Source organism: Impatiens glandulifera, chromosome 4, assembly GCF_907164915.1.
Source record: "Impatiens glandulifera chromosome 4, dImpGla2.1, whole genome shotgun sequence".
NCBI classification, from domain to species: domain Eukaryota; kingdom Viridiplantae; phylum Streptophyta; class Magnoliopsida; order Ericales; family Balsaminaceae; genus Impatiens; species Impatiens glandulifera.
Genome location: NC_061865.1, coordinates 27,057,794 through 27,129,882, shown reverse-complemented (window position 1 = coordinate 27,129,882; position 72,089 = coordinate 27,057,794). Strand labels below are relative to the sequence as shown.

Here is a 72,089-nt window from a genome sequence, read left to right as displayed (position 1 = left end):
TTATTATTAATTTTTAATTTAAAAGTTATTTATAGTGAGAATAAAATATGAGTTAATTATTATTTTATTTTTAAATGCTAATTTTGTCTAAAAGTTTGTGCATCCATTAATTGGAGAAAATTTATTTCACATTGTTACATTAATATTAGTATATATTAGTATGAATTAATTATTATGAATTAAAATATCATATATATATATATATATATATATTTATTAAATACTAATCTAATATATATATATATAATAATAATAATAATGCTTAATTTTTAAAATGTCTGGATTGCCGATTCGAGAGCTGTGGTTAATTTGGATATATGTGAGAGTAAATGGATACTTAGATCGGATTGTGGGTTGACCCGCTCAAAAATTTAAAACGTTTAAAAATAAAATTAAAAATGCTATAGGTATGGTTCGAACTCGCAACCTAACAAAACAAATATAACCCTTTAACCAATTAGACTAATAACAATTTATAATTTAAATTCAACACAAAATTTGATGAACGCGGGACATTTTAACAATATAAGTTCAACTTTTTAACTAACTAATTTATATATATATATATATAATGATGCTTAAATTTTTAAAGTGTCCGGATTGTCGGGTCGAGAGTTATGGTTAATTTGGATATATGTGAAAGTAAATGGATACTTAGGTCGGATTGTGGGTTGACCCGCCCATAAACTTAAAACGGTTAAAAATAAAATAAAAAATGTTATAGGTATGGTTTGAACTCGCGACCTAACAAAAACAAGTATAACTTTATAACCAACTAAGCTAATAACACTTTATAATTTAAATTCAACACAAAATTTGATGAACGTGGGACATTTTAACAATATAAGTTCAACTTTTTAACTACTAATCTATATATATATATATATATATATTGATGCTTAATTTTTAAAGTGTCCGGATTGCCGGGTCGAGAGCTATGGTTAATTTAGATATATGTGAGAGTAAATAGATACTTAGATCGAATTGTGGGTTGACCCGGCCATAAACTTAAAACGATTAAAAATAAAATTAAAAATACTATAGGTATGGTTCAAACTCGCAACTTAACAAAAACAAGTATAACCCTTTAACCAACTAGGCTAATAACACTTTATAATTTAAATTCAACACAAAATATGATGAACGCGGGATATTTTAATATTATAAGTTCAACTTTTTAACTAACTAATCTATATATATATAATGATGCTTAATTTTTAAAGTGTCCGGATTGCCGGGTCAAGAGTTGTGATTAATTTGGATATATGTGAGAGTAAATAGATATTTGGGTCGGATTGTGGGTTGACCCGCCCATAAAATTTTTACTGTAATATTTTTTTCACGGTTTTTTATATTATTACTCGTGCAAATACAAATGATACATGCTAGTATTTTTAAATCTTTTATATAATAATTCAATTTTCCACTTCATAATAAACAAAATTGTTTAAATAACTCAAATCTAAATAATTTCATATTTAATCTATTATGCCACAAATATTTTCTTTGTAATTTTTTTTTTATAAAAAGTTGGGTTAACTCTAAAAACACAAAAATAAGTAATTGCATCTTCTGATGTTGGAATTATTTTCAATTTGACAAACAAGTTTATGTACCATTAGTAATTTAATAATCTAAGCAAAAAAAAAACTTTGACAAGAATTTAATTAAAAAAATAAATAAGTAAAGTTTATTTTTTCTTTTCATTATTCAAGGGAGTATTTAATTAGTAATTTATCTTCTTACAATGTAACATGATCACCATTGTCTTGATTTCATGAAGATAGCATTCTTAAATGAAAAAACCAAGAAATAACAAATAAAATTATAACACAAGCAAGAAGAATATTCATAACTCTTTGCCCATTCCATGAACTTCCATTCTCTCCAATTATCACCGGACCTACCACCGCCACCGGCGGCACCATCGCCGTCACCGGCACCACCACCGCACCACCACCACCACCACCAACCGCCTCATTCTGCACTACTATTGTTATATTCACTGCTTCTGAACCACATATTTCACATTTCCTGCAAACCCATTCCAAATTATTGAATTCCAGACACAATTTCAAATGGGTATTTCAAATTTCAAATGGGTTTAATAATATACTCACGAATTGCCTCGGATTTTGAACCAAGTCTCAGCGCAATGCTTGTGGGCAGTTCCCAATTTACCTTTACAAGAACAACCCAATTCAATTACGGCTTCAAATTCTTCATCCTCTGTTGAATTCAGATGACAAATTCTGCAATTACTCTCTTCTTTCCCCGGTGGATCTACTTTTGGCTCAAGCTCACCGTTCTCCAAGTCCACATAATCATCATCATCATCTTCTGATAAACAATCGGTGACTCTGTTCATATGGATCTTCATAATGTTCCTCTCAATCTCCGGGAACCGGCATTCGTCAAGGGAATCGCCTAATACTGTGATATCGCCGCCTTCTAACGCTGGCTGGCGGCGACGCCGTCGTCTACGGCCTAATTCTGTTTCGTTGTTTACAGATTCAACCTCTGTTGACATCTTAGGGACGCTCCTTCTGTCTGTCTGTTTCTTGATTTTCTTCTTTGCTTTATTTATAGTAAAATATTTGTGCTTGGGTTTAGTTTGATTCACCTTAAAATTGGTTTGATCTTGTGGCATTTTGGATTTTTGGATAAAATACTTTAAAAAAAATTTTAACTAGTTTTTTAAAGTTTGATGGTCATCTTATCATAAATATGAGAGAGAAAATATTAAATAAATAATATTTTGTATTTGGATGGATAAAATGAAGTATTAAATGAATAGATAAAATGAAAGAAGAAAAATATTCTGTTTTGGATTAAAAAAATCTCAAAAACCCAATATCAAACCAGTTCTAAGAGGAAGTTTCATATTGGTTAATTGAGGTTTTTTTTTTGTTTTATTAAAAACATAATAATTATTTTGGTTTTAATTTGTTTAATTATTAAAATATTTTATTTGTATTTAAAATTTAAAATTAATAAATTTAATGATTTGATGATTATAATGATAATATTGTGATAATGAATAATTTCTAAAAAAATTGGATAAAATCTTTTTAAAAATCTTATAAAATTCATATCTGATGTTGTTTGATTTTATTTTCTTAAAATTAGATTTAATATGATTTATGTAGTTAAATTAAATGTCTTTAATATATAATAAATTTATTTTGTTGATAGAAATGATTGTCATGGAGTATTGATTTATTTGTATCCATTCAGCCAAGGCATTGAAATATGTATAATTTAAGAATGTTAAAAAAATAAACTCCCAAACGAGCATTACACATATTTGATTTTGGGTTATTTTATTAATTAAAAGAATTTTCAAATTAGACTTAATTTTAGTTTTTCTTTAATAAAACTATCAATTAAAATCTTAGAAGATAATATCAAGTTATTGACTGACTTTACCTCTATATTTATTATAATTATATATGTTATCTTTAGAGACATTTTTGTTAAAAAAATAATCACATCATATTAAATTCACAGTTGATGATAATTTATAAATAATGACTAGTTAACATGATAAGGATGAAAGGAATTGAGATTAAAGATTACATTTGAAAAGATAAAAAGTGTCATAATTAATTGCTCTAGAATCTAGATATTGAAAATGGTCCTTCAAGAATATATATATAAAAAAGGTACATTACAACAAAAGGAAAAAAAAAATAATTAGGTTGTAAGTGTTTGTTTGGATAAAGGATATTTAAATGACGTCATTATTTGGATTTAAATGATGAAAAGTTGAGTTATTGGATAAAAAAAAATTTATATTTACTACAAATTAAATTTTAAAAATACAATAAAATATTTTAATCAATTGATTTTGTTGATGAATAAAAACCAATAAATTATTTAAATAATTCAATAAACAAATAAGCAAGATTCTGATAATTCTTTTAATATATTACTTTAAAATAACTAATGTCTAACTAACTAAATAAAGTAAATATTTTATTTTTGTTTAAACTATTGTCTTTGAAACTGGTTTTATTTCAAATTTTATATTATATTTTGTTATAAGAAGAATTTGTTGTTGAGTTTTTAATTAATTGAATTATTTTAATGTTATCTTGTATTTAAAATTTAATCTTTATAAAAATAAAATAAGATTATTTTATTTGATAAATGAAATAATTAAAAACAAATAAATTGTGATCTATGTATAAGTTTCCAATTATAAAACCCATAAAACCCAATATCAACAGAGAGCTCTCCATTGATCCTAGGTTATTTGAAAAAAATAGTTTGATATAAAGTGAATTATTTATATAAAACTATTAAAATATAAATAACATTTAATATATGCTATAAAATATATATATTTCAATTGATGAGACCCTACATTATTTATTTAAAAATAATCTACATCATAGATATTCTTTATAACTCATAATGTACCAAAAGATAAATAAAGTATAAAGTGTATAATTTTCAATTCATGGCGGTTCTATTGATGATGGTAATTGATGGTAACATCTTTGTCATTTCATTCAGTTTGGCACATCATTTTTAAATGTTTATTGCATATTTGCATATATATTGATTCTAATCAAAACCTAAGATCCTTATGCTAAGTAATATCTTACAAAATGATTTCAAATAATTATTAGGTCTGCGCTTACAAATTAATTAAATAAACATACATAAAGCCAACAAAATTATTAATTTTGGGGGAATTATTTTGATCTGGATAAGTAATTAAAGAAAAATATCTTCGATTTTTTCACACATTTAGGTAATATTAGGCCAACAATAATATATTTAAACAAAATTTGTCACCTTTCTTATAAAGAACATTGGTGATAATAAAAAGGAGAAATATTTTAAAAAATGGAAAAAAAGAGATATTAGAGGAAAATAAAGAAGAACGTTAAAAAAATAATTTAACTTCACTCATAGTAATATTAATTCACCGCATACAAAAAAACCTTAACAACAATATATTTATTGTCATTGTTTAAACTTTTTGAGAATGTATAAAATGTTGTTCATAACAAATGGTCATCATTTAAAGTATGATAAGTAAACTATTTAAGATTGTGATTTGTGATTGAGTTTATGTAATATTAAATAAAGTTCTACCAAAAACAACCATTAATGGTGCAAATTTATTGTTAATGCATAGTGTACATAGTTTAACTATGACCTTTAGGCAATTTCTATGCATTCTCATCTAATAGTGAACAACATTATAGATGATCAGGGATACATTTTTTTGTTATAGTTTAAAGTATTATTCATTTAAAATAATATATTGTTTTGTTACTTTTTTATAATATATTTGAGCACACTTAATTTTTACACCATGAAATTAAAATAAATATGCGTGGTCCAGTATGATGATCTTGCATGATTATTAGATCGTGAGAGAAAAAACAGAAGTATTTTTCAGAATTGGCTTAGAACGACCCTTGAATAGTGGTCCAAACGCCAAATTCTAAAACTACTCAAGCTTCAGATATTTTAATATGTTTAGAATGACTGATTTAAAAAATTATGAACTTTGAGTATAATATTGTTGTTGGACAAAATGTAATAAACAACCAAATTAGGGCTTGTTTGTGCGTCCAAGCGTCATTTTTTTTAATAAAAAGTCGGAATTCAGGAGACCTGATACGTTCAAATTATCCGGTTCAAAAAATTATAAATTTTGAGTATAATATTGATATTTGCAATTTTGTGTAGAAGCCTTTCAAAAAGGCAAAAATGTCAAAAACCGAGTTGAATTAGAAGAGTCAAGGACAAGTCAACGAGTTTGACCGTGCGCACTCAAACGATTCAAAACGCGGACGCTGACATCATGTTGGCGCCAAGCGTGGATTATTTGAAAAAACGCCTAGATGTGTGCGTTTGGCACCTTGATTTACTGAAGAAATCCTGCATTGATCACCAACTTGGATAATTCACCTAGATCGCTATGCTAAATGAAGTTAGCTTATCTTAGATAATTTGGAAAGCTTGAATAGTCCTCTACAAGGTTTATTTTATTCGAAAATTGAGTCGAAGCTCTCAACCCCTTGAAATCGGCAGTATAAGGGGGATGAAGAGAATTCTCTATTGAGGATGAAATAAGATCTTTTAGGTAACGTGACAACAATCACGTTGGGTGGTGATAACAATCACGTGATATGGGAAATGTGGCAACAATCACTCTGTGGGGATGATAAAAATCGTGCTGAGGATAGTTTATAACAATGACATATAGATAAGACAGGTGATAACAATCACTTTGGTGTGGACTGGTCATAATGATGATCGGTATAGACAAGGCTCACTCTTGAAGGGGATATATGAAAACACTCACTCTGAAGGAATATGTTATAACAATAACCCTTATAGTCATCAATTTATTGGGGATAGGTTATAACAATAACCCATATAGATGTCTATCAGAATAAGGCCTTAGAGAGGTCTTTTACAAAGTGGCCTTCACATCTGATTGAAACATTCTTCTTCTGTTGGGATTGTTCACGAGAGGAGTCGTTCTAATTGGTAGCTTATCTTTTATGGACCTAATAAAGTGTCCTTCGCAACTAGGTGAAACATCGACTCTGTTGTCCCAAAGGAAACTTTGATCTTAGGGTGACAAAATGTCCTTCACAACTATGTTAAAACCGTCAACTTTGTAGGGATTTAAGGAATATTGCAACAAAATCTGTTTTCCTTCGGCTTTACAAAGTTTTCTTCACAACTTGGTTGACACATCGATTAGTTATTTTAATACTTTGTAAGGTGGGGAGCTTTAACAAAAGCTACTTGGGGAATGGCTATTCTGTATCTCAGACAAGGTTTGAAAGTAGAAGAAACCCTAGTCTTACCCATGTAGTAGGGTGACTTGGATTCGAAACGTGTTCGGACTAGGATATGAGCATTCTTGTGTTGATAGGGATTGTCTCATTTTTTGAAAATTATCAAGTTCCTTTTTCTCCTATATTAAGATATGGATGATAAATTCGACCCCGTACAAACGATTATTCAAGATATTAACTTGCAGGGAAGGTGACCATCAAAATAAGGTCATGTTCAGTTATATTTTTGGTTGCTTTCACTGTGGGTCACAATTCTTCGAAAGTTCGATCATTCCGGGTATAGTTATAGAGAGAGTTTAAACTTTCTAACTTCAAGAATTTTCTTTTTTGACTTCCAGGGTATATCTGGAGGAATCAATACGTTTTTCTCTTATGATAGTCATCGGGACATGCACCCGAGTGAGCATAAACGGTCATTTTAACACCTCAACCTACATGGGAGTGTTTTTACATTTTTGTTTGGATCCCAGGGTGTATTTGGGGAATCAATGTGTTTTTCTCTTGCGATAGACATCAGAACAATTGCCCGAGTGAGCATAAACAACGACTTTACCTCAACCTACGAGAATTTCTATTTATCTTTTTTTTGAAGCGTTTAGTCTAGTTCTCTCTATGCTCTTGTACAAAGGGGAATGAAACATCCTTTTTCAAATTGTGACTTTGGCTTAGCTTTTGGGGGTTTATTCCAATTCTTTTTTCTCAAAAGACCTCCCTAAATGATTAACTTTCCTAGATAATCGCGTAGCACGAAAACGAGCTCATTAAGAATATCCATTGATAGGAGTTTTCCAAAAACTCAGGGTTTTGATTCGGGAGATCAATCGTAGTGTGATTGTAAGAGATGCTCTTGACTTTTGTCCCTACTTGTTTCCTAAAATCCTTCACACCGGTTGGTGGAAAGAACTAGGGCTCCCACTGTTCTAAAATCCTGTGGGTGACAAAACTAAAAATAGTTTGTTCCTTTATTTATGCGCTCTTATTAAGTTGGTTTAGCTTCTTGAGATTATTGAGACCGAACCTATATAAAAGTTTCATGTATATCTTTCATACGTCCTTGATATGTATTGCATCTCACGTAGTTCTCCCTTAGTTCATGTGACGTAGTTATACAAAACTAGAGGTCGACCAGTCCATTTGAACCTGATGACTAGCTGGGGATTTTCCAACGTAATATTACAATACTAAAGGTTAATTAGTGCACTTTGAGCCGGGGACTAACTGTTGGGGAATTTTAACATAGTCCTACAAGACTAGAGTTTCGATAAGTTCACTCTTGGCAGGGGACTAGCTCTAGGGAGGTATGACATAGTTGTACAATGCTAGAGGTCGATTAGTCCACTCCTGACTATGGACTAACGACTAGGAATTATGGCATAACCATATACCACTAGAGGTCGAATAGTCCAAGCTGAGGACTAAACTTGTCATAATCTTGGTAAGGGTGGATTGAGAGACATTATAGTCCTGATAAGGCTGGATTGAGAGTCATGATAATCCTGTTAAGGCTGGATTGGAGCCGTGATAATCTTGTTAAGGCTGGATGAGAGCCGTGATAATCCTCTAAGGCTGGATTGGAGCCGTGATAACCCTGCTAAGGGTAGATTGGATCAGTGAAAATTCTTCAAAGGTTGGATTGGAGCCGTGATTAACCTACTAAGGCTAGATCAGAGCCATAATTATCCAACTAAGACTGGATTAGAGCCGTGGTAATCATGCTAAGGCTGAATCAAAGACGTGATTTTGTGCGAAACGATATCACACATAATATCGTTTTAGGGCATCTAACTTGCTTGGAGCAATAAAATCTTCACCTTCTACTGTTAAAAGGCAAACTACACCTCTAGAGAGCATTTTCTTGATGCGGAAGAGATCTTCTCATTGTGGTTGGAACTTGCCCCTAGGGTCTAACAGTTCTCGAGTTACCTTGAGCACTAGGTCACCTTCTTTTAGGTTCCTGGGTTTGACCTTTCTATTAAAGGTATCATCCATTCGTTTCTGGTAAGCCTGAGTTTTGCATAATGCATCCAACATGTGGTCTTCCATCAACGTCAACTGGTCATATCGAGATTTCACCCAATCTTCTTTGTTAAACTAAGGTTTAATTAACTTAGGATAATTAACATAAGCGATTTTATAAGTTATAAATGTTTTCACTTGGTTTTGATAATTTAGTTTAAATAATCAAAAAGGGATAAATTGTTAGACTAAGATTTTAATTAACTTAGGATAATTAACATAAGCGATTTTATAAGTTATAAATGATTTCACTTGATTTTGATAATTTAGTTTAAATAATCAAAAAGGGAAAATTTGTTAGATTATAATTTAAGAAATGATTTTGATAATGAATGGATAAACTAAGTTCAATTATATATATAAGTTAAATTATATATATATATAATTGTTAAGTAATATCAAGTATATTAATATATTTAAAGATAAAAAACAAGGAGTTGTAGTACAATGGGAAGCTGCGCGCATCCGGTTGAGCAAATACCGAAATTGCCACGTAGGCACATCCGGTTGAGAAAATACTGAAACTTCCACGTAGGCGCATCCGGTTGATCAAATACTGCAAATTCCACATAGGCGCATCCGGTTGAACAAATACCGAAATTGCCACGTATGCGCATTAGGGTGAGCAAATATCAAAACTGCCACGTAGGCGCATCCGGTTGAGTAAATACCAAAATCCTGAAAAACTAAAGTCATGAAATATCGAATTCCTTAAATACCGAAGTCATGAAAAACCGAAGTTCTAAAATACCAAAGTCTTGAAAAACCGAAGTCCTGAAATATCGAAGTCCTAAAAAACCGAAGTCCTGAAAAACAAAAATTGCTACGTAGGCACATCCGGCTGACCGAAATGAGAAGCGACCGAGACTATCACATCAACACGCATAATAATCAATGGAATAATTCCCACGTCAACATTAAATTCTCTACAACACGCCAGCATTAAATTCTCTATAACACGTCAACATTGAATGCAAGTGGATCTTTATCAAGAAAAATAATCAAAGGAAGGAGAACACGTGTCCATTGAAGAAGATCCGACCGTTGTTGTGTCTTAGATATATAAGAAGATCAAAGGAAAACAGAAATAAGACTTGACGTTATGAGTTCTCTTGAAAATTAAAAAAAACTCTCTCTCTACAAATATATATTCAAGCTTTTGCCTTAGCATTTTTCCGTGAGAGACAGTTCATACAAAGCATTGTATTAATCCTTACATCTGTGTGATTATTTGTAAGTTGAATAGATAGTATATATTCAACAAGTGTTGTGTACTAGGAGTTCGGAAACAGGTAGCGTCTAAGTCCTAGTTATCCGACTAGGTTTGTATAAGCGTTGTATTCAAATCAAAGTCTTCTAGTGAATATTCTTCCCAAGGTTGAGAAGAATATCCTTCTCGAGGCCAAGAAGAAGGGGTAACGTAAGAGAGTTTACTCCGAACATCCATAAACAACCTTTGTGTCTCGTGTTATTTACTTTCCGCATCTTCCAACCTTTATCTGCCGCTTCAAGTCAAAACAAATAATTCCGCACTTGACACCGGTCAAGAGTTTGTGGAGACTTGCGTAGAATAGAAACAAGTATGAACTTTTAATAGAGTTAATATCGAACGAAGACTTTTCGTGGTTAACAATACTTGGTCAACCCCCTATTATTGTTGACTAATTTCCTAACATTCTTCAATGACGTGAGATTCCAACAAGACTCTTAGTTTGAGGATTTCAATCTTGATAGGTTGTACGGCATCCATACCGTAAACTAGAGAATAAAGAGTTTCGTTTGTCAATGCTCGAGCAGTCATACAATATCCCCATAAGGAAAATGTTAGTTTTTCATGTCAATCCTTGTATGTGTTGGTCATCTTTTTGATGATTCTGATCACATTCGTGTTTGCCGCTTCGACTGCACCATTAGTTTGGAGTCGATAGGGCAAAGATTTTTGATTTTCAATCTTGAACACTTTGAGTAAGGATAAAACATTTCCCTGGAATTGTCTTCCGTTATCTAAAATAATGGTGTGAGGTACTCCGTATTTGGCGATGATGTTGACACATATGAACTTTTCCACTTGAGTAGATTTCAGAACCTTGTAGGATGTTGCCTCAAGTCCATTTTGAGAAATAGTCGATGGATACGAGTATTAACTCATGTTCATTTATCGCATGGGGATAGATTATCCTAATGTCATCAATAACCCATGTCGAAAAGGGCCACGGTGATGTCATGCAGTGCAACAAAAATGTTAGAGTATGATTTAGATTAGCATAGATTTGACATTGGTGACAACTTTTCACATAACTGACACACTCTTGTTCGATGTTTTTCCAATAATATCAGACAAAGTATTTTCTTGGAAAGTGCTAGTCCATTCATGTGTGGACCACACACACCTACATGTACTTTTTCTATGATCCATCTTGCTTCGGGACCATCGATGTAGAGCATGTTTTAACCATTAAAAGATCGTTTGTGTTAGATAAAATTGACCGATTAAATAAAAAGCTTAACTTAATAAAATTATTGTGCAGGATTGGTCAGGAATCTCAACCGGTCAAATAATCAAACCGGTTAGAAGAAGCAGATGAACAAACTAAAGCCATCCGATTGAACAGAACAACCTAAACGACAAAGATCTCAAACCGGCCAGAAGAGACAAATCCAGAACCGGAAGTTGTCCGGTTGAACTGCACAACCGGCTAACCTGATAAGTTAGAATGAAGTACTCAATCCAAATCTAAAGAACAAATCCAACGAGAAGACTACTTAAAGAAAGAAGTCAAAGATATCAAATAAAGAGCAGTTTCCAAATTGGTGCAAACAGACACTTTGGGTATATGCAGAAGATGACATCAAAGGATCAGACTGTGACATTACTATTTTGGTACAAGTCTGATGATATGCTGCAGGCTGCAGAAGATTGCATGAAGAAACAGTTACCATTTTGGTACAAGTCAAAGGAGCAATCTCCCAGGTGTAGGAACTGTCCAACCGATAGTTGCCATAATCAAGCAAAGACTAATTCAGTCGGTCTGCTCCATGCCTTGGAAGCTTAAACCGCATTTAATGCTATGCTGAATCTCTGAAGGTATCCGTTGAAAAATGTGATCGTTGACACATTTCACCTATAAAAGGAGAAGTTGAGGAAGCTGAAAAATAACAAGGAATCATAAGAAAGTTAACAAGTCTGTGAACAACAAAAAGAGCAAGAACAAGTTGCAAAGTACTTATCTCTCTAAGATTCAAAGCTTGAGTGTGTTTGTGTTACAATTTATGTGAGAATTGTAAGAGTGATTATCGAGCAGTCAATAAGACTCGATCGTGTATTGTGTTTGTGTATTCCTTAGTGAATATCCTTCTCGTGGTTTGAGAAGAAGGGGTGACGTAGGAGTTTATCTCCAAACATCCATAAAAATCTGTCTCGTGCTTTACCTTCTTCTGGTTCCATACTCTAACCGATTCTTCATACTCTAACCGGTTCCATATTCTAACCGACCCATACTACTCCTACCGCATCACTAATTTTCAACCGATAATCTTCAAACCGATATTCTCTAGATCCTATTTCTATTCATAATGTGTGTGTGTTGCTTCAACCTGAAATAAACCACTTCCGAACTTGAATTCGGTTCAAGGGTTTGTGACAGTTTGTGTAGTATTGAAACTGGTGTTAATTCTTAACCGGATTAACGCCAATCGTTAAGTGTTGTCAGAAATTACTATCTGGCTGGACCCCGGTCCGCCATCCGCGATCTAGATCCTAACAATTGGTATCATAGTAGTCAGTTTCAATACTCAAGTAACACGAAGCAAGCAAGCATGAATTTCAGTGAGAAACATCCAATGCTAAAAGGAGACGATTTTGCCAACTGGAAAATATGCATGCACTTGCACCTGATTACTATGGATGATGAGATGACATTCATTCTGTCTGAAGGACCGATCAAGATTGAGAAGGACAGAAAGGAATGGACAGACGAAGATAAAAGGAGAAACAATCTGGATAATCATTGCAGGAATCACATCTTCAAGTCTCTGGACAGAATCACTTTTAGTAAGGTTAGAGAATACAAAACTGCAAAGGAGGCATGGGAAACGGTGATTCAACTCCACGAAGGAAACGAAAGAACCAAGGAAAATAAGATAACGGTGGCTACTCAGAAGTTTGGAAACATCAAGATGAGGCCAGGTGAAACTATGAAGGAGTTTAGTGATCGTTTTACCAATGTGGTAAATGAGTTGTTAGTTCTTGGAAAGAAGTATGACAATAAGGAAAAAATAATCAAAACTTTGGGATCTCTTCCTAATGCACGGGATATAAAGACGATGGTGATGAGGGAATCAAACTGCCTAGACAAGATGAAGCTACATGATGTATTTGAAGACCAAAAGGTATATGAGTTTGAAATGAAATCCAGGATTGAAAATGAAGCATCATCATCAACCGCTAGTAAGGCACTAATAACATCCATAGTACCAGAAACTGCTGTACTGATCAAATCAGTAGAACAATTTTCTGAGGATGCAATGGCCATGCTTGCAAAGAAGTTCAGCAGATTTATGAAGAAAAGCCAACCGACAAAAAACTACAACTACGGTGATAAATCTAACATTATATGTTATAATTGTGATGGTTTGGGACATTGCAGGTGGGAATGCAGAAAGCCACGAAGGGACGACCGGAAACCGGATGATTAGAATCAACGAAACAACTACCCACAAACCGGTGAAGGAAAAGAGATTCAAAAATCATTGATAGCCGATGATGGAGGAAGTTTATGGGCTCATAGTGATAGAGATGATGAAATCTCATGTCTCATGGCAAATGAAGAAGAACAGGTATTTGATTTTTCCTGTGATGAATTTACTAAAGAAGACTTAATTACTGCACTAAATGACATGGTAGTAGAGTATAAACACTTATCAACTTTAGTACCAACCCGGCTTAACTTTAGAACCAATCCCATAGCACCAGTCCGGCCCAACCCTGAAACCGATAATACCCAGTCCGATGAGATCATCGAAATTGAGACAACACCTGAACTATCCTCGGAAAATGAACAACTCGAGGAGTCAGTTCAAAAGTTGACCGAAGAAGAATATGAGCGAACCAAGTACTTAATGGAAGCATGGAAAAGATCTAGTGAATCAGTCAGTAAAATGACAAGCTATCAAAGACCCTATAAGTATAAATTTGGTCTAGGTTAAAATTTGAACACACCCACCCAACACAAATCCTCCAAAGAATTGAATCTCACTAAAGAAAAGCTTCCATTCATAAGCTTCGTTAAGAGCTCTTCAACCTATACCAAGTCAACTCATGACTCAAAACTAGCCAAGGAGATAACCTATATAGGTCCAACCGATACAGCCAAATTGTTTCATCCTGAGAGAAGAAAACCTACTCAATCAAACAACAGGTACCCATATTACACCGATCAAATCTCACCTCAACACCACAAGGTAACACTAAGTAGACAGAAACACACCAAACCTAGCGCATATAGGACCATCAAAACCATTTCCGGGAAAAATTATGCGAATAATTAAAGTATGGAATCCTAAGGGACTAATCAATCATGGACCCAAGTAAATGTGGGTACCAAATAGTTGTAAATATGTATATTTTACAGGTTATGATGAAGCGGATTGGAAACTCTGAGTGGTATTTGGACAGCGGTTGCTCTAGACATATGACTGGAAAAAGAAATCTTTTGACCGATATCAAGGTAGAAGTCGATTCAATGATAGTTTTCAGTGATAACTCAAGAGGTAGAACTGTGAGAAAGGGTAAGATTGTCCATGGTAATTTAACAATCAATAATGTACTTCTTGTTGAAAACCTACACTTTAATTTACTAAGTATAAGTCAAATGTGTGACGCCGGATATACTATAGAATTTCATAAACATGCATGCTTAGTTAAGAATTCTCAGGGTAACACATTACTAACCGGAAATAGGTTAGGAAATATCTACAAGGTAGACTAGAGGAATGAAATTGAACACCCTGTTTGTATGGTAGCTAGAAGTGATCAAACCTGGTTGTGGCATAAGAGATTAAATCACCTAAACTTCAAAACTATAAACTACATTCGTACTAATAGGTTAGTTGAAGGAATTCCCGATATAAGATTCAATAAAGAAAATGTATGTTCAGTCTGTCAAATGGGAAAACAGACCAAGTCATCTTTTAAAAGCAAAGGATATATCCAATCTAGCCGATGTCTTGAACTTCTTCACATGGATTTATTTGGACCGATTAGGGTCACCAGCTTAGGCGGTATGCATCACACTTTGGTAGGTATTGATGATTACTCTAGATATACATGAGTCATATTTTTAGCATCTAAAAGTGACACTGTTTCAAATTTGATTACATTGCTTATACGTTTACAAAATGAGTAATCAACACGTATAAAAACCATTAGAATCGATAGAGGAACCGAATTTACAAACAACACTTTAAATGCATTTCTTAAGGAATCCGGCATTAGACACGAGTTGTCTAGTGCTAGAACTCCTCAATAGAATGGCCTGGCCGAGAGAAGAAACTGAACTCATAGTGTTACCAAAAACAACCATTAATGGTGAAAATTTATTGTTAATGCATAGTGTACATAGTTTAACTATGACCTTTAGGCAATTTCTATGCATTCTCATCTAATAGTGAACAACATTATAGATGATTAGGGATACATTTTTTATTATAGTTTAAAGTATTATTCATTTAAAATAATATATTATTTTGTTACTTTTTTATAATATATTTGTGGACACTTAATTTTTACACCATGAAATTAAAATAAATCTGCGTGGTCCAGTATGATGATCTTACATGATTATTGGATCGTGAGAGAAAAATCAGAAGTATTTTTCAGAATTGGCTTAGAACGACCCTTGAATAGTGGTCCAAACGCCAAATTCTAAAACTACTCAAGCTTCAGATATTTTAATATGTTAAGAATGACTGATTTAAAAATTTATGAACTTTGAGTATAATATTGTTGTTGGACAAAATATATTAAACAACCAAATTAGGACTTGTTTGTGCGTCCAAGTGTCATTTTTTTAATAAAAAGTCGGAATTCAGGAGACCTGATACGTTCAAATTATCCGGTTCAAAAAATTATAAATTTTGAGTATAATATTGATGTTTGCAATTTTGTGTAGAAGCCTTTCAAAAAGGCCAAAATATCAAAAACCGAGTTGAACCGGAAGAGTCAAGGACAAGTCAATGAGTTTGACTGTGCGCACTCAAACGATTCAAAACGCGGACGCTGACATCATGTTGACGCCAGACGTGGATTATTTGAAAAAACGCCCAGATGTGTGCGTTTGGCACCTTGATTTGCTGAAGAAATCCTGCATTGATCACCAACTTGGACAATTCACCTAGATCGCTATGCTAAATGAAGTTAGCTTATCTTAGATAATTTGGAAAGCTTGAATAGTCCTCTACAAGGTTTATTTTATTCGAAAATTGAGTCGAAGCTCTCAACCCCTTGAAATCGGTAGTATAAGGGGGATGAAGAGAATTCTCTGTTGAGGATGAAAGAAGATATTTTAGGTAACTTGACAACAATCACGTTGGGTGGTGATAACAATCACGTGATGTGGGAAATGTGGCAACAATCACTCTATGGGGATGATAAAAATCGTGCTGAGGATAGCTTATAACAATGACATATAGATAAGACAGGTGATAACAATCACTTTGGTGTGGACTGGTCATAATGATGATCGGTATAGACAAGGCTCACTCTTGAAGGGGATATATGAAAACACTCACTCTGAAGGAATATGTTATAACAATAACCCTTATAGTCACCAATTTATTGGGGATAGATTATAACAATAACCCATATAGATGCCTATCAGAATAAGGCTTTAGAGAGGTCTTGTACAAAGTGGCCTTCACAGCTGATTGAAACATTCTTCTTCTGTTGGTATTGTTCATGAGAGGAGCCGTCCTGATTGGTAGCTTATCTTTTCTGGACCTGACAAAGTGTCCTTCGCAACTAGGTGAAACATCAACTCTGTTGTCCCAAAGGAAACTTTGATCTTAGGGTGACAAAATGTCCTTCACAACTAGGTTAAAACCGTTGCGCTGGTATTTAGATTTAACAAAACCTGAAAATTTCATAGGAGAATGTTAGAATTTAAACATAAATTTTAAACGAAGTCTTATCAAAAATATTGGTTTAGGAAACATCCCAAAAATAAAAAAATATCATTTTATGACCTTTCGGGGTTATATGAAAATGGGTTCGAGTTCCAAAATTACAAAAATAATTTTGGATTTTGAAAAGTGGAACCAAATAGGCCTTAGGACAAGAGTCATAGGGTCTGGGTTCGGTTTGGCCGATTTAGGCTTGGTCGAACTCGGTCAAGACCGGGGTGGTCCGGACCAGGGATCGGTCGCATGGATCAAGGGACCAAAGAGCTTGATCCTAGACTCGGGAGGCTTGGTCCCAAACTCAAGCGGCTCGATCAAAGACTTGGGAGGCTCGGTCCCAAGTCAAGTCTACCAGTCTAGGTGCTCGGTCTTATGGTTAAGTAGCTATCGGTTCTAGATCAAGGGTTAGGGTTAGTTTTATCAGTCATAGGTCTAGGAGGCTCGGTCCTAATCATCAGTCTTAGGTCTAGGAATTTTGGTCCTAATCATATGTCCTAGGCTAAAGATTCTTGGTTCTAGTCCAAGGTCCTAGGCTAAAGGCTCTCGGTCCTAGGTTAAAATAGTGCTCGGTTCTAGATTAGAAAAACTGGTCATATTCTAAGGGGAGGACTCGGTCCTAAGTAAAAAAATCTGGTCAGACTCCATGGTCGTAGGGCTCCGTCCTTCCTTGAGAACATCGGTCTTGATCCTCGGTCAGAGCTTAAGAACACCGGTCATGGTCCTCGATCGGACCTGAAGAACACCGGTCCTAGGTCAGAAAAATCTGTCATAGGATCCTCGGTACGAGGTCAATTTTCTCGGTCGTGCTCCTCGGTTGCTGGCTAGGTTCCTTGGTCAGACTCCTCGGTCGTTGACTAAGATCCTCAATTGTTGGCTAGGTTCCTCGGTCGGACTCCTCGGTCGTCGATTAAGATCTTCAGTCGAATGCAGGACCGAGGTGTTCTTGATTTAGTCAAAATTTCAGAAGCTCGTATCTTTTGATTTGGATCATGAAATAATAATTCATAATCTACAGTTCATATGATCATGAAGAACAAAAACCCTAACATAAATCACGATTTTATGACCTTTAAAAAGATCAATTTTAAATAACCATTTCTAGGACAAATTTTGAAATCTTTAAAATTAGGCAATTTCAAGGTATTGTTTCATTAGTTTTGAAATGATGAATATAGTTAAACTTAACCAAAACAAAAACATCATTCAAACATTAAAATAGTTTTTGAAGATTGAATCAAAATCCAATATTTTTCAAAACCCCAATTTGTTCAAACACGATCAAATTGATGAAACAGTTACTTTGAATTCATCATAACATATTAACAAACATGTATAACAACTAATTGGATCAACAAATCCAGATTAAAACCAAGAGCATAAAATTTTTAAAAATCCAGTTTTGAGCTTTATTTTTAAAATTTTCAGTTTGATAGAACATGATCAAAATATGATTACAGTTGCTTGAAATTCATCATAACATGTTAATAAACATGTATAGAAACTAATTGAACCAAAAAAATCGGATTAAACTCAAGAACATGATATTTCAAAAAATCTAGTTTTCAAGTTTTAATTTTCAAAATTTTCGATTCAGATTGGTTTGATCTATTTTCTTTCAACATAAAGTTCATACATGATATGTATAATGATTCCAAATATAGAAATCACACAATCAAGCTTATGAACATATCAAATACGATCAAACAAGAAAACTTGAAGAAATTCAAAGTTTTGATTACAAATTGAAATTTAAGCTTTTAGATTTATACCAACAGTTGGAGAACAATCCTTGGATGTGTTGGAGGCTATCCAGAAGCCTGGATCGAAGCTGGTATCGTCGAAGGAGGTTTTGACAAAAACTAGACATGGCCGCAATCTTCACCGATCGATTTAAGTTGTAATTCTTGGTGTTTGTTTGATGATTTGGTAGTGGAAGGGTAAGAGAGTATTTATAGTGCATGTAGGTTGGTCGAGGATGACAATCCAAGTCGAATTTGACCTCCGATGAGCTTATCCCGAAGTTCTATCCACTTCGCTGGCGGCTTTATCCAGGGTAGGATAAGGCTGGAGGATTAGGGCGAAACGTAGGCGATGAGAGGAGCACATGGCCGAAAAAATCAAAGGATTTGATCGCTTGTGGAGGAAGATAGAACTTCTAGAAGAATTGCGTCGATGTGGTCGCGAGTTAGTGGAAGAAGACGAGTCGAACGACGTCGTTTCAGGTGACAAAACGTGAGGTTCCGTTGGAGTTTTGTTCGCGGTTAGCTTAGTTGACTAGTAGGGTTAGACTGTCCCGTTAGCATTTTCAATTTTATTTTAACCGTTTTAAGTTTATGGGCGGGTCAACCCACAATCCGACCCAAGTATCCATTTACTCTCACATATATATCCAAGTTTTTACCACAGCTCTCGACCCGGCAATCCGGACACTTTAAAAATTAAGCATCATTATATATATATATATTAGTTAGTTAAAAAGTTGAACTTATATTGTTAAAATGTCCTGCGTTCATCAAAAGTTGTGTTAAATTTAAAAAATAAAGTGTTATTAGCTTAAATGGTTAAAGGGTTGATACTTGTTTTTTTAGGTTTAGGGTTTAGAGTTTATTTACTCTCATATATTGTTAGGTTTCAAGTTCGAACCACACCTATAGCATTTTTAATTTTATTTTAAACTGTTTTACGTTTATGGGCGGGTAAACCCACAATCCGACCCAAATATTCATTTACTCTCACATATATATCCAAAATTACCACAACTCTCAACCCGGCAATCCGTACACTTTAAAAATTAAGCATCATTATATATATAGATTTTTTTCGATTTTTTACAATAAAGTTTGTATATTTAAAATAACGGGTAACGAAAATTTTATAATAGAAAAAAAATTTAAAAAAAAAATTAAAAATACATTTTAAATGGATAACCTATTAATTGTTTTTTTTTAATTCAAGAAATTATTTTATATTTATAAACATAATTCGATGACACTCGTAAATGACTTACGCGCTATGTCCTTCATGCCTTTTAAAAAAGCATTTATTTTACAAAATTTTGGTTATTTAGAAATTTTAATTATTACATTTTTGTATCATAATAATTATCAATAACTTTAAAACTTCAGACATTAGTTAAACGTATTTTATCTTTTAAATTTAAATATATTTTATTTTTGAAATTTTGAAATTTTAAATTTTTGAATTTTTGAATTTTTGAATTTTTGAATTTTTGAAATTTTGAATTTTTGAAATTTTGAATTTTTAAAATTTAATTGTATCAAACATTTTTTATTTTGTAGAAACGGTAACTTTGTCGTCACTTTAAAAAATAGTTGACCCGACCCGACATTTTTCCTTCTTTGCAGTTTCTTTGATTCATTTAAGAACAAAGTCCAACACTTCTTTTTCTTTGTTGTTTTTTCTTTTATTCATATTCCAATAAGATTTTAAAACATGGTATTAAAGTCAGATCAACAATTTTGAACAACGATCTTGTTCAAACCCTAGTCGATGTTTCTTGATTTCGCAATTTATAACCCTAGAAGACTTTTCCCCGATGTGTCGAATGTGCCGATCGTGCCGAACGTGTTGATCGTACTGAATGTGTCGATCGTGCCAATCGTGCCGAATGTGTCAAACGTGATGACGATATTTACGTTTCCCGAAACCGACTACCAAATCAACCAAATCGCGTGGCCATGTTGATTGTACTGATCGTGCAGAACATTTAGTATTTATTTATTTAATGGAGTTTTTTTTAATTATTAATTACGAAATATACTAGTGTTCAAATTATTTAAAAAATTCAATACATGTTATAAGTAGATATAAAGACATTGTTTACCCGTTTCGTAGCCTCTGCTCTTTTGTGAATAAAGGGAAAGCTCTAAAATTAACAATAACATAAATTGAACTGTTATTATTATTAGTTACTAAGAAAATATGCATTAATTATATTTTTATAATCGATATCACTTCACAAATTTTCTATAATGGGTTTGCTTGGATTTACTTGAGTACGGTTGGATGAGTTTGGGAAGATCCTTCATGTCGATCATTTTTATTTTCTTTCTGGAATCTCTTATGCCTTTGTATTCTTCCTCCATCTTCCTCTTGCTAGACTCGAACTTCATATACTCAACATCAACCGTACTTTTCTTCGAGCACTCTAATATCTTCTTCTCCGCATAAACAAATTTTCTTGGCTTTGTTTTGTCTAAATTCTGACTCAAACTGGAACATGATTTTTCGCCATCTTTAGAACCCAGGTTACGATTTTGATCATTTGTAGGAGCGCCTAATATTATCCCAACGTTGTTATCATGAGTAGCATTGTTTTCATCATGTCTATGAATGGTAGTTGTTTTTCCATTGATGATCGTGCGATTGTTCTTCTTTATTCGAATAACGAGGTGATTCGATTTCTTCTTATTTTGTGGCTCCATGTACTTGTGTTGTTGCGGATTATTATTATCATCATCATCATCATCAGGTTCAGGAGTGGACGTCTTGAGATTGGGATCCTTCATCTCCTTTATCCTAAAAGAAAAGAAGGCAGCAGATTTGTTCTGTTTTGATGGGAATAGAAGATGCGTCAATATCTGATCCCTTCTTAGTGAGTATTCTTGTGGTCGCATCTCCGCCGCCAATGAAATAAAAGCGATTATCGTATCAAATACATCACCTTTCATACTCAAAAGTTGCTCTCTCAACTCAGCCATGGCACGATCAGGGTCGACGGCATGCATTGCCATTTCTTTGTCTATGTTTAAAGTGTAGTAGTCACGACTTGTTTAGAAACTAAGTTTGTATATTTATACTAACTAGTCACGGATTTTTGGAAATAAAGTTTGTATATTTAGGAATATCTTGTCACGATTGCTTGGAAACAAAGTTTTTATATTTAGAATAATTAGTAATGAATTTTTAGAAATAATGTTTGTGTATTTAGATTAACTAGCATTGATCCCATTCATTTGCACGAGTAATAATATAAAAAAATAATGAAAAAAATATTACGGTAAAAATGTTTATGGGCGGGTCAATCCATAATCTGACCTAAGTATTCATTTACTCTCATATATTGTTAGGTTACAAGCTCGAACCATACATATAACATTTTTTATTTTATTTTTAACCGTTTTAAGTTTATGGGCGGGTCAACCCACAATCCGACCCAAGTAACCATTTACTCTCACATATATATCCAAATTTACCACAACTCTCGACCCGGTAATCTAGACACTTTAAAAATTAAGCATCATTATATATATATTAGTTAGTTAAAAAGTTGAACTTATATTGTTAAATTGGCTCACGTTAATCAAATTTTGTGTTGAATTAAAATTTTAAAGTGTTATTAGCCTAGTTTGTTAAAGGGTTGTATTTGTTTTGTTATGTTGCAAGTTCAAATCATACATATAGTATTTTTAATTTTATTTTTAACTATTTTAAGTTTATGGGCGGGTCAACCCACAATCCGATCAAAGTATCTACTTACTCTCACATGTATAACCAAATTAACCACAACTCTCGACCCGGCAATCCGGACACTTTAAAAATTAAGCATCATTATATATATATATATATATGTATGTATATATATTAGTTAGTTAAAAAGTTGAACTTATATTGTTAAAATGTCTTGCGTTTATCAAATGTTGTGTTGAATTTAAAAAATAAAGTGTTATTAGCCTAGTTGGTTAATGGGTTGATACTTGTTTTTGCTAGGTTTAAGGTTTAGGGTTTATTTACTCTGATATATTGTTAGGTTGAAAGTTCGAACCACACCTATAGGATTTTTAATTTTATTTTTAACTGTTTTACGTTTGTGGGCGGGTCAACCCACAATCCAACCCAAATATCCATCTACTCTCACATATATATCTAAAATTACCACAACTTTTAACCCGACAATCCGTACACTTTAAAAATTAAGCATCATTATATATATATATATATATATATATATATATATTATTTACGATTTTTTACAATAAAGTTTGCATATTTAAAATATCGGGTAACGAAAATTTTATAATAGAAAAAATTTAATTTAAAAAAAAATTAAAAATACATTTTAAATGGATAACCTTATAATTTTTTAAAAAAATTCAAGAAAATAATTTTATGTTTATAAACATAATTTGATGACACTCGTAAATGACTTGCGCGCTATGTCCTACATGCCTTTTAAAAAAGACATTTACAATACAAAATTTTGGTTATTTAGAAAAATTAATTATTACGTTTTTTATCATAATAATTATCGATAACTTTAAAAGTTAAGACTTTAGTTAGACGTATTTTATCTTTTAAATTTAAATATATTTTATTTTTGAAATTTTGAATTTTTGAATTTTTGAATTTTTGAATTTTTGAATTTTTGAAATTTTGAATTTTAAAAATTTAATTTTATCAAACATTTTTTATATTGTAGAAACGGTAACTTTGTCGTCACTTTAAAAACTAGTTGACCCGACCCAACATTTTTCCTTCTTTGTAGTTTCTTTGATTCATTTAAGAACAAAGTCCAGCACGTCTTTCTCTTTGTTGTTTTTTCTTTTATTCATATTTCAATAAGATTTCAGAACAGGGGATTAAAGTCAGAGCAACAATTTTGAACGACGACCTTGTTCAAACCCTAGTCAATGTTTCTTGATTTCGCAACTTATAACCCTAGACGACTTTTCCCCGATGTGTCGAATGTGCAAGACGTGTCGGTCGTGCCGATCGTGCCAGACGTGTCGGTCGTGCCGATCGTGCCGAACGTGTTGATCGTACTGAACGTGTTGATCGTGCCAATCGTGTCGAACGTGTCAGACGTGATGACGATATTTACGTTTCCCGAAACCGACTACCAAATCAACCAAATCGCGTGGCCATGCTGATTGTACCGATCGTGCCGAACATTTAGTATTTATTTATTTAATGGAGTTTTTTTAAATTATTAATTACGAAAAATACTAGTGTTCAAATTATTTAAAAAATTCAATACATGTTATAAGTAGATATAAAGACATTGTTTACCCGTTTCGCACCCTCTGCTCTTTTGTGAATAAAGGGAAAGCTCTAAAAATAACAATAACATAAATTGAACTGTTATTATTATTAGTTACTAAGAAAATATGCATTAATTACATTTTAATAATCGGTATCACTTCACAAATTTTCTATAATGGGTTTGCTTGCATTTATTTGAGTACGGTTGGATGAGTTTGGGAAGATCCTTCATGTCGATCATTTTTATTTTCTTTCTGGAATCTCTTATGCTTTTGTATTCTTCCTCCATCTTCCTCTTGCTAGACTCGAACTTCATATACTCAACCTCAACCGTACTTTTCTTCGAGCACTCTAATATCTTCTTCTCCGCATAAACAAATTTTCTTGGCTTTGTTTTGTCTAAATTTTGACTCAAACTGGAACATGATTTTTCGCCATCTTTAGAACCCATGTTACGATTTTGATCATTTGTAGGAGCGCCTAATATTATCCCAACGTTGTTATCATGAGTAGCATTGTTTTCATCATGTCTATGAATGGTAGTTGTTTTTCCATTGATGATCGTGCGATTGTTCTTCTTTATTCGAATAACGAGGTGATCCGATTTCTTCTTATTTTGTGGCTCCATGTACTTGTGTTGCTGCGGATTATCATCATCATCATTATCAAGTTCAGGAGTGGACGTCTTGAGATCGGGATCGTTCATCTCCTTTGTCCTAAAAGAAAAGAAGGCGGCAGATTTGTTCTGTTTTGATGGGAATAGAAGATGCGTCAATATCTGATCCCTTCTTAGTGAGTATTCTTGTGGTCGCATCTCCGCCGCCAATGAAATAGAAGCGATTATCGTATCAAAGACATCACCTTTCATACTCAAAAGTTGCTCTCTCAACTCAGCCATGGCACGATCAGGGTCGACGGCAGGCATTGCCATTTCTTTGTCTATGTTTAAAGTGTAGTAGTCACGACTTGTTTAGAAACTAAGTTTGTATATTTATACTAACTAGTCACGGATTTTTGGAAATAAAGTTTGTATATTTAGGAATATCTTGTCACGATTGCTTGGAAACAAAGTTTTTATATTTAGAATAATTAGTAATGAATTTTTAGAAATAATGTTTGTGTATTTAGATTAACTAGCATTGATCCCGTTCATTTGCACGAGTAATAATATAAAAAATCATGAAAAAAATATTACGGTAAAAATGTTTATGGGCGGGTCAATCCATAATCTGACATAAGTATCCATTTACTCTCATATATTGTTAGGTTACAAGTTCGAACCATACATATAACATTTTTTATTTTATTTTTATTCGTTTTATGTTTTTGGGCGGGTCAACCCACAATCCGACCCAAGTATCCATTTACTCTCACATATATATTCAAATTTAACACAGCTCTCGACCCGATAATCCGGACACTTTAAAAATTAAGCATCATTATATATATAGATAAGTTAGTTAAAAAGTTGAACTTATATTGTTAAATTGTCATACGTTCATCAAATTTTGTGTTGAATTAAAAATTTTAAGTGTTATTAGCCTAGTTAGTTAAAGGGTTGTACTTGTTTTGTTACGTTGCAAGTTTGAACCATACCTATAGCATTTTTAATTTTATTTTTAACCGTTTTAAGTTTATGGACAGGTCAACCCACAACCCGGTCAAAGTATCCATTACTCTCACATATATAACCAAATTAACCACAACTCTCGACCCGACAATCTGAACACTTTAAAAATTAAGCATCATTATATATATATAGATTATAGTTCAATTATCACAGTAATTAACCCTTAATTATTATTTAATTCATTCTTTAAGTTATTTTGAATATAAAAATTTAAAATATTACTTTAATATTATTTAAAATAAAGAAAAGTCAAATCTCATGTTTACCATTACTTTTTAATATTTTTTATTTTCTATAAAAAAAATATAAAATGACATATTAATAATTTAACTAAAATAATCTCAAATAACTCGTTTTTTATCCAATAAAATTTTTAATTTCATAATCATTCTCTTATAACACCACATCAACCAAGCTTAAGATGATAAGAAGTGTGGATTAGAGTTTTAAAAGCTAATAAGATCATCTGCTACCATTTGAGAGTGTTCATGTTCCCTCTCACTCACATGGGGAGATGTATTATCGTAATAAAATAAAAGAGTCTTTTCTTTTATTACGATAATGCCCCTCTCGATGTGAGAGGGATCAGGGCACTCTCAAATGGTAACATAAGATCTTATTCCTTTTAAAAGTGGAGTGTTGTGAAAGTTAAAAGCTTCAAATTAAAAGTTGTTTTCTTCAAAAACATTTAAATAAATATTTTGTAGCAATTACATAGTTCTAAGAAATTTAATATCTCAGGTTTGTTTAGTATCTTAGAATTTTAAAAGTTAAGTTAATTTTTTTTTAAAAAAACCCAAAATTTATTCTTTGTAATATCTAAAAGGTTTATTTAGTATAGACAATATAGTAGGAGTTAAGATATGTTTTAACAATAAAATACATCTATTATTTTTTATTTTAATTTAAACTAAAATTTATTATATATAAAAATTAGCACAACTATCGATGTCTTAATACTTACATGTAAGAGTTTTTAATGATAATGAAAAGTTTTACTTAAGTCTATTGGATAATTGTTTGGTTTATCTTTCAAAAATTTAATAAAAATTTCTTTAATTAATATTATTATTTTTTATCCCTGAAAATATTTTAAGTCTCTAAAAGGAATGTTTAAAGAATTAGACCTAAAAAATTGGACACAAAGATATGTGAAAGAGGGCATAATAAGAAAATATAATATGTATAATACAAGTTATACTAATAATTTTTTTATAAGGGTTTTTTTTTTAAAAGCTTATACTTTTATATTCCTTATACTCGTATATATGATATAAAATTATAATTAGCCCATGCTACAATACTTGGCTTGGCTGGTTGGGATTAAGTTTTCTTAAAGTAATTTAGATTATTTAAAAAGTAACTAATTGATTATGAGTTTGAGAATGTAATTTTATTTATTTATTTATTTGATAAAAAAAAACTTAAAAGCTAGATCAAATAAAAATAATAGTTTAAAATAAAATATATTTTAATATTTTGATTAATTAACGGTAATAAATTGAGAAAGAAATAAAATATGTTTGATTAAGATTTAATTATACATTTTATTAGTATATATAACTTAATATATAATATACTAAACATATATTTAGTTTTAATATTATAATATATAATTAAATATTAAAATTTATTATTAAAAAGTTATACTTATAAAAATAATAATAATTTTATTAATTATTATATTGTCATATTTTTTATATAATTTAAAAAAAAATTGGCTTACGCCATTAATTAAAAAGATCCGAAAAAGGTAAAAGAGTACAAAAGCTGAAATTGAGCTTACAACAGTTTGTTTAAAGTCTAGACATGATGGTAATAAGGAATCCACACTTGGCCTAAGAAACATACACGAACATGAAATCATAGTACAAAAGTGAATAAGGAATGAAACTAATAATCAATCAACTAAAACAAGACGATAGGAGTTGATTTCCTCGGACTTGTCTCTCTTGTCTTTGCCCTTGTTCTTTCTTTCCTTCTTTCTTGTCACCCTTATGTCTTTTTGGGATATATTTCTGGATAGAGTTTCGGCTTCTTCGTCATCGTTAGCTTCTCTTGTCACTTTTTTTCTTTTGGAGTTGAGCGTATGAGTTCTTTCCCTTAAGGTGATTTCTTTGACAACATTGCAGCTTTCTTTGGTTTCGGAGCTCATGGTTTTTGAGATGTTTTGGCTTTCGCTATCATCCATGTCGACGTCGGGCTTTTCGAACCTAATTAGTGGGAAAAGGGCCTCGATTTCAGGCTTGGTGGGATCGGGATCAATTTGGTTCACGTTCACATGTTTGTTGTGGTTTTCATTTGCTTTGAGGATTTCGATATAGGATTTCTTAACCACTTTGAGATTCTCTTGTTCGGGGGTGGCCACGGGTTTTTTTGCTTTTCCCCGTCCTTTTTTCTAGCTGCTCGTACATTACCTCAATGACAGACATGTTTCCATTCCGACATCTTAACTCGAATTTTTCCGATTTTGTACTCGTTGAATCGATCTCAATGCAAACGCGAGCAAACGTGACTCATTCAAACGAGTCAAAGTTGGGATCAAGCTTAAACGACTTTCTAATGAGTCCGGTGAGGTAGGCAAGTGCTTTGGCATTATAAAGGTGCGGTGGAATGTTTCTTAGTCTCACCCAAACTTGTTCGGATTGTGGCGGTTTGCTATTGATGTCCATTTCTTCATTCCATTTGGCAAACTTGAAACATAAGCTAAACATGAAGGTGAAATCTGAGTCGGCAATGGCTTGGGCTTCGGTCGCCGTGCCAAAAGTGAGGAAGAAATAGCCAAAAGTCGTTGACTTTGACTATTTTAAGTCCCTTTTCGCTCCATTGTCGGAAAAGGGCAGCCTTGATTGCTCGGAATGGGGCCTTGTGGGTGCCCATGAAGTGACCGACGACAACTCTCTTCCAATCGTTGACGCGTTCCTCTTCAAGTTCTAGGGGGAGTTCGATTTGGAACGAGTGTTCGAGCGTTTTAATTTTTAGGCTATGATCCATAATGAGCTTGCCTCCATTAACTGTCCCATTTTTCCCCCAAACCTTATTGGTTTGCCATGTTCGGTTTGCATTTGTTTGTATAGTGTAGGCATAGGTTTTGAGGCACTTGTAGAACTCCATCATAACATTAACTGACTATAGAACGATTTCTTCGTATTCGGTTTTATCGAATGAGTTACAATCTTACTCGAATCGAATTTTTTATAATTCAATTCAATTATAAATAATATTATTTATCTATATATATATATTAATTTAGTACAACTATTAATAACATTTCGACTAAACAAATAAAGTTTACATAAAAACAAAAACTATATTATAATGAAAATTTTAGTATATTTTTAAATGGAATATAAATGATAAAAATTGTTTAAGCACAACAACAAAAGCATATAGAGAAAATAAATAAAAACTAAAAATGTTACTGAATAGGTTATTGAGCTCGTAAGTACTCGAGAAGAGCGATGAATTCTCCGACGGACTCTACCAGCTTTTCGGAATGAATATAAGTATCGTAATAATAATATTAGGAATGATACACATTGGACGAATACGATTAATGAAAGTTCGACGATTTCTTTCAAACCAGATATTTAACAAAAAAAAATAATAATAATAATAATTAAGAAATATATATATATATAATAATAATTAAAGTTATTAAATTATTATAATACAATAGTTTGTAATATACATATTTATTATTGAAGTGTCCATAAATATATATATATCGGATGACTTCTTAAATTGAATCAACGAATCCTCAAGAGATGCGTATTAAATCAAAAGTGGTAATATGGGGATGAATATTAAAACTTATTATAGTTTGATAGCTTATTGTTTATTTTAACAAATTTTACTCGGACACGACATACATATTAAACTGGAATCTAATCTTGGAACGTGTCCGTCTTTCCAGAAGCTTCCCGAGTTCTCTATGTTAATATTCCCGTACTTTCTCGAAACTGTAGTAAGAAACAAGAGAACGAGATTGAGAGAGAAAAGGAAACAAGGATCGATTAATCTTCGCGCGGAATTCTTGATCAGCATTTCATATCGTAAGTCTATAATCCCTTGTGTATTTGAATAAAATTCGAATGTTGTGATTCAATCTGGTGTATCTTCTTTCTTTATTGTTTGTTCAATTTGAAACTGGCTTTGACAATGGATTATGGAATTTGATTATTTCGAGAATTTAGGAAGAACATGACATGAACGATTGTAATCTAATTAGGGAAAGTCATTTTTGTTTGTTTTCTATTGATTATAAATATAATTTTAATTTACATGTGTTTGAATGAACAATGACCCCATATTCAAAATAATCAACTCTAAGAATTGGGATGTCTCAAGTTGCTGTTGTATATATAACTTGAATATTGATTTAAATTACATTAATCTCTTTTCATCTTGATATTTTTCTTTCTTTCTGCAGATGTCAACATACTCAAAAAGATCAAGGTGAGTATAGTTGGGAAATTGGATTACAATCATCTTTGTTTAATGATATATTCACTTAATGGATCCTTCACATTGTTCATGTCAGGACTGCCCGCTCTACCTCACCACTGAAGGCCAAAAGATTCGCTTCAAGGTCAATTTCTAATTCAAGGTCGAGGAGCAGATCAAGGTATGCTAATTAGTGTTGTGATTCAAGAACTTTCATTTTGTCAATTGAACTTTGTTGGGTTTTAACTTGTGATAACTAATTTGTAGGAGCCGTGAGTCAAGTGTTGAGAATCCTGGAAATAATCTCTATGTGACTGGAATATCTGCCTGGGTCACGAAGCGAGACATTGAAAAGCATTTCTCCAAAGAAGGGAAGGTAAACTTCTGTTGCCCAATTTCCATTTGCTCATTTTTCTCCTTCCTAGTTTATAATATATATATCTTTTGACTTGTTTTTTTTTTTCTTTTTAAGGTTGAAGATGTGCATCTTGTGGCTGATCCTTGCACAAGAGAGTCGAGAGGATTTGGGTTTGTGACAATGTCAACTCTCAAAGAGGCTGATCGTTGTGTTAGGTACCTGAACCGATCAGTGCTAGATGGTCGGGCTATTACAGTAGAGAAGGTATTCTTCTAATTATGTGTAGCTTCTTCATTCTTCTGGCTAGTTTGTTTCTGCTGAAGTTTTTTGGCAGCAAGCAGGGTAGCTGTCTTCATCAAATCAAATTCATCATCAAGCAAATATCAGACTATTAAATCAAACAGAGGGTTGTATGCCCTCCATTTCTCTCATTCCATTTTCTTCAGTGATTTAGATCTATATGTATACACCATTTTGATTTATATTTAGCTGTTGTATTCAACCAACTAATGTTTTTTTCTTTTTCCAGTCTAGGAGACGTCGAGGTCGTACCCCTACGCCTGGAAGGTACCTAGGTCCACGAACATCCCGAGGTAAGAGTTCAAATATTAGATGATATTTCTATGAACTTGTATCACACCCCATATGGTAACACATATAATTTTTGCCCTTTTAATCTGTCTTCTGTACATGGAAACTCTTACAATCTTTGTTTCTTTATTCGGATCTAGATGAGATAATCAAGTAGAATTAAAAAATGTTTTGAAATATAGCCAAGTATGAACTAGAAGAAGATGTGTTTTTTCAAAATTTGCTACTAATTCAATATGGCTGGCCATCCATTATGTGATTTTTGTGGAGAAGCAAACTTCAAAACTTTTCATTTTTCCCTGCCCCTCTCCATAAAAGTGAAGTCATCCATTTCCTCGAAAAGTTTATTTCTTCAACCCAAAAGGGCTTCATCCTATTATTAGCTTTGGCTTTCCTCATTTTATTCATGTAAAAAGTTTGTGTGACAAAAAATTGTAGTTGTCAATCAACACATTACTTAAAGGTTTTGATAATCTCTGTAGGATATGGGCGATCCTCTAGATACTCTCGGAGACGTTCTCCTTCATGTTCTTGGAGTGAACGAGAAAGGTCCTACTCACGAGAAAGGTCCTACTCACGAGATAGGTCCTACTCACGAGATAGGTCCTACTCGCCTTCAAGGAGGAGATCCTACTCCCCCTATTACAATCATTATGGGAGGTGGTCCTATTCAAGATCCCCATTGCCTTATTGCAGCCCTTACTATAGAAGTGGTCGTCGCTCTGTTTCTCACAGTTATTCACCGAGTCCAAGGAGGAGGAGTTACTCTAGAAGCATCACCCCTGAGCCATATAGGAGGAATTCGAGGAGTTGTTCTCGTAGCAAGTCGAGGAAGGACTACTATTACTCTCCTAGATGTAGGACGGTTAGATCTAAGAGGAGTGCGTCAATTCCGTCATATTCCTCTAGGAGCTCTCGATCTAGGTCCAAGAGGAGTGTGTCAATTCAGTCATATTCCTCTAGGAGCTCTAGATCTAGGTCCAATTCTTGCTCGGGCTGATTGATTTGTGCATTTAAGATAAGATAGAGTGGAGCTTAGTAGTTAGTATTGGTTGTTTTGGATTTACTGAAAACGCATATATGCTTGTATCATATGTGACACTATTAATGGACTTGTCCTAATGTTCACAACTGATTGCTCATTTCTCCTGTCTCTCCTTTCATCATCACCATGCCCATTTCTTTATTCACTCCTGTCACGCCCTTTACGCCTCTCTTTGCTTAAACCGACAATTGACTGCAAAGTAAGTCGGAACTCGGAAGACGAAGATGAATCGCTGGCGAATAGATTGTACGGCTAAAACTACAAGGAGAGAGAAACTACGGACCGTATACTTTTTAAAAATAAATAAATATATATATATATATATGAAAAATGATATAGCAGCGTCCCATTTAATTAATAATTATATCGTTTCACATGATTAATAATATATTCTATCCATTCTTAATTTATTTTTATTATAAATTAACAGAAATTAAATAATATTTTTTTTCAATTTAAGCTACCATGATTCTCATGGCTATAATTTCATTACCTTATTTCAATTCAAAATTGTATTTTTTTTTATTGAGAATGAATTGTGTGTTATTTTTTTTATGAAATTATTTTTTTGCATTTAAATTATTTTAATAAGTTATTAAATTAAGTAGATTAAATTAATAAATAATCAATTTTAGTTTATATTTACAAATATAAAATTGAATTAAATATTTGAGTTAGAATTGATTAACTTTACATTGAATTCAACCAAATAAATTGGATTGATCACTATCAATATCTTGTTTTCATCCAAATGTAAAAAATCATGTAAATTTTGATTTTGACACATGATCTACATATTTAACAAATTAATAATAATAATAATAATATTTTCTAAGGTTTTGAAAACCGTTTTGGTGATCAAACCAGTTGTTTTGACGAATTCCGGTTCGATAGGTTCAACCGGATGAACTACCGGTTAGACCGGGTATTAGTATTTTCATCTTCATCTTTCAGAGAAAATATTTCAATTTTATAAAATTAACTAAATAACTTGTTTATTCTTTTCTATCATATTTTTCATATTTTTTTTAAATTGTCATTTTATTGACAATTAAAATATTTCAATTTTATTAATTCTTTTTTCAAATAGAATTAAACAATTTTATTTTATTTTTATTGAATTAAGAAGGACTAACATGACATTCACAATCTTAGATTGACTTTTTCTTACCTAGTGGGGTAATTCAGAGAACTATTAAGATGTATTTAACTTTAATCTAACATAAAACTCTCATTTGTAAACCACAAGTTCCGTTGTCGTTGTCATTGAAAAATACCTTATTATTGCAGCTATTGTTCTACAAAAAAACAAGCATTTTATTAACAGTAAGAGAAAAAAAAACAGTTACAAGCAGGCACTCGGAAAAGCTAACCTCAACTTGATTTTTCGTTTTCTTCAGTGTGAAGGTAAAGAAAAAAGAAACGATTCAACTGATCATCGATATACATAAAGAAAGAAAGACGAGCTCTAATAATTCTAACTAGTGGCTTCATCAAAATTGACCTTTTCACCTGTGGAGAACAAGTTCCAAAACAAGGCAGCAGAGAAATAGAGAAGAGAAGTTAGCAATAAAAAGCCCTTAAAAGATCCCACTAATTCAACAAAGTATCCAGCTCCAACTGTTCCAATAATGGCTGCAAATGTCCCAGCTGTATTCGACATTCCTGAATCAAACAAATTTTCGAATTGGGAATCGTAATCAAATCCTACATATTTGAAAAAAGAAGAAAAAAAAACTTGCTTACCATGAAGAACACCAGAATACTGTGGAGCAATCTCCTGGTTATTTACGCAAAATGAAAACAGTTTGTCAACAAAGATCGATAACTCTATCTATAGCTCTAGTGATTTTAGAAAAGAAGCAGTCATTGACTGATTGATTGATTTGATTATCCAAATCATTTATTTCAACTGACCTGAAGATTCACAAGGAAGCCACAATGACTAAATGATTTTAGTCCAACTGCTAAAGTAAGCCAAGCAGATGCAACTGTTGGAGTTTTCGCACTTGTTAAGCCAATTAAAGCCACACCCGGGCTAATAAACCCTATTGACTGCAAAAGTTAAGTAAACTGTTTAAAAAAATGAGGAAGATCAACAAATTTTATATTTTTATTTGATATTTTCTATTTACCTGCATGATTTTGCGAGTTAATGTAACGCTGGTTCCATTTTGTATCAGCATATCTGACAAATACCCAGCAAAATAGCCCAGAATGGCCATAGCACTCCAAGGAACAGCACTAAACCATGCTGCTTGTCTGAGATCAACATGATATATCTACGAAAGAAGCAATAAATTACAGGTGTTACAGTCGAGCATTTATATTTAAACAATGGCACATCAAAAACGTAAGTCTTACAGTTTTGAAATAGATAGGCATCCAAGAAAGAATAACAAAGAACCCCTGCAGACAAGAGGATAAGTTAGCTAGCATACATGAGTTTTGAAGCAAAATACTGAAAGAAAAAGAGAAAAGTTCTATTGTCTATGTAATCATCAGTTTGTTTACGCATACTTAAACTACCCTTTTGAGATATAAATGAATAATACTTTACCCAGCTATGCATGGCATTAGCAACAATTATGGACCATGTGGGTAATTTGGACAGCAATTTCCTGAAAGGAGGCATAACGTAACTTTTCTTTGATTTATTCACAGCATTGGAAGTGCTTGATCTATCAGCCTGAATATATTCCAATTCACACTTTGATATTTGACGGCTTCGATCAGGTGTGCTTGAAGTTGCTGATAGCCAAACCAACACCCAAAGGAAACCAGACAAACCGAATATAACAAAAGGTCCATAAACACCGGCCTGTGACATAAGGATTGGAGAAAGTGTGAGTCCAATAGCACTTCCAAGCTGAAATCCAGCCATTGCCACACCAACAGCCCTTGAACGTTCTGTCGGAGGGAACCATCTAAAGAAATTTTGAAAACATCAATGACATAAACCTTTAGAATGAAACGAAAAGAAAAGAAAAGAAAGAGAAGGTTGAAACTAACTACCTTGAGATCATATTATTCATACAAGGAAGGGCGACACCCTCTGCAATGCCCAATAAAACTCGCATTACAAGAAGAGCCCATAGTGATGTTTCAGCAGCCCAAGGAGTGAAAAAAGTTGCTATTGACCATAAAGCCACACCCCATGCCATTACAACTTTACCACCATAATTGTCTACAAGTGTTCCTCCAGCTATTGGAGAGATCAAGTATCCCCAGAGGAAAGATGACTGTCATTACAATCGATAAATAAATCAGATAATATATGAAACCATGTATATCTTCCAAATTGAAGCTTTCGGTTTACACGTCCTTCCATTGCATAGATTCAGCAATGTTATGTTTATTATGATCTTCACATATGCATGTATAAACTATAAACCCTAGACTAGGCAAACGATAAAGGTGTTTTTTTTTATCAATCGAGAGAGAACCTGAACAATGCCGGCGAAGGATTGACGCCAACCATTGGCGAGAGAGAGAGGAACAATTGCGACGGACATGACAACTCGGTCGGCGTTACAGAGAGCTAACGCCAAACCCAACATGGCTACCACTTTGACTCTCTCAGAAGTGATGAATTCAAGGAAGCTTGGATCGCCATCTCCTCCCCTACCAATAGGCCTCGAGGAACTGCTGAACCGAACACCAAACTGGGATTCCCGATTCTTCTTCCCAATTGTGTTCTGAAGATGAACAATGCGTGGAGAAGTATGAGAGGGAAATCGAATCCCGAAGCATGACGAATTAGGATGGATTTGGGAGTCGGTGTGGAGAAATGAACTCCGGCGATTGAATTGATAGAAACCAACCGGAAAATTTGATCGGCGATCGATCAAGGGACTGCAGTGAGAGTGAGAATGGATATTCATTTCTTTCTTTCTTGGATAGGGATTGTTCTAACTTCATTACTCAAAAACATAGCTATTATTAATGAAATCAAACATATTTATTTATTTTTAGTTATTTAATCTCATATTTACATTCAATTTAAACAATCAAATTAATTCGAGATAAATATAAATAAAAAGTAGATAAAAAAAACTCACACCAAATTCTCATAGTTTTTTTTATCCGTTATCTCGATCAAGATTTTCATTCTCCCGCGGGATAGAAAGGTTTTTCGGTTGAGATCGTTTTTATTTAATATGAAAAAATTATTTAAAATTGTTATTATATAGATATGTTTTTACTTAGATTTTATTTAAATTAATTTAAAATATTTGGAAGAAACAAATGTAAATTAAAAAAAAAAACAAAAAACAAACTCATTTATAATCATCTAACCCTAAGAAGTTGAATTTGAATATAAGCTATATTAACTCTTTATATACATTAACATTTTTTTAATTTAATCATTCTAAATTTCTTACAGAAACAACTTATAATATTGTATTTCAAATTATAATTTAAAAATAATTCATTTTAAAACTTTAGAGAAAAAATCCATATAGTTTAACTGAGAATATCAAAATTGGCAAGTTTCAAATAATCACTTAAAAATAATTCATTTTCAAAAAAAGAAAAAAAATTAATATAGTTTAAAATAGAATATCAAAATTGACAAACTTATTTATGAGTTAACCTGAATTTGAACAAAAAGAAATTGAGACAATTTTTGTAGGCTATTAATTTAGATGAAATAATGATAAGAAATATAACTTATATTAATTAATAATATTTTGTTCAAACAAACATGATTAATATAGACACATTCACACATTCTGGAACACTTGATCAAGCTATATTTCTATTAGCTTTTGTTATGTCTTTCACAAACAAGTTTGGCACAATGTAGGTGTAATGAATCGGCTACATTTTGCTAGCATGTTTGTTAAAAAGAGAGTGACGACCTTCCGCAATGATATCCCCAGTGATTTTGTTCTTTAAGACGACATTTGTCCCAAAAAAACCTCCCTTTTTACCTAAAAGTCTAGCTGTAATCTCCAGTTCTTCCTGTCAACAAGACACCGTTCACAGAAGCAAGTAAGAAAAATAATAGAATCGGTAATATTATAGGACCTGTGGACATTTAGTTTCTGTTGGGAGATGATCTTTGCGGCGTAAAAAGTGGTATATAGAAGTTTTTGGGGGTGTAAAAACAAACACGGCTAAACCCAAATCACCAACCCTCTATTTCAACAATTTGCAAATAAGCTTCTTAGACTTGCTCATTATTTCAACAATGTCTTCGCACTTTAAGAAAAATGAAACAAACTCATCTGATATCTTCATCTAATTTCTAACCAAATAAAGTTTACTAGTATGAAAAGGAAACATAATAATGATATAAAGATGTAGCAAACACTAGGGTTCCATAAATCAAAGAGAATTGGAGAAGACGTAAATCTCTTTATTGCGTGAAGTAATTGAAACCCAGAGTATACTCATACTCTACTAATAGTAATCTTATTCTATCAGGTCATTGAATCCGATCCAACACAATCCTGTTGGCCTAAATCCTTATTGCCCCTATTTCGTAACAAAGATTCCCATTACCAAAAAATGTTTACTAGACAACATATGAACATGATTGATCAAACCAGATTACACATGCAATGCACTTTTAAGGGAATAAAATCAAGCATATATGGTGCTATGCTCATTTGATACAAGGCATGCGCTGAATTCGGTTTGTTGATGAAATCAAGATGTAGTGGATGCAACATTCATGTAGATTGTCGAGCCCTCACTCAAGTATCTCTTGCTTTCCCACAAATGGGTAAATTCCACTCCACATATGGGAACCAAAAAGTCTGAGAAAGGGACTCAAAGAAGTTCATTATATACCATTTGGAAACACTTTTTCTGCAAGTTATCTCTTCTTAAGGTGGATCTAGATCAAATCATGTTTGAAAATAGAACTTAATCATGCCCATATTAAAGAAATATTATTAACAATTTGGATCAAGATTCAGTTCGAGAAACAAAAACTTTTGTTTCGATTTGGAAACACTTTTCTCTTAGATATTTCTTATGGTTCAGAATGAAAATCTAATAATTGGACATGTATTAAAAAGATTCATAACAAAGGAGATTAAAAAGGCTATCTTGTTATAGGCAGATTACTTGAACACTTAAATATGCCAGTTTGAATACTCTTCAGTTCCCTGTTCATGATAAAATCCCATATAATTGTAGACAAATTACCAATGGGGGAAAACACAAAATCACTATTAAAGACTTTAAAGAGATCATGTGAATTACATTTACAATTGTTAAAGGAGATATGAAGATGGGGATTACTTACATCAACATCAGCAGCTGAAACGTACGAAATTGACATATCCACTGAGACATTATTCATTTCATTCTCCCATTCGGACATGATGACGGCACCTCCCAATTCATCGACTAGATTTGCAATTGCCCCGGCGGCCAATTTACCATTACTATCCTGGACAGCAAGCAGTTGAACAACAAGATAGGTTGTTAGCGCATTAGGGTTCATGTTTTCGTTCGATCATCATATACCCTTATCATAAAAAAAGCTTACAGAAAGGTAAGAAGGGACTTTGAAGGAGCAGGATACAAAGCCGGGCTGAACTCGGTCGACTCGGATACCCCTAAGCGTCATATCCTCGTAGAAGCTGCGATCGATGTGGATTCGATGAGTGGGAATGGTGAGCCGAGAGACTAGCTCCGAATCTCGGTCGTCCACTGACAAAAGGTTTCTTGCCTTATTCATTTTGCTTATCCTCTACTCTGCTATCTTGATTTCCGGTCGGTCGCCGGAGAGGAAGCTTCAACTCTAACAATAATAAGAGATCGGAAAATGTTAAATAAGCCAATTTTTGTATGGATTAGGCTCATGAAAATTTTTTACGGATAAGGATAAAAATAAAATAAAATAAATTAAAAAAATTATAATAATATTTATTCAATGTTTAAAATTATTATAATAAAAAATATAATGCTCTCATTTCACATTTTATTCACTTCGATAAAACAACTTATTTTCTCACATGTTTCATCACATATTTTTTTCAAATGAATCTCTCATTTCGTGACTTTACACTTTCACTTTGTCAATCAAATATTTGATTCATATTTTTTAATAATTAACATTGTGACCTCACACTTTGGTCAATTAAATATTTGATTCATATTTTTTTAATCACTTTCAAATGATACTGGTCTATAATCACTCGACAAACCACATCTCAATCACATTTGGTTAAAGGTTGTACTTGTTTTGTTAGGTTGTAAGTTCGAAACCTACAAATAACATTTTTAAATTTATTTTTAACCGTTTTAAGTTTATGGGCGGGTCAACCCACAATCCGACCCAAGTATCCATTTACTCTCATATAAATATCCAAATTAACCACAGCTCTCGACCCGACAATTCGGACACTTTAAAAATTAAGTATATATATATATATAGAGAGAGATTAATTAGTTAAAAATTTGAACTTTTATTGTTAAAATGTCTCGCATTCATCAAATTTGGTGTTGAATCTTAAATATAAAGTTTTGTTAGCCCAGTTGGTTAAAGAGTTGTACTTGTTTTGTTAGGTTGCAAGTTCGAAACTTACATATAACATTTTTAAATTTATTTTTAACCGTTTTAAGTTTATGGGCGGGTCAACCCACAATACGACCCAAGTATCCATTTACTCTCACATAAATATCCAAATTAACCACAGCTCTCGACCTGGCAATCCGGACACTTTAAAAATTAAGCATCATTATATATATATATATATAGATTATTTAGTTAAAAATTTGAACTTTTTTTGTTAAAATGTCTCGCGTTCATCAAATTTGGTATTGAATTTTAAATATAAAGTGTTGTTAGCCTAGTTGGTAAAAGGGTTGTACTTGTTTTTATTAGGTTGCAAGTTTGAAACCTACAAATAATATTTTTAAATTTATTTTTAACCGTTTTAAGTTTATGGACGGGTCAACCCACAATCCGACCCAAGTATCCATTTACTCTCACATAAATATTCAAATTGACCACAACTCTCGACCCGACAATCCGGACACTTTAAAAATTAGGCATCATTATATATATATATATAGATTAGTTAGTTAAAAATTTGAACTTTTATTGTTAAAATGTCTCGCGTTCATCAAATTTGGTGTTGAATCTAAAATATAAATTAGCCTAGTTGGTTAAAGGGTTGTACTTGTTTTGTTAGGTTGCAAGTTCGAAACCTACAAATAACATTTTTAAATTTATTTTTAACCGTTTTAAGTTTATGGGCGGGTCAACCCACAATCCGACCCAAGTATCCATTTACTCTCACATAAATATCTAAATTGACCACAGCTCTCGACGACAATCCGGACACTTTAAAAATTAGGCATCATTATATATATAGATATCAAATTAATTATATTATTTTAATAATAAAATTAAAATAAAATAATAATATTTATAAATAATTATTATATATATTAAATCTAAATGGGTTAGGCTCATAAATTCTTTTAAAAAAAAAACTCATGAAGAGAAGTCTTGTGATTGTGATCTTATTGATCCTGGTGAAGAGTTTTCTAAGACCATCTTCAACCCCTCAATACAATTTTCAACTCCAAAATGCAGTAAATATCAAATCAAACAGTAATCCATCTCCAACCTAAAAATCAATTTTCAAACTCAAAAGAATATTCTCCGAATATTCTTTTTTTATACCAACTTTTTAACTTTACTAATATTATCTATATATTTATCAACTTTATAAATTTAACCCCAATTTTTTCTTATTTGTTTATGAAACAAAAATTAATTATAAATTAACAATTCATACACATAAATATAATTTAAATAAATAAATTATTAAATACTTAAATAAATTATATATAAATATAAAAAGATTATATATTAAAGATTATAAATATATAAAATTAGAGAAATGTTTAATATAAAAATAAATAAAGAAATCCTTAATTAAAAGAAACACAAAAGTTGGAGGACATGATTACATTTTATGCCTAATTGCAGTGATGAATAGTAGTACGCCAAATTTGCCGGCTTCTCTTTCCATATTTGCCGGATCTGCAAAATGCCGCTGGGAATGCCGTAGGGTTGGAGGCTTGGAGCAAAATGGGCAACTCCAAACCCATTTTGCCTTAGGGTTGGAGATGGTCTAACAAGAGAGAATTGGTCATTTTCCAATCATACACAAATTGATTGGGAGATGATCTTATTTGCGTGGGGCATAATTTTTAATGCGCGGGTGATCATTGTAAATTTTTTTTATTTTATGAAAATACCCCTTCGCGAAACGCGAATGCACATCGCGTTTCGCAAAGGAAAAGTTATTTATAAAAATACTTAAATTTTTTTCATTTCGTTATTTTTATTTCTCTCTGTTCTCTCTCTACTCCGTGTTCTCTCTCGCGACGGCGACAAAACCCTCAATGAACACATCATAAAGATCGACGACCAAAATCTGTTATAATCCATTATTGTTCATCATCTGTATCGATTTATGTTCTTATTTTCATTATCTTCATCTTCAAATCCTAAACCATGGGTTGTTCTTATTGTTCATATTTTGTTTATCTTGTTCATATTGGTTGTTCATCTTGTCGATGATGATATTTGCATATTGATGTTCATGAAAGATTCATGTTCACGATGGGATGTCCCTTCGCGACTGGACAAGATTTAATGATGTTGTGAATCGGTTCTGTTTCATGGAAGATTCACGTTTTGCGATGGGATTTCACGTTTCGCAATGGGGCTTAACGTTTCGCGATGGGGCTTCACGTTTCGCGATGGGGCTTCACTTTTCGTGATGGGACTTCACGTTTTGCGATGGAACTTCACGTTTCGCGATAAGACCTGTTTTTCACCATCGCTTCATGAGTTCTTCCTTGGTGGTTTTAAAAGTCAAAGGTTCTTTCCCGATATAGTTACCCACTATCATTTGTTCCCATGATTGAATGTGTTTTTCTTCCATATCATATGGTAACTTGAACTCAAAGAGATTTTCCAGTTTTTCCACATTTTCTTTGAACGCACCTAGGAAAATCTGTCCCTTTTCTAGGATTTTTCTTTCACTTTCTATAGCTAAATATTGACCCTACTTTGTGTTTGAAATCTTCTTTCAGACTTGATCAACTTGCCAATTTAGGTTCTTCTTCAAAGTATAAGCCTTTATCTTGGTATATTTTGTCAACTCTTTCATTGTGTTGACAGATCAACTAACAATAACGTCATACTCCTATTCTTTAGAAGATTCCAATCTTAGAGGTAGTGCAGGTTTAGCTGAACAGTGATTCGTTGAGCCATTTCTTTGTTGAGAATCATTTTCTCATTCTTAGCTTGCATCAACATCCTTAAAATCTGGTTTCTCAGTCTTTTGAGGTTTGCCCTCTCATTGAAACCCACTCTCCATTTGCTTTTGTTTTCTCTTCGGTTTCCCATATTTTCACTACTTTCTTGCACGTTATTCTGACATTTGTTTCCAACCTTAATTTCTTCCAGACCAACACTGTTTTTCTTTTGTTCCAATGTGCTTTACTTCTTCTTGTCGGTTCCCTCTATTTTATTTTGTTTTCCTTTTTTCCTCTCCGATTTACCCATTTTCTCATATTGATTCTGATTCCCAAAAGAATCAGTAACAAATTCATTTGAATTTTTTTATTTATTTAGGCAATCAGTATGTATTTCATTTCTACTCTTATCTCCGTTGACATTCATTTTAACATAATTCTCGAAGTCTATAGTGGAAGAATGCATACTTGGAGCTTTTCCAGAGTTGATATTGTTGCTCTTGCTCACGAATTCAGGGGTGTCATCCTTTCCTTCTTTAACTAGAGTTTCTTCTTCTTTTTTTTGTGTGTGTGGGGGGGGGGGAAGGGAGGGAAACGATATAGTTATTTCATTAAAAAAAACCCCCAAAAGGGGAAAAAACCTACATGAGTTCACGAATTAAAGCAAAACAAACATTTACTTTAAATTTCAAAAATCGGAATTACAAACCGAATGAGTAAAGACAAAATGAATTACAAGTTAAAAAAAACAAACAATAATAGTTTTATGAGATCGCCTTGAAGTTGCTAGATTGAGTGACTTCATAATAGTTAATGCCCCAATTTTGACATAAACACTAATTTTGCTCATTTTTGGAAATTCGCCTCCAAGTTCGAACAAGGGAATTACAATCAAACTTTATGTTATTCCAAACATCATCAACACCACCTCTCACCCTCGTGAATACTCTTGAATTTCTTTCCATCCAAATGTGGTAAACTATAGAAGCAAAACCACATTTAAACATATTTGAATGAAAAAAATTACCTTTAACTTTCAAGATGGCCATCTCCTTGATATCAATCCAATCCGAAGGAAAAAAAGCTAACTCCATAGCTTTTATAATCCGTCTCCATAACTCGAGTGTAAACGGGCAGCCACTAAATAAATGATCCATCGTCTCTTCATTGTCACCACAAAGAAGGCATTTAGAATCCGGGATATCCATAAACCGCTTAAGTCGATCCCTAGTTGAAAGTCTCTTCCTAAACAACAACCATAACACAAATTGTTGTCTCGGAATGATATTGGAGGACCATACAACATGAGTCCAACCCACATCGTTCCCCCTCTCACGAATAGACTCCCAAGCTAGATTAGAATTGAACTTTACGTCTCTTTCCACCTTCCAAACCCATGAGTCGATATTGTCATTAAAGTGTATTGTTTGCATGAAGCTAAGAATCCTAACACCTTCTAGAATTCCCCTCAAAAGAGTATTATAATCTCCATCCCGAATGTCACGAACCGATGAATTAAGAAAGTCCCTTCGAATACGTACCCCACCAAATTCTGCCTTAAGAACAATATGCAAATTTTCAAACCATGGGTCATACCAAAACAAGATTCCCCGACCATTTCCTAACTGGATATCAAACAAAGATATAACGATGTCCTTAAGCTTGAGAATCTTCTTTAGTGACCAGACCATTTTCGGTTTAATCTTTAAAGTTCATATACTCTTTTCATTCTTCATAAACCTTGAATGTACCCATTTAACCCACAACGAGTCTTGTTTCTTTTCTAACGCCCAAAAATGCCTTATCGTAAGATCTTTGTTCCATTCAATGTAACTTTTCAGCTCTATCCCTCCTTCTTCTTTCGGCTTACACACATCATCCCACTTCACTTTCTTTCCACCTCTTCCTTGATTTCCTTAAATAAAGTTTCTCATAAGACAATCAAGATCCTTCATTACCTTCTCCGGGAGAATGATTTTTTGTGCCCAATACCCTATGATTCCCATGATGACTTTCGTAACCAACTCAATCCGACCTGTGTATGATAGTCTTTTTGTTGCCCAACCATTATTGAATTATTGAATTTCTCGATAAGCGGCCTACAATGTGAAATCTGTAGTTGCTTAGCCGATAATGGTATCCCCAAGTAATGAACCAGTAAAGTGCCCTTTGAATCCCCATAATGTCAAAAATACTATATTTTGTTTCCTCCTTTACACCACCGTAGAATGCCAAACTTTTTTCTTCATTAATAATCAAACCTGTAACACTAGGAAAGATTGTTAATACTTCCTTAATAGTTTTAATAGAGTCAACATCATCATGTGCCATAATAAAGAGGTCGTCCGCAAAATAAATGTGTGTAATATCTTCCTCCCTTATTGTGGATGGTGGATGTACGGAAGATTCTTTCGGAGCATTTTAAAAACGCTCTCAAAGATCCCATGATGAGAACGAAAAGGTAAGAAGAGATGGGATCTCATTTTCTTACTCCGCTTTCACCCTTGAAATACCCATCATGAACTCCGTTAACGCTTACAATGAAATGAGAAGTTGAGATACACTACCAAATCCAATCAATAACAATAATCAGAAAACCTGAAGCACTTAGAAAATCATGAATAATAGGCCATTTAATTGAGTCAAAGACTTTCTGAATATCAACTTTAAAAGCTACCCGAGGAGAGATGTATTTCCTACCGTAGCTCTTTAAAAGCCCTGCATAAGAATGATATTATGCGATATATTTATACTCGATATAAAAATAGATTGACCTAAACTAATAAGATTAGGCACAACTGTTTTAATTCGTTTAGAAATAATTTTTGAAATAATCTTGTAAATCACGTTACAACACGAAATAGGTCTAAAGTCATGAATTCCTTCGTGTACAAGGCACTTTGGGATCAAATTGAGAACCGTAACATTCCATTGCTTAAGAATCCTCCTATCCTGAAAGAATTCAAGAACGCCTTCGCTAACCTCATGCCCGATCACACCCCAATTTTCCTTAAAAAACCTCACATTGAATCCATCGGGTCCTGAACTCTTATCTCCACTCATACTGAACAAAGCCTGTTTAATTTCCTCCTTACTTACTACTTCAATCATCCGACGACTTTCCTCCATGGTGACTTTCTTGGTCAAAATATGATGAAGAAAGTGATTATAACTTGTGCTTTCCTTTCTAGTTCCAATAAGATCTCTATAAAATCGGATGGCTTCATCATGAACTAGTTGTTGCCCTTGAACAATCACCCCATCACTTGTCTTGATTTTATAAACCTGATTTCTCAAGTTTCTTGTAGGGCACTTTCTATAAAAGAATGAGGTGTTGCTGTCTCCAAGAGACAACCAATTCTGTCTCGACTTTTGTTTTATATAGCTCTCTTTAAGAGAACTAAGAGCACGAAATTTGGTTATCACTTCTTTTTCCTCTTGAAACAGACTTTGAGAAACTTCGCCACTAGGCATTTTTTTCTGTAAATCCTCAAGAATCAATCTAGCTTCAGAAACTCTAGTCGAGATGTTACTAAATTTTCACTTATCAAACCTTTGAAGACACCGTTTCAGCATTTTCATACTTGAAACATTTTTGATCCACTCACATGTTTAAACCACACCTCCTTTAGAATAATCTTGAATTTATCACTCTCCATCCATAAATTGAAGAACTTAAAACGGCCTTTTAATTCTCTCCTCCTTATCCCAAGACAACATGATAGGACAATGATCTGAAATACCCGGATTAAGAACTTGAATTTTTCTCTTAGGAAACTCAACTCCCAATCATCGTTAATTAACCCTCTATCATTTCTACTTTTCCTCATGTCCTCATTCCCTCACATAGACGACCAAGTAAATGCATTGTCAGCATTGGTTGGTTCAATACAACCGATATTTCTAATACAATCATTAAAATCAATCATTGCCCGTGAAGTATCAGCTTCCGGGCTTCATTCATAACCAAATCTGACCAAATTAAAGTCTCCCAATATAGCCCATGAATTAGTGTCATCAACCTAGCTATTCAAGTCCCTCCACAGCTGCTTTCTAACACTCTCAGTATTGCTGCCATAACTAGAGTGTCTTTGTTTATATGAGTGGTAATGGGATGTGTCCTTCTTTCATTCTTATTGGTTATCTGCCTCTTGGACTTTCTTTGGGTGAGTGGAGTAGGAATTCGATACCTCAGGTGTCCGTTTGAGATAATTAGCCAGGCTTGAGCCAACAATTGACAAAGAAGAGAGATTCCCTACTACCGAAGTTTTCATGTTTCCTGATGTTGATTCAAAGTGGCAAAAGCATACTGATTCTTAATTAGCAAGCAACATACAAAAAATCAGTATAGGTAATATTCTGTAGAATAATGAATTTTTGCACTACAGAAAATTGAGAATGTTTCATGATGTCGACCAAGATATCGACCGAGATAGCCAGTCGACCGAGAGTGCAACCACAGTTGACTATGAGTGAGATAATTGGAAAATAATGGCACTTATAGCGATGCGCGATCAATATGATTGAAACCCTATCGACGCTTATAAATGATCCAACCGGGGATTCTACGGCGCTGCCGGTCGTGCTGTTCGTTGCGATCATATTGTTCGTGCCGATCATGGCATCGATTGTGTCGCTCATGCCGTGGCACTTACAACGATGCACGATCTGTACAATTGAAATCCTAACGGCAGTTGCGAAATAAGGGATTCCACAGTGCTGCCGATTGTGCCATTCGTATCATTCGTGCCGATTGTGTTTCAATCGACAAACGACGTTTCTTGTTTTTCCGGTGATACTATTGAATTTCTAATTTGTTATTATTGCTGAGTAGAATGATGTGCACGTTCTTGTAGATAAATTTTAAGAATTTGTCGCCAAAAAATTCTCGTCGAAAATCTCCATAGATTTTCTCTTAGGTTTGCTATATATTTTTAACTTTGCAAAATTCTATAATTTTGTTTTAACCAAATTGATCGCACCACAATTTGGATCGAAACCATTTCCATTCTATGAAGATCAAGTTGTATTGTTTTTTCTAAGTTTAAATGTTTAATTTATAAATAAATTTGATTGTAAACAAAAAAAAATTACTCAATTAATAAACCTCTTCTTCTTTCATGAAACAAACGAGACTCGTGATAACATCAATTTTACTCATTTATCAAATCATAATTCTTTACAAACGCATGTTAATCTACTGCTTCTATAATCTAATTAAAAATAGTGAATGAAGTATTCCAATCGAATCCATCTACGTCTACCTAACTTCTATACATGATTTGATTCTCAAAAGTAATTTCAATATTACTGAGCATGATCATATCTAGACGGTAAAAATTGAGACGGCAGCGGCGTTGCAGACATGATATCATACCAAGATTGCGAATCCAATAAATCTATCATGGAATTAAACGGGACCTCTTGTTGGAACTCGGCGAGGGGAGGATATACATCTGGTGCAGTAAAGTCGGTTGCTCCGAAATCCGAAAACATTTCTCCGGACCGGTTCGTTGCCGTAGAGTGCATCGTTGACGTTGACGTTGTTTTGCTTTTCAGAACTCCCTCATTTTCCATTGAAGTAGATGGGTCCCAGTTTTTTTGGAGTGGATCATATTCTAGTACTTCATTGTGATCCCACAATGCCGGAAGCTCGCAATCAGTAACAAATCCTTGTTTTGTGATGAACCCAGAATTAAAATCATTTTCGAAATCTAGCATTTGATTTGACGGGAGAATAGATTGTTCATTTGATAAGAGATCTCGGAAGAAATCATCACCAGATTTGATCGTAGAGAAGTCTTCAAAATTGGGAGATTCTTGTTGTATTGAAAAACAATCCTCACCACCATAATTGATTGCAGAGTAGTGTTCCGAATGTTTGATAGATTGAGAATGAGATGGATCATTATTAGTCTTTGATAAGATGTTGATTCTATCGGTAATCAGTTTCAATCTGGCTTCAATTTGGTTGGAGAATGTTTGTAACGATTTTGTAGACAATCCATCGAGCAAACCTCTTATTCTAGTTGGAGAAGGTTGTACATGTGCTGCTGCTGCTTTAGATGATTCTCCATGATCATGAACGGCAGCCATAGCCATGTTGTTGTTGTTCTTGATCGGGATTCTTGATTTTTCTTCTTTGTAGCGATTGAGGATTAGCTTCAATTGATTGGAATTCTCTGGCCATGTCTCCACTTTTCCATCTTCCCCAAAAGAGACTATGCAAACGTCAACCCCGCATAGGGTTGAAAGCTCCAAACCCTTTTTCATAATGCTATTCATTTTCAAATTCAGCTGTTTTACATTCTTCTTCTTCATCATTGATGATCGAATAACTTTTTTCTTTGACTGGTGAAAGATATGATTAGAGGAGGGAAAGAAAAGAAGCTAGAATATATATTTATACATAACAAGAATGAAATTTGAATCTTAAATAAAATTTGGACCGTTTGTTTAATTTTAATTGTAATTTCTACCAACAAACGGTTATATTTTTATATTTTAATTTGAAATTTAAAATTTTAAATTACTTATGCATATGTAGATTAACATCCCGCTTAAATCTTTATCCGCAAATCGATTTCAATAGGAATCAACTAGTAGAGATAAGTTCAGGCGTTTGAAGAAGAAGAAGAAGAAGTATCGGAATCGTTGTAAGCAAGATCGGTACAGGAAAAGTTCAAACATACATTCAAGAGATGAAGCCACTTTCGAGATCTCTCGCCGGATCTGGAGAGGCGATGATGGCGTTCAATATCCCGTAGGAGGTGGATTTGAAGAAGAGACGAATCTGAATCAAACCCCTAATAATGGAATTGATTTCAATAGTGCAGAGAAGAAGAGTTCGGCGGCTACGTCTAGAAAACAATCGAGATCTGTCAACATAGAGGAAAATGAAACAATTCCTAAATTCCATCATCGACAACATTCAGATCCAGATCCTCCGACTGGAATGAAATTGGATTCTGGGTCTTCTACAAAGATGGAAGAGAAATTTGGAGTTGGAAGTGTACTCTAAACGTCTAGAATTGCTTGGGTTGAGATCAGTTGGTAGTTCAGTTCATCCTTGAATATGGTTCTTCAATAATGGTGGGTGGTGCTTTTCATTTTCTGCATTTCTTAGATAGCCAGTTAGTTAGTTGTTCAAGCTTTTCTTACTTCTTCAATGGTGGTAGAACTAGATAGTAGATATATATATCTTAAATCTTGATCTGAAATCTAAATCAGAACCCTTTGGTCGTTGATTTACATACATATAGTTTATTGTTACAACAATTCTTTATCAACATGAAAGATTGAGTCTTTGGCATCACCAACTGAGTTGCAGGACCTTTGAATTATCCAAAGACAATATGTATACTCACTCTTTAAAACTATTTGTTTTGTATGAGATCACCAATGTATGATTGATGATTCTAACAAAGTGGAATTAATAAGGTTGCAGAATAGTTAATCATTGACATATAGGATCTGTAAATATGTAATCAAAATATTCATCATTTCTTGTTTTCATTATTGTATCACAAATGATTTGTGGACAGAATTCTTGGTTAGATTTAACGTATCAAAATCGATTCAGCTATTGCTTTTGAAGATAACAGTTGTCCATTAATTTTGCCATTGTTGGGCTAAAGAAATGGTGTTATGGTAGGCATCTTGACTGTTTTGCTACAATTCCAATTGCTTGATAGAATCTGTTATATAATTGTTACTTATTATGAGCAGTTTTTGTGCCCCAATCCGATGTAAATTTTGTTAAATTTGTCAAGTTTTTTTAATCAATTACTTGCAGTGGAAGTATGAGTAAAAAAACAGTTATCGGACTTGGTTGTTGCTCGTAATTCTTCAAAGATTTGGATCCTACTTTGTTGCTTCAGTATAGATCAAGAGGTATAATTAATCTATTTGTTTCTTCTGTATTTGCTTATCTATTGTTTTTGAATAACATTGAGTTTTCATCTTCATATTTATATGTTTATAGGAAATTAGAAGAAATTTAATCATAACTGGACCTGCAATCTTCACCATCGGTATGTTTATATAAATTTCTGTCTGACCCTTTTTATTTAAGGTATTTTTTTTCCGATCGATCTAGAGATAGTTGCAAGTCCTTTGAATAAATATCAATATTTGTTGGCTTCATCTATCCATTGATATGATTTAACAAGCTGTAGCAGAAGCATTTGGTACTTTTACGCATTGACAAGTCTTCGATAATTTAAATTGCAGCAGAAACATGTTTCTTAAAAACTAGATATGGTAGGGTGTTATACTTAGTTCTGAAGATAGATATTCATAAAGATCATATCATCATCTTTTAAAAACTATGTTAATAATGTAGACTGAGGAGGGCATGCTTGGCTCGGGGATTTTATACTACATAATAAGAAAAAGATTGAATATGGATGTTTGGTTAGAGGATTTAATTAATGAATAGTAATTAAATCCCTTATACACAAAATTCATTCAATCTATTCAAATTTTGGGTAATAATCTCTCTAACGAAACGCTATCAATAATAATGGTATTAATCCCTCTACCTAAACTAAATACTATCAATTAGAATCTGGTATATAATTGTTACGTATCGTGAACAATTTTTGTGCCCCAATTCGATGCAAATTTTGTTAAATTTGTCAAGTTTTTATCAATTACTTCCAATGCATTGGAAGTATGAGTAAAAAACACAGTTATCGGACTTGGTTGTTGCTCGTAACTCTTCTAAGAATTAGATCCTGCTTGTTGTTTCATGATAGATCAGGAGTATAATTAATGTATTTGTTTCTTCTGTATTTTCTAACTTATTGTTTTTGAAGAGAAGATAATTATTAGAGAGAAAATTAAAACTCCATTATAACTTTGCATTCTTTATTTCATTTAATTGACTCATCAAATAACTAATAAAAAAATTATGATATTCCATTCATTTTGTCGGTTTGGATTGAGTAGTGATGGAACAAGATTGACATTATAATTGTCAAAGAGTTTATCGTTTAAAAGTAAAACTAATTGATTAAGCTAACTTGTAAATCATGAGTTTTCTATGTAAAATTTCTTTGTGAGATTGAACGAGTTATTATTATGCATGACATTATTACAAAGTAAAATTTGTTAACTGTTGGGTCCCTTCATTTTCACTTGTAGTAGATAGTAGTAACCTGTAAGTCTTCTAGATGTCCATTTCAGATATTCTATATGAATATTTTCAACTTTAGTTTTATAAATGAAGTTAAGTTCTTATGATTAACTAGACAAGTACTATTTAGAAAAGTTTGGGAATAATTTATTCAGAGTTAGTAGTTGTTGCACTATGAAAGTTCATAACTCCATGTTAATGTTGGTTGTCAATGAAGAAGAAGTTATAGAAAATTAGTTGACTACTCTTTCTTACCTGTAGAGCTCTGTTAACATAAGCTTTATTATAGAGCTCTTGTAACATATAAATTAGAGGCTTTATTATGGGTTTGCAATAGGCTGGGCTTCTGATTTTGACATTTTATTTTCCCCAGTTTTTATGGTCTAATCATTTGAATTCTCTTTAATTATTTGTCCAGGTGGACATAATTCTAATTTTAAACATTGAAACAATTGTCTTAGGCAAGAGTGGATAACTGTTGTTTTGTTTAAAGGCCTAATTCTTTTCTTTAAGGAATAAATGATCTTTTTTTTCATCTCATCCAAGTACTTCAAGTATATATGTTTGTTAGTTTATCTTGTAATATTTTCAAAACATTGTATAGTGGCGTGGCGGTATGAGGTGGATTGGTGGATACTCTATGTAAATGTCCACCAATTAATAATGTTTGACAATTTTTTCGATCCTCGGGCTCTTGCAACTGTTGAATCAAATTGCGCATTTGGTGGTCTTTTGCTTGGAATTAGTGATTCTTGATGTCATGCATTATAGTTAGTAAGTATATAATGTCAATAACCAAATAATTATTTGAATACATTTTTGTAATTGTATTTATGTTATTAGGAGTGATAGGGTAGAGAATTTAGAAGATGGAACGGTCATTTACTTGTTGGAAAAACGATAAAAGATAAAGAAAGATAAAATTTGTTATTTTTTCAGCTAATTAGGTTGCGTTACTTAATTTTCTCTACTATTTCCTCTCTCAAATTCTCTTTCCCAATCATTTATCTTATTATTATATATTATGTTTTGATTATATTTATAATTTGGTTGAGAGACTAACTTCTTCTTGTTGGTTAATTTATATATTTTTTAAACTTGAAAAATGTTTGTAGAATCAAACAAACATGTTATTCTATCATGTTGTGATGCATTTATTAAGAGAAGGAAAATAGAACTATGTTGTGTAGTAATGATTATCTTATTATCAATTCCTTAGTCTAACTTTATTTATATTAATATTAATATATATATATATATATAAAGATTTTATTGTTAGTTAATAAATAGATATTTCTTTTAGACACTGAACAAGGCCTGAATGGCGCTAATGTGTATTGAGCGCTTATATCAAACTCTTTAGGTGAGAAGTTGTACCTACGATTGACTCCTAAAAATTCAAGACATGACTAATAAATGTAAACTCTTTCATTACAAACTAAACACAATTTTTTTTTTCCAAAAATAATCAATATCTATATATATATATATATATATATATATATATATATATAAATAATGATGCTTAATTTTGAAAAGTGTTTGGATTGTTGGAGCAAGAGCTGTGGTTAGTTTGAATATATATGTGAGAGTAAATAAATACTTGGGTTGAATTTTGGGTTGACCTGCCATAAACTTAAAATGGTTAAAAATAAAATTAAAAATGCTATAGATATGTTTCGAATTCGCAACCTAACAAAACAAGTATAACTCTTTAACAAACTATGCTAATAACACTTTATATTTTTAATTTAACACCAAATTTAATGAACGCGGGACGTTGTAACAATATATTTTAATCCGTGTGCATCGCACGGGATCTTCCTAGTTCAAAATAAAGTCTCTCCCATTGATGGTTTGTTTAGTTTAGTTTCATATTATTATTATCTCAATTCTTGTTTTCAAGTTATGAACATTGTTCATATGAATACCAACAACATTAATCTGTATTCAAATAACGAATTAGAAGATGATGATGGGTGAATAATTGTATAAGTGATTTTATAATCCCATCAAGACCACACAAAACAAAAATTAAACAATACATTATTATTATACTTTCAAACTCATACAACTTAATTAACAAAACTTAATAATGATGTTAACATATGAAGGATTATAAATGAGAAATGAGTTTTTAGAGTCAATTAAGCAAAGTCAAAGGATTAAATATGGACATGGGGAAAATACATATTTTAGTTGAACAACTTTGATAATTATAAAATTAGAATCTGGAGTTACAAAACTTTTAATGTCTATTTATGTGTAATTAATGTATGACTAAATTTTGGAGTCAAATCATTGAGTATTTTAATTTGATTAAAGCATGATATTTTGTTTTGAGTTTGATTTTTGGTTTAAATTATCTTAAATCCTTCATTAATTGGGTCCATATATAATGGTGTACCCAATAAACCTGCAAAATGACTAAGAACTTCTACATTATAAATGTGTGCAGGGATATTCCAAAGTTTGAACCATATCTAAGCTATTTCTTTAGACTTGCTTAATAGATTCAAATCTTCATACCATCTTTCCAACTTCATGCAGTTGGATTCAATATATGTATACCCATTTTTTAGAATTTCATCTAGATTTGATCTCTTCTTAAATTTTAAAAGGTAAAGACCATGTACATTTGTTGAAATTTTCTCCAATTATTTTTTCTCCCATTGCTTCATAAGTGCCTCTTTGGTGACTATGAAGGAAACTCCATGCTTTCCTATGTAGTTTCCCACTACTACATTTTCCCATTTCCTAACACAATTTTCTTCTACCATAGCATGCAATTTAAATTCAAAAAGAAAATTTAGTATCTCCATTTTTGTCTGTACATTGCCCAAGTAGATTTTTCCTTTGTATGCATGATTTCAGCCTTTTTCTCAATGTTGTTTTTCTAAACATCATTGATTTTCCATGTAGAATTACTTTTGATAGTATATGTCTTTGATTTAGAAGCATTCATTAACTCTCTCATTGTTACAACAGACCATTTTACTATCACTACATATTCATCCTTCTTGAGTAAAATCCATCTTTTGAGATAGTGAATGTTTAGCTGGACGATTGTGCTTTGTATTTTCTCCTTACTAAGTATAATTTCTCATTTCTTAGCATGCATCAAGAGTTTGGTAATTTGGTTTTTAGTCCAAATAAATTTTCCCTTTGATTATACCCTATCATCCAAAATCTTTTTTTCTTCTCCTTGATCCCTACATTATTTTTAAAAGACTTTTGGGCAACAATTGGGTCTTTGCTGATTTCCTGCACTTTTTCGATAATAACTTCTTCAACTATTTTTTTCATTTCCTTCTCTACAGTTTCTTTGACTCCTTTAAGAACAAAGTCTTGCACTTCTTTAGCCTTGTTGTTTTTCTTTTTACCCATATTTCAATAAGACTGTCGTGCTGAACGTGCCGACGATCTTTACTCCAACCACGTTTCCCGTAACCGACTACCAAATCAACTGAATTGTGCGACCGAGCAACTGTGCCGATCGTGCCGACCATATCGATCGTGCTGATTGTGCCAAACGTGCTGACGATCTTGATTCCGACGTGATTCTTGATTGAATATGAGAATGTGCACGTATTTAAGGAAATAATTCAAAATTCCGTCGCTAGAAAATTCTCGTCGAAAATCTTCAGAGCTTTTCTCTAACTAGGGTTTTTTTATAGGTTATAATAAATAGTTTTATATTGTATTAAAAATAATTACTTGGTTATCCTACCTGAACATGAATTGTATCATTCTATTAAAAAAAATTCTCTTTCATATTCATAATATAATATACTTTAATATAAATGAAATATTTATTAGTCTTTTCTCGAAAAACAAACTATGGTCCAAGAATAAGACATTTGATTAGGGGTGAGCATTGGGTGGATTAATCCGTAATCCAATCCAATCCGAATCCTAAATACTAATTCGGATTGGATATTTCGGATTGGATTGAGATCGGATCGGATTGAGTTTGGATTGAATTAAATCGGATTGGATTAGGATTATCCAAATTATCCAAACTATCTAAATAAAAAAATATCTTTTAATTTATTTTTTTTAAATTAAATTTTATCTCAATATAATATATATTTTATTTATCATCACTTTCACAACTATTTTTATTTTTATTTTTTTATTATTTTTTTCAGATTCAAATATAATAATAATAAAAAATTTGAATTTAAAAAAAAAAATTTTAAAAAAATTTAAAAAAAAAAAATTTTAAAAAAATTTGTTGACTAATTTCAAGTTGATATATATAAATATTTTTTAGTTTGGATTATCCAAACCATTTTCAATCCAATCCGTATCCGATCCGTATTAATTAGTAAAATGGTTTGGATTACGGATTGGATAAATTTAGTTTGGATTTAATACGGATCGGACAAAACGGATTGGTTTTACCCAATTGCTCACCCCTACATTTGATTGTTTAGTTAAGTAAGAGGGGAAATTTGACAAAATAACCCTAAAGATTCCATTAATTGCATCCGTAGTTATCGCATAATTTTTAATGCACTAATGACAACTTTATTTTTTTTGGACGAAAATACCTTCATCGCGAAACGCAATGGGCCTTCACGTTTCGCGAAAGCAAGTGTTCTTTATATAAATACTATTTTTTTTTCATTTCGTTATTTTCTAATCCATTATTGTTCATCATACGTATCGATTTATATTCTTATTTCCATTATGTTAATCTTTAAACCCTAAACAATGAGGTTGTTCATTTTGTTCATATTTAGTTTTGTTTATATTTTGTTCATCTTGTTCATATTGGTTGTTCATCTTGTCGATAATGATATTAGTAGATGATGCTCTGAATCGGTTCCGTTTCAGAGAAGGTTCGTGTGATCTCATGAAGCGGAACGGTGGTCACGCAAAGGTCCATTGCGTTATGCGAAGGCCCATCGCGTTATGCGAAGAGACACGGTGGTCACGCGAAGCGGTACAAATTATGACGACTCACATTCCAGCCTTACTAAGATTATGACGGCTTCTAATCCAGCCTTACCAGGATTACGACAGCTCGTAATCCAGCCTTACCAGTATTATGACGTATCACAATCCAGTATTATCAGGATTATGACGGCTCACAATCCAGCCTTATAAGGATTATGACGGCTCATCATCCAGCCTTACTAGGATTATGACGGCTCACAATTATTCGTTACCAAGATTTTGACGGCTCACAATCCAGCCTTACCAGGATTATGATGGCTCACAATCCAGCCTTACTACGGTTATGACGGATCACTATTCAGCCTTACCAGGATTATGATGGCTCACAATACAGCCTTACTAGGATTATATGACTCATAATCTAGCCTTATTAGGATTATGAAGGCTCATAATCCATCATTACCATGATTAAAACAAGATCATTCCTTGTTTGGAATGAACCAACTAACCTCTAGTTTTGTATAACTACGTCATATTAGTTCATCCCTAGCTTGGAATGGACTAATTGATCGTTAGTTTTATATAACTACGCCACAAATCCCCACAAGTTAGTCCCCAACTTAGAGTGGACTAATTGACCGCTAGTTTTGTATAGCTAGGTCACTTTCATCTCTAGCTTGGAGTGGACTAATCGATCGTTATTTATATATAACTACGTCGTAATTCCCAAAGTTAGTCCCCATCTTAGAATGGACTTATTGACCTTTAGTTTTGTACAACTACGTTACATTAACGGAATAACTGTGTGAGACCTGATTCTTCCAAAAGAAATAAAAAAAATACATCAAGGACAAAAGGAATATACGTAGGCAGCCTATTTATAGGCCTGGTCTCATATAAATAAAATCTCCCTGTCCTTTCCTCAAGAGAAAGAGAAATGAAGAAAATCTTTATCCAAATAAAGTCGATGTCTCAGATTTTAGAAAATAAGTAAGGGCAAAGCAAAGCGCATCACTTCTTTTCAAGTGATATCCTTCGAATCAAAATCGAAGATTTCATAATATCCCCCGATTCAAAAGATATCAGTTAGAAACTCTTTTTCGTTTGCAAACGAATATCCAAAGAGTAGCCATCCATAAAAGGTTTTTACGGAAAAAAAACCTAAATAAACCCTATAAAAAGCATGGCCTAGAGCCTCAAATTGAGGAAGGAAACCCATCCCTAATTTTGTTAAAGAGGAAATGTTTGAAACTCAATGCTTTGGGAACAAAAAAATCAACAAAATGAAAATGCTAAAAATAGAATCATAATAAACCACGAAATTCTCTTCAAAAAATATAAAAATGTTCATGTGTTAGTTGAGGTATTGAAATCACTATTCATGTTCACTTAGACTATAGTCTTGATTACTATCACAAGAGCAGAATGTACCAATTCTACCATATACACCCAGGAACAAAAAAAGAAAAATGGCTCAAGTGATTGAGGTATTAAAATCACCACATGTTGCTCACTCAAACTCTAGTCATGATTACTACGACAAGTGCAAGGGTGTACTGATTCTATCAAATATAACCACGAGTCGAAAAAAGAAAAAAAATGAAAAATGAAAAACCAAAAACCCAAAGCAGAAAGCAGAAAGTTGATGACCTCTCTAAAATGTTTTAGGATGAGTGAACTTTCCAGAGATATGGTTCAGGGTCGAGCAACCAAAAATAAGTTTCTCTTTTGTTAAAACATCAAAGTTTTGACCACCTTCTTCGAGGGTTATGATTCCGGATAATTGTGTGTACACGAGATTGAATTTATAGTTGATATATTGAGAGTCAGGGAAAAAGAAATCTTTTTTCTTGATGAAATAAAAATCATCACAAAGGACAAGAAGAGATATTCAAAGCCTAGCTCTGAATACGTTTCGAATCCGTAAACATCATGATTCATTAGAAAAGATCAAAGTTCATTCAAATCTCGAAATAAAAGAGAAAAACAAGGATATCAACTGGGGGAATAAAAAAATGTTCATTTATCCAAAAACATGAGTCATTTTTCCATAAATAAGGCCATAAAAATACGAGTGATTTTTATATGACCTTTAGATAACATTGTATATTTAAGACGATTAATCAATGAATAAACTTTTTCTTCTTATTTTGTGAAACAAGCAAGACCTGTGATAACATAAATTATACTCATTTATCAAATCTTAATTCTATACGGAAGTAATTACAAACGCATGCTTTAATCTCAAAATAGCTTACTGTTTATATAATCTAATTAAAAAATAGTGAATGAAGCTCCAATCGAATCCATCTACGCATACCCTACCTTCTATACATAATTTGATTCTCGAAGTAATTTTAATTTATAAGATGTCTTTCACATCATTTATTGAGTATTATCATATCTAGTCGGTAAAAAGTGAGGCAGAAGTGGCGTTACAGAAATGATATCATACCAAGATTTTGAATCCAATAAATTTATCATGGAATTAAACGAGACCTCTTCTTGGAACTCGGCAAGGGAAGTATACACATATGGTGTGAAGCTGATTGTTCTGAAATCCGAAAATATTTCTCTAGATCGGTTCGTTGTCGTATAGTGCATCTTTGACGAGGTTTTGCTTTTCATAATTTCTTATTTTCCATTGAAGTAAATGGACAATTTTCTTAGAGTGTATCATATTCTAGTACTTCATTGTATGCCCACAATGCCAAACACTCACAGTAAGTAACAAATCCTCATTTTGTCATGAACGCAAAATTAAAATCATTTTCAAAATCTAGTATTTGATTTGACGGGAGAATAGATTGATCAATTGATAAGAGATCTTAGAAAAATCATCACCATATTTGATCGTAGGAAAGTCTTCAAAATTGGGAGATTCTTGGATTGAAAAAAAAAATCATCACCGTAATTGATAGCAGAATAGACTTCCGAATATTGAATTAGATTTAAGAGAAAGAGATATTGAGAATAATATGGATCACTCTTTGATAAGATTGTTAGAATAAAGAAAGATCATATTAAAATGTTATATTGAATTACATAAGTTATGTTTATTATATAGACATTACATTGAGCTTATAAGGAAACTAATAATATAATATAATATTCATATAATATAATTAACTAATGATATTATCACAATTTATAATATTGCGATAATATCTTACATATATATTATCTTATATTCTAACATCCCTCCTCAAACTCAAGATGGAAAACATTTGAACAACTTGAGTTTGAAGACGAGATGATGAAATGTTGATGTTGTATTCTTCAAAATTCAAAAACTCGTGAGTTTCATCCAGTTAAAGGATGACAGTATGTTGACGGATAAATCAGCGAAGAGGTGGAATCCCATAGGCATGAATACTGGGTGAAACAATAACCGAATGAACCCTGAAGTTACTCGCGAGTCTCAAAATTCATCCAACGGTGGGATGACAGTGTGTTGCATTAATGAAAAAACCAGCGAAAAAGGTAGAATCCTATGGGAATAGAATACTGGGGTGAAACAACACCTGTAAAACCCATTCTAACGAGAGAATGACAGTGTGTTGACTAAATAACCAGTAAAAGAGCACATATGATTGGATTAACACCAATAAAAATATGGCATTAACTACTGGAATAAAGCAACAACTAAAAATAAACTTAGAGAATATGATTGACGAAGAAAGTAAGAACATCAACATAATTATTTGAAAGAAGAAGTATTATTAAGAGATAGTAATAATAATTAATAAAGCATCATTAGAGCCCTCCATTAATGACTAAAGTAACCATTGATGGAGACAGCGGAAGACTATCACTTGATTAACTCAAGAACGATAACAAGACTCTGATACCATGTTTAAAGAAAGAAAGATTGTATTAGAATGTTATATTGAATTACATAAGTTATGTCTATTATATAGACATTACATTAAGCTTATAAGGAACTAATAATATAATATAATATAATATTCATATAATATAATATAATTAACTAATGATATTATCACAATTTATAATATTGTGATAATATCTTACATATATATTATCTTATATTCTAACAAAGATGTTGATTCTATCCCTAATCAACTTCCATCTGTCTTCAATTTGGTTGGAGAATGTTTTCTAGATAATTCATCGAGCAAAACTCTAATTATAGTTGGAGAAAGTAGTACTATTGGTTTCGATTCTCCATGATAATGAACATCTATCTTGTTGTTCTTGATCTGGATTCTTGATTTTTCTTCTTTATATCGAGTGAGGATTAGTTTCAATTGATTAAAATGTATGCAACATTATTCTCAAATTATTTAATTTATTTATTTGAGCCCTGAAATTAGTTTGTGATTAAAAAAACACAACATTTTATCTAAAATTATTTTATTTTTCTTGGCATTTATTTTAATTAATTGAGATTTAAATAATACAATAATTAATTCAACTAATTGTTAAATCTTGGTTTGACATTAATTTTGATTATTTTGAATTTATTTATTCAAAATAATTATTTTAGTATTATAAACTGAGTATATGAATTTTTAGTGCTTACTGAATGTCGCTCTCAAACTGAGTTTGATATAAAAAATTGGATTTTGAAAATGTGAGTTCGAGTTTGACATATAAACACTATGTTTTCTTGTCCAATTTATAGTTTTGAATAAAAATGATATAAAGATATAACCTGGAGATGGTGAATGTCAGTATTATCTTTGCGTTGTTGTATGTAGCATTTATCGAAGTCTTCTGAGCATTCATCTATGATTGTTAATCTTTCTTTGACAATTATCCTATTAAGGTTTAACTTTTTGACCAATGGTCTTTTGATTGATCTTTTAAAACTTTTTATGGGTCTTAACAAATTACGGATATGGTACAAAAATCACCTCAATTTTTAACAATTATCCTATAGGATGATGGTACAAAAATGACCTTAATTTTTAACAATTATCCTATAGGATGATAGTACAAAAATGACCTTTTTAACAATTATTATATAGAATGATGGTACAAAAGTGACCTCAGTTTTTTTTAAAAATCAACTTTCATCTTGATTTGATATGTTATTTATGTCAGATGTATTTTTAGAACAATTGCCCGATAATATTTGGTTAATGATTGATTGATTTGTAAGTTATTAACAAGTATCATATAGAGCGATCATTTTGAAATGATCTTGGTACTATTAACATATATGTTTTTCGTGAAAGTTGATAAATGGGTTATTAACAAGTAACATATAAAGCAATCATATATAAACGATCGAAGTGCTATCAATAGATAAACTTGACGTGAAAAATGATAAACTTATTCACGAGAGTTACTAAAAGTAAAGTATGTCGATCATATATAAATAATTGAAGTACTATCAACATATATGTTTTTACTTCACTTAAATGTCAACAAATTATTCACGAGAGTTAAAGTAGCGTATTGAGCGATCATATATAAATGATTAAAGTACTATCTCTGGAATTATTGATAATATTTGGGCATATATATATATATAATAATTATAATAATAATCTATATATATCTAATAATGCTTAATTTAAAATGTTGGAGGTGTAGAACATGCTCTCTACACAATTATTCACAAATTATGTAATTTCTCTTTCCTTATTTATTTATATATTTTAAATGAGTTTCTCTCCTGTCATAATTAATATTCATTACTTATAAAACAGAAAAAAAATTTAATTATCATGTTTACATTAAATACTAATTACAAAACATTAAAACCTATAATAAAATTAAGAATTTTAATTATATATTATATTAGTTATCCAATAGGCAAACAAAAATTAAAAAATAAAATAAAATAAATTAGTTATCATTTTTATATTAAATACTAATTACAAAACATTAAAACCTACAATAAAATTAAGAATTTCAATTATATATTATATTAATTATAAAATTTAACTTTCAGTTATCATATTATATTAATTATAAAATTTAACACAAAATCAATAATTATGAAAAATATAAACCGTGTAACTGCAATTAAACCAATATATTAAATCAACCAAACTTTTCATCTTCTTTTCCATCTAAATATTTGTTTTTCTATAAATAATTTTACATCAACAAGGTTCAATTTAAGAAAGAAGAGTGATATTCTGTCTATCCAGAGAATTTTAATTCATCGGTCTCCTTTTAAGGCTACTAACTCACTCTAAGCTGTATTGATTTCTAATCTTCTCAATTTCTCTATCAACTATCTCTATATCGATTTTTAATCTTCTCAATTTCTCTATCAACAACATTCTTTCAATAATTAAATTTGCAATATGTTATGTTTTAACAATATATTGTTCACTGTTTTGCTTTTTTTTTTCTCAGGAATTTGATTATTTTATACAACTGCAACAACATCCTATCTTTTGAATTCCATCTTAGTTAAAGTGAGGAATAATTAAATTATATGACTAATTAATAAAATAAAAAATTTAAATGCATATGATATCTATATTCTTAGCATAATATTTTTTTCTATTCTCCATTTTTTTATTAAAAATATTATTATTACTTATTATAACATTTAATTAATTTATTTATTATTCATATTATTTTATAATATTTATCTTGATTATCATATTTAATATATTTATATTATATTAATAATATTTTTATTATTATTTAATCTAAATATTTTTAAAGTTACTTTATTTGAAGTTATCCCTTATAATATTCGACATTTTGAATAAACTATCTATATATCGATTTTTAATCTTCTCAATTTCTCTATCAACATCATTATTTCAATAATTAAATTTGTAATATGTTAAGTTCCAACAATCTATTGTTCACTGTTTGTTTTTTTTCTAGAAATTTAATCATTTCAGGCTGCAACAAAGTCCTATCTTTTGAATTCAAAAAAAAAATTAATTATCATGTTTACATTAAATACTAATTAAAAAACATTAAAACCTACAATAAAATTAAGAATTTCAATTATATATTATATTAGTCATCCCATTATATTAATTATAAAATAGGCAAAAAAAATTAAAAAATTAAAAAATAAAATAAATTAATTATCATTTTTACATTAAATACTAATTACAAAACATTTAAACCTACAATAAAATTAAGAATTTCAATTATATATTATATTAATTATAAAATTTAACTTTCAGTTATCATATTATATTAATTATAACATAAAACTTAACTTTCAATTATCATATTATATTAATTATAAAATTTAACACAAAAACAATAATTATGAAAAATATAAACCGTATAACTACAATTAAACCAATATATTAAATCAACCAAACTTTTCATCTTCTTTTCCATCTAAATATTTGTTTTTCTATAAATAATTTTACATCAACAAGGTTCAATTTAAGAAAGAAGAGTGATATTCTGCCTATCCAGAGCATTTTAATTCATCGGTGTCCTTTTAAGGCTTCTAACTCTAAACTGTATCGATTTCTAATCTTCTTAATCTTCTCAATATCGATTTTTAATCTTCTCAATTTCTCTATCAACATCATTCTTTCAATAATTAAATTTGCAATATGTTATGTTTTAACAATCTATTGTTCACTGTTTTGCTTTTTTTTTCTCAAGAATTTGATCATTTTAGGCAACTACAACAACATTCTATCTTTTGAATTCCATCTTGGTTAAAGTGAAGAATAATTAAATGCATATGATCTCTATATTCTTAGCATAATATTTTTTTCTGTTCTCTATTTTTTTATTAAAAATATTATTATTACTTATTATAACATTTAATTTATTAATTTATTATTCATATTATTTTATAATATTTATCTTGATTATCATATTTAATATATTTATATTATATTAGTAATATTTTTATTATTATTTAATTTAAATATTTCTAAAGTTACTTTATTTGAAGTTATCCCTTATATTATAATATTCAACCTTTTGAATCAACTATCTCTATATCAATTTTTAATCTTCTCAATTTAAATTTGTAATATGTTATGTTCCAACAATCTATTGTTCACTGTTTGTTTTTTTTTTAGAAATTTGATCATTTCATGCCGCTGCAACAAAGTCCTATCTTTTGAATTCGATCTTGATTAAAGTACGAGTAATAATTAAATTTTATGACTAATTAATAAAATAAAAAATTTAAATGCATATAATTTCTATATTCTTAGCATAATATTTTTTTTCTATTCTCCAATTATTTTTTAAAAAATATTATTATTACTTATTATAACATTTAATTAATTTATTTATTATTCATATTATTTTATAAGATTTGTCTTGATTATCATATTTAATATATTTATATTATATTAATAATCTTTTTATTATTATTCAATCTAAATATTTTTAAAATTACTTTATTTGAATATAATCATCAAGTATCAACCTTTTTTTGAGTCAAAGTAGGAGTAATAACTATATTTTATGATTTAATAAAATAAAAATACTTTTTTAAGAATATATTTAATTTTTTTAAAGACATATAATTTTATTAGTTGAAAAAAAGATAATCTCTATCTCTATCTTTTGAGTATAAGATTTTTTTTTCTATTCCAAACATTTTCATATGATAAAGTTAAATGTATTTAATAATATTTATTTTTAATTACAAAAGAAATAAATAATTTTTCTTTTAAATATTATTATAACGTTCAATTAATTATTTATTATTTCCCATTATTTTTTAATATTTATCTTTATTCTCATTTTTAATATATTCATATTATATTAATAATTTATTATTATTATTAGCCTATGATATCCAAGTCATTAATTACCGTACCAAAATACTTATAAATATTTTTTTTATAATAAATGTGTTTGTTATGTCCATAACATCTAATTTTTAAATATTTTGTCATTTTTTCGCATATACTTTCGTTAGTTATAACAATCCAATTATCCACTCAAATATTCTTAATGTTTTTATGTAAAAAAATGTTTTGCACAATATATTAAATTTTTATAAAAAATAACTATTTTTACAGAAGATGGTGAATCTATTAAAAGTTAATACATGATATTTATTTTTAATAATAAATGAAATACGTAAATTTTTTGTTAAATATATTATATTTATTATTTCTCATTATTTTATAATATTTGTCTTTATTCTCATATTTAATATATTATATTATTTAATTTTTTATTATTATTCAATCTATATTTATATATAAATATTTTTAAGTTTTTTATTTAAAGTTTTTTTATGTTTACATTTTATACTAACTATTATAATCTCAATTCATATGAAAATATCAGAAAATGGACACACAAGCATCCATTAGAATTTTAGATTTGACTACGGATGACAATTTGAACAAATTATTTACTGAGAGAGAAAAAAAAAGATATAATTCTTAGAACAAGCATAATCAGAAATAGAATAGAAAGACTAAAACAAGAGAAAAAAAACATTAGCCATAATAAAACAAGTTTGAATGTTAAAAGATTAAAATTAAAAAAAAAATTAAAAAGAAGAAATACTCGTTCATAAATTCTATTATTTAAAAAAAAAATTACTAAAAAAAATGGAAAAATACATTTTCAATAATCAAAGTAATGAAACAAGATTTGAGAAATCAAATCAAATTCAATTTATTTCCAATAGAAAAAGTCGCTTCAGAATATTCTTAATAAAAATTCACATAATTTTGATGATTTAGCCTCCTTGTCGCAAGCATATGTCTTTTACAAATTATCACAAACCCCCTCTTTTAACTTGTACTTATATAAGTTAAGACCTATTCTTGAATATCACAAAACTTTTTCGTTTCTTAAAACTTCACTAAAGAATTATTTTGAACCAAAAAAACTATTTACATGTGGGATGCAATAAATACTAAAAAAAATAATGAATTGTTGAGTGTTGATTTCTTATTAATAGACAAGGATGTAAGTGTGTTTAATATTTTTAATATATTAATGTATGTTATTATAATGTGTATCATATTAGTGCAAACTAACATATAATTTATAGGGTGCGGTTATTCACGTCAGCATCGATCGTCAATTTGTAACAAGACATCGAAACTTATTAAAGGAGGGTAACATGTACATATTTCAAAAATTTTGAGTTGTCAAGTCAAATGCTCAGTATAAACCTGTTCCAAACTCTTTGAAAATTCTGTTTAGCTACGGGACAACCATGAAGTCTGTTTCTGAGATTCTAAATATTCCGAGATATAAATTTAATTTCTCTAACTACAAGGAGGTTATATCTAGAAGTGATAATGGCTCACAACTAACATGTAGTGTTTTGATTAACTATTGTCTTTCATTCATTTTTTTAACTTACATTTTGCTTTTTTATGTTATAGTTAGTATAGTTCATCTTATCCATTTGGGCTCTAAGACTTTTAGCAAAACTGTGTATAACACAGTTGCAAAACTTGGCTTACTTGTCAAATTATACCAAGGTATGAATTGTAAAAAAATATGCTTATGTCTTAATATGTTTGTGTTAACCATTTCTATGTGCTTTCAATAGGTCATCATGTCCTTTCTTCAACAACGGCCACACAAGTTTTTCAAAATCTAATGATTCCAGAGGTGGTGATTATGCGAGAAAGGTTGATATTGTCTTTCTTTAAACAATACTCTTTGTTTAAATATTTATTGTTTTAATGACTATTATTTTTGTGCCACCTTTACTCAACTAATTGTAGATTTGCTGTTCATCCATCTCAAGTATGTTTGTTGAATGATACTGTTGAAAGTTAGATGTCTTTACAAGATGAGATGATGAAAGATCGACACACAATTGAGGAATTATACAACTTATTGTCAAATGAGGAAAGCAAGGTTGGTAAAATTGGTATTTCAATATTTTTATAGTTATCTTACTGGTTTATTGGTTAACATGAATGTATACGTACCGTTGAAGCGACAATCAATAATGTATGCAACTACAATGGTTGGTTTTACTACTCTTGTGATGATTGTCGCAGAAAAGTAATGCTCGAGGGCGATGTTTTTTTGCAACTCATGTGTTAAAGTTACAAAAAATCCTACTCCAAGGTGTTTATTTTTTTCTCTTTGATCATTAACAAACTATATTCATATATTTGATTATATCTATTTTGTTTTTTCATTAATTATTTTGTATCCATTTTAGATATAAATTAGAGATTGAGGTTCGTCATGACGAGTCAGGAGCTGCACTATTTGTACTTTTTGATAGAGTTGTCAATAAGTTAGTTAATCTAACTGTTTCAAATTTGTTACAATTACATCCGAATTGTGACAAAGATTTATATTGCCATTACCATCAATGTCATCGCGAAAACTTGTGTTCCAAGTTAAAATTACTGATTACAACTTGAAGAAAAAATCGCACAATTTTACAATTATAAAAGTGTTTGATCCAAGTCAATCACTTATTACTCAACAAGTAAACATATTTTGGATATCTTTATGCTCAACTTTGAAACGTGTTTTATATATTAAATTAAATTTTCTTAAGGGAGGAGCATCAATTTCAGACAAAATTGTTGAAGAGGTATTTTTTCCAGACAAAGTTGTTGAAGAGATAGGATGAAAAAGAGAAAAAAATTAGTTTTTATTTTTCATTTTACAATTTTTTAATTTCATTTTATGAAAGTTGTTTTTTTATTAGTATACATTATTAACTATTATTATAATATAGGATATCTTAAATTATACTAGAGTTATACATTTATTTATTTTTATGAATGTTTGTTTAATATTGTGTTAACTTAAATTTTTATTTTGCTTTCAATAGTTTAAATTAAATCAAGCCTTTTGGTATGTCTTGTAATATTATTATTTTCAGTTTTAATCAATCATTCTTTTTTTCTCACATCATCATGTATATATTTCATAACTAATTTTATATAAATATATTTTTTCTTACATCATTTTTCCACAATTATTTATATATTATTTGTTTATTTATTTTTATAATTTTTTTTAATGTTAGATAATAAATTTTTTAATGTAAATTTAGTAATGTTTTTTTAATCAATAAACATTCATATATATATATATATATATATTATATTTTCTATTCGTATAAATATATTCTCTTTTATTAAATTAAATCATGTTTATATGGTATATAAAATATTTTGTTCATAAAATTTTGTTTTAATTTTTTTACCATATATATATATATATATATATATAAATTTAGTAATGTTTTTTTAATCAATAAACATTTAAATTATATATTCATATATATATATATATATATTACTTTCTATTCATATAAATATATTCTCTTTTATTAAATTAAATCATGTTTATATGTATATAAAATATTTTGTTCATAAAAGTTTGTTTTAATTTTTTTACCATATATATATATATATAATTACATATTTATTTATTTTTATACAATTTATTTATATTATGAAACAACTAATAATAATTAATTAATTTTTTTTATTGTTTTCAAAATATATATATATATATATATTATATTTTCTCTTCATTTAAATATATTCTCTTTTATTAAATTAAATATTTTATAAAAAAATTATTTATATTTTTCCCGCAACATAGGATTTCATTCTAGTAATAATAATAATGTTTAATTCTAAATTAGTTGGTCCAGCGGTGGGAGTGATTTGAATCTTTATATTAGATAAAATAAATACAATAGTAATTTAATAGATAGTTATATCAAAAGACTTTTTTTTAATTATACATTTAAAATAATAATTAATACATATTAATTATGAAGGTGAAAAGTCTTCCTTTAATTATATATTATATTTTTAATAAATAATTATATATATATATATATTAATAATTTTATAATCTATATAATGATATATTAAATATTTATCTAAAAACCTATATAAAATTTATTTTGGATATATTATTAAAGATATATTTAAATAAAAAATATGAGTTTGTTTGATTATTTATCTCTCTTAATGATTTTTTAAAATAAATAATTATAAATATATTATTAATTTTAGTTGTATTAACAATTTTATTGATATACTATTGGTTATATTTAAATAAAAATAAATAAAATTATTTGATTATTTATTATCCTTCTATGAATTATTTTTATTAAATAATTATTTATATTAATAATTTTATATGTATTAATAATTTTATAATCTATATAATTATTTATTAAATATAATATATATAACCATATATTTAAAACTAAATGTGTGATATATTTAAATAAATTTAAATTTATAATTTTATAATCTATATAATCTATATTATATTATATTATATTATATTATATTATATTATATTATATTATATTATATTATATTATATTATATAACAACATATTTAAACATTAATTTGTGGTATATTTAATAAAAATAAATTCTTTTTGTTTGATTATTTGTCTTTTTTAATGATTTTTTTAAAATAAATAATTATATATATATTAATAATTTTACATGTATTAATAATTTTATTGATATATTATTGTTGATATATTTAAATAAAAATAAATAAAATTGTTTGATTATTTATCTCCCTTTTATAAATTATTTTTAAAATTATTGTATATATTAATAATTTTATATTTATTAATTATTTTATAATTTATATCATTATTTATTAAATAAAAATATATATATAACAACATATTTAAAAATTAATTTTTAATATATTTAAATAAATTTGTATTAATTATTTTATAATATATATATATATAACAAAATATTTAAAAACTAATTTGTGATATATTTAAATAAAAATAGATTATCCCTTTATTTTCAATATATATATATATATAATTATAAAATAATTTTAACAATCACAATTGGTATAGTGGTTAAAGTGTTCAAGTTTCAAATTTGAGACTATGGTTCAAATTTCAACTAATGCGGATTTTAGAGGGATATTATAAATATTAAAATGCGATATGTGTGAATTTGAGGGATTAGAGAATTATCGATCAAAATGCCTAGAATGAGTTTGTTAGTGCACAATTTTTAAAATGTGGTTATATGATGGTGAAATGTGTGGGTGTGAATTTGAGAGATTAAATGAATAATCGATCAAAATGTCTAAAATGAGTTTGTTAGTGCATAATGTTCAAAGTGAAGGTATATGATTGTAATATATGTGGGTGTGAATATGAAGGATTAATAAAAATACCTAAAATGATAGTCTAATTTGACCGATAATAACGAATTAGTGAGGATAGACAAGTCAAGCGATGTAATTGATTTGAATATTTATGTTAGACAAAATGAACCGAGATTTTATATATATGTGTGTGAATTTGAGGATTAGAGAATTATCGTTTTATATTGTATTAAAAATAATTGTTTGGTTGAAAATTGTCGATCGAGTAATCATACCACTAGACGTCAAACTTTCAGTCATATTCAAATACATCGGAGAAAATGATCCGTCTATTTTCTTTAAGATGTATATGTCCTCAATGACCCCATTGCGACTCGAAGAACCGACAACTCTTCACTTGTTCTCCCAATACCTTGAGGACACTACGATGCGCTAGTACCACCAGAAAAAGGCAGTGTATGTGTTAGATAATTTATGAAATGATTTTAATAATGAATGAATAAAATTAAGTTTTAATTATATATAAGTTAAATTATATAAATATATCTATATATAATTTTTAAGTCATATCATTTATATTAATATATATAAAGAATAACAACAAGGTGATGTAGTATAGTGGTAAGTACTCATGCATGTCACACTAGTGACCCGAGTTTGAATCTCACCAACTGTAAATAATAATTGGAGTTTTATTATTTCAGAGAAGCGTCCGGTTGGATGTCTGAAAAAGCGCGTCCAGTTCGGTTGTGTCTATAGTGCATTCGGCTGGATGTCTAGAAATACCGAAGTTGAGCAAAAACCGGAAGCGCCTCTAAAATACCGAAGTTAAGCAAAAACCGAAGCTTTCTTCTAGTTCATCATTAGGCGTCCGAAATGAAGTAAAGCCAGCTGATCTCAATAAATAAATGACTTCCACGCATGCGCTATTATTCAAATTTCCTGTCCACTATCCAGTACACCACGATCTCAGGAATATTCTTTAATCTCTAATGTACTATCCTAGCACACATCCAACGGAAGGAGGACAAGTGTGAATTGAAGAAGATCTGATCGTTGCTTTAATTTAGATATAAAAGAAGATCAAATGAAAACAAAAAAGCAGACTTGATACTCTGGACTCTCTTGCTAATTAAAAACTCTCTCTATATATAAGTAGTTTTTAAAAGCTCCTTGTCTTAGCACTTTTGTGAGAGATTGTTTATACCGAAAATCATTGTATCACTTTTCTATAATGTGAGTTCTTTGTAAGTTGATAGAGTGTCTATCAACGAGTGGTCTGTGTTAGGAGTTTGGAAACAAGAAGTGTCTAAGTCCTGGTTGTCCGACCGAGTTTGTGTATCGGTTTTATTCAAACCAAATCTTTTAGTGAATATTCTCTCGAGGTCGAGAAGAAGGGGTGACGTAGGAGAGTTTACTCCGAACATCCATAAATAAATCTGGTGTCTTCTCTTCTTTTCATTCCGTATTTTCCAACCCTTTATCTACCACTTCAAGTCTAAATAAATAATTCCGTTCAAGAGTTTGTGAAGACTTGTGAAAAATAGAAACAAATATTATCTTCTAACAGAGATAATATTGAAGTGAAGTAAGTGTGGTTAACAAAGCTTGGTCAACCCCCTTATATTGTTGACTCCTTTCCTAACAAGTGGTATTAGAGCAAGGGTTTCTATTCTCAAACAATCATATATCATCAT

The 72,089-nt window shown here is 30.9% G+C and overlaps 7 protein-coding genes across 8 annotated transcripts; 1 reads left to right on the top strand and 6 right to left on the bottom strand.

Annotated features, from left to right (window-relative positions):
• Positions 1–1,706: 1,706 nt before the first annotated feature.
• Positions 1,707–2,530, bottom strand: LOC124935016. Its single transcript, XM_047475483.1, has 2 exons — positions 2,121–2,530; positions 1,707–2,034 (listed from the first exon to the last, which is right to left on the bottom strand). Exons 1-2 carry the CDS (start codon positions 2,528–2,530, stop codon positions 1,776–1,778), a joined length of 669 nt encoding a protein of 222 aa, XP_047331439.1. The 3' UTR covers positions 1,707–1,775.
• Positions 2,531–29,597: 27,067 nt separating this feature from the next.
• LOC124935769 (serine/arginine-rich splicing factor SR45a-like) lies at positions 29,598–32,112 on the top strand. 2 transcript variants are annotated; one of them, XM_047476193.1, is made up of 7 exons: positions 29,598–29,714; positions 30,092–30,117; positions 30,203–30,286; positions 30,373–30,481; positions 30,578–30,727; positions 30,993–31,056; positions 31,537–32,112. In XM_047476193.1, the coding sequence occupies exons 2-7, from the start codon at positions 30,092–30,094 to the stop codon at positions 32,052–32,054; spliced, it is 951 nt and encodes a 316-aa protein (XP_047332149.1). In that variant the 5' UTR covers positions 29,598–29,714; the 3' UTR covers positions 32,055–32,112. The 2 variants fall into 2 exon arrangements, 1 of the variants encoding a protein (XP_047332149.1); XR_007099075.1 differs by lacking the exon at positions 31,537–32,112 and adding an exon at positions 30,798–30,870 and having other exon boundaries at positions 29,601–29,714; positions 30,993–31,058.
• A 1,346-nt stretch (positions 32,113–33,458) lies between these two features.
• Positions 33,459–36,013, bottom strand: LOC124933933 (probable anion transporter 4, chloroplastic). Its single transcript, XM_047474377.1, has 8 exons — positions 35,546–36,013; positions 35,115–35,341; positions 34,660–35,026; positions 34,464–34,508; positions 34,235–34,381; positions 34,017–34,154; positions 33,846–33,879; positions 33,459–33,764 (listed from the first exon to the last, which is right to left on the bottom strand). Exons 1-8 carry the CDS (start codon positions 35,981–35,983, stop codon positions 33,577–33,579), a joined length of 1,584 nt encoding a protein of 527 aa, XP_047330333.1. The 5' UTR covers positions 35,984–36,013; the 3' UTR covers positions 33,459–33,576.
• A 744-nt stretch (positions 36,014–36,757) lies between these two features.
• LOC124936222 lies at positions 36,758–38,892 on the bottom strand. Its single transcript, XM_047476705.1, has 3 exons — positions 38,608–38,892; positions 38,362–38,508; positions 36,758–37,067 (listed from the first exon to the last, which is right to left on the bottom strand). Exons 1-3 carry the CDS (start codon positions 38,797–38,799, stop codon positions 36,924–36,926), a joined length of 483 nt encoding a protein of 160 aa, XP_047332661.1. The 5' UTR covers positions 38,800–38,892; the 3' UTR covers positions 36,758–36,923.
• Positions 38,893–43,180: 4,288 nt separating this feature from the next.
• Positions 43,181–44,035, bottom strand: LOC124935015. The gene is made up of 2 exons (XM_047475482.1): positions 43,372–44,035; positions 43,181–43,323 (listed from the first exon to the last, which is right to left on the bottom strand). The coding sequence occupies exons 1-2, from the start codon at positions 44,033–44,035 to the stop codon at positions 43,181–43,183; spliced, it is 807 nt and encodes a 268-aa protein (XP_047331438.1).
• Positions 44,036–44,823: 788 nt separating this feature from the next.
• Positions 44,824–45,818, bottom strand: LOC124935014. Its single transcript, XM_047475481.1, has 3 exons — positions 45,197–45,818; positions 44,995–45,062; positions 44,824–44,907 (listed from the first exon to the last, which is right to left on the bottom strand). The coding sequence occupies exons 1-3, from the start codon at positions 45,816–45,818 to the stop codon at positions 44,824–44,826; spliced, it is 774 nt and encodes a 257-aa protein (XP_047331437.1).
• A 1,833-nt stretch (positions 45,819–47,651) lies between these two features.
• On the bottom strand, positions 47,652–48,668 carry LOC124935013 (agamous-like MADS-box protein AGL93). Its single transcript, XM_047475480.1, has one exon. The coding sequence runs from the start codon at positions 48,666–48,668 to the stop codon at positions 47,652–47,654; it is 1,017 nt and encodes a 338-aa protein (XP_047331436.1).
• Between the last annotated feature and the right edge of the window lie 23,421 nt (positions 48,669–72,089).

Bases quoted from the DNA above. Each gene is read 5' to 3' on its own strand.
- LOC124935769 (XM_047476193.1), top strand. From the start codon at position 30,092: ATGTCAACATACTCAAAAAGATCAAG. The intron at 30,287-30,372 runs GTATGCTAATTA...ACTAATTTGTAG, and splicing joins AGGTCGAGGAGCAGATCAAG to GAGCCGTGAGTCAAGTGTTG. The intron at 31,057-31,536 runs GTAAGAGTTCAA...TAATCTCTGTAG, and splicing joins AGGTCCACGAACATCCCGAG to GATATGGGCGATCCTCTAGA.
- LOC124935014 (XM_047475481.1), bottom strand. From the start codon at position 45,818: ATGCCTAGTGGCGAAGTTTCTCAAAGTCTGTTTCAAGAGGAAAAAGAA. The intron at 45,063-45,196 runs GTAACGTGATTT...ATTCTTATGCAG, and splicing joins CTTTAGACCTATTTCGTGTT to GGCTTTTAAAGAGCTACGGT. The intron at 44,908-44,994 runs GTCTTTGACTCA...TGGATTTGGTAG, and splicing joins TTAAAGTTGATATTCAGAAA to TGTATCTCAACTTCTCATTT.
- LOC124935016 (XM_047475483.1), bottom strand. From the start codon at position 2,530: ATGTCAACAGAGGTTGAATCTGTAAACAACGAAACAGAATTAGGCCGT. The intron at 2,035-2,120 runs GTGAGTATATTA...ATGGGTTTGCAG, and splicing joins TTCAAAATCCGAGGCAATTC to GAAATGTGAAATATGTGGTT.
- LOC124933933 (XM_047474377.1), bottom strand. From the start codon at position 35,983: ATGAATATCCATTCTCACTCTCACTGCAGTCCCTTGATCGATCGCCGA. The intron at 34,382-34,463 runs GTAAGACTTACG...CTTCTTTCGTAG, and splicing joins TGCCTATCTATTTCAAAACT to ATATATCATGTTGATCTCAG. The intron at 34,155-34,234 runs GTAAATAGAAAA...TAACTTTTGCAG, and splicing joins TAACTCGCAAAATCATGCAG to TCAATAGGGTTTATTAGCCC.
- LOC124935013 (XM_047475480.1), bottom strand. From the start codon at position 48,668: ATGATGAAGAAGAAGAATGTAAAACAGCTGAATTTGAAAATGAATAGC.
- LOC124935015 (XM_047475482.1), bottom strand. From the start codon at position 44,035: ATGGTCTGGTCACTAAAGAAGATTCTCAAGCTTAAGGACATCGTTATA. The intron at 43,324-43,371 runs GTAATTTTTTTC...TTGCTTCTATAG, and splicing joins GGCCATCTTGAAAGTTAAAG to TTTACCACATTTGGATGGAA.
- LOC124936222 (XM_047476705.1), bottom strand. From the start codon at position 38,799: ATGAATAAGGCAAGAAACCTTTTGTCAGTGGACGACCGAGATTCGGAG. The intron at 38,509-38,607 runs GTAAGCTTTTTT...CTTGCTGTCCAG, and splicing joins AAGTCCCTTCTTACCTTTCT to GATAGTAATGGTAAATTGGC. The intron at 37,068-38,361 runs GTAAGTAATCCC...TCTTGTTGACAG, and splicing joins TTTCAGCTGCTGATGTTGAT to GAAGAACTGGAGATTACAGC.